Raw genomic sequence first — 71399 nt, 5'->3', positions numbered from 1 at the left:
CGAACCAAATTCGAACAGCACAGCTCGCGCGGGAAAGGTATTTCCAGCGAGATGCGTTCTATGCTAGACAATATCTACGACCGGGCGAATATGCTACGGAACCAAAAACTCGAGCAAAAGAAAAAATTAACCGATCGCATTGCAACCACCGAGTCGCAACTGATGCAGGTTACTCGCGAGATGAAAATGAAAATACATAACATGGTAGAAGAGGTCGAACAGAAGGTTGCGAAAGCATTAAACGAAGAGATTTGGCGACTCAATATTCTAGTTGACGAATTTAATTTGCCGTTTCATACTGACACGCTGGTACTGAATGTCTATAAAAAGGAAATAAATGCTCACGTGGAAAACGGTCTCGGTTCCAACTTAAGAGCGCGTCTTAGCACAGCACTGGCGATGAACGTGGAAACGGCACAGCGTGAAATGACGGATCGTATGACAGCGTTAATTCCTTCAGAGAAAATAGTAACACATCCCAATAATGTTGTGGCTAGAAATCAACCGTTCGAAATACTGTACACGCTAAACTGTCAGAATTTATGCGCAGATTTTCAAGAGGACTTAGAATTTCGATTTTCCTGGGGTATCACGGCATTCATCGCTAGGTTCAATGGCAAAATGCGAGCTGGAAACAAGAAAGCTATTACTCACAACAGGCATAATAGTAATGTCAATGTAAGCGTACGATATATTAACAGGTGATAAAGAAAGCCATTTTGACTAACGTCCTTTCTATCATAGGTATCGCAAATAATGTCTCCTACTTCACCAATGTGTCTTGTACCGGAGAACGATATTATCACACAGGAACAGCTGTCGGTGATTTCAAAAGTAGCAATAGCATCAATCGGTTCTCAAGGTACTCTAGGCCTGCTGGTAGCAGGAGTGGTAAGTATTCACTAATTGTATCTCGATCGTCAGTTTTGTTTAGCATTTATACGCATCTGCAGCTTCTTAAAACTATCGGCTGGCGCGTTATCGTCGGAGCTGGCATTCTGTACGGTAGCGTGTATCTATACGAGCGACTGTCGTGGACTAATGCAGCGAAGGAAAAAAGTTTTAAAAACCAGTATGTACAACATGCTACCAGAAAGTTGAAACTGATCGTCGATCTAACCTCCGCTAACTGTAGCCATCAGGTACAACAGTAAGTTCGAACAGATATTTTAGTATTAGATTTGAAAATTTTTCTAACATGTGAACTTGTGAATTTTAGGGAATTGTCGAGTACATTCGCTCGACTGTGTCGTGTTGTTGATTGCGCCACCACCGATATGAATACAGAACTAAAGGAAATCGAAAACTCACTATCGGTAATCGAGGCCAACCAGAAGCAGATTAAGGTGCTAAGCAATAAGGCTAATTTCATTCAACGAGAACTGGAAATTTTTGATAGCAACTATATCAAAGAAAACTAAACAGAATTTTGACAAAATGGAACCAAAAGATACTAATATATTTTAACAGTACCCGTTTAACGAAACCCGTTAGCAGAGAGATAGGCTCGCATTATTAGCCCTCAAAATGTTTCCAGGATACTTCATTTTGTTTTGTCGTTGCTGTTGTTTTTTACCCAATTCAAGAGTTACTCTAGTTGGATTACATACCTATATAATGCACGCTACGGCGTGCAGTGAATCTGTGAAAACATTTTTAAGTTGATACCGATATCGAATGGAATTCTAGCTACTAATATATTATCCTCTCCGATTGCGGCAGTAGAATGTGTAATAGACAGGTATCTGTATTATATACTGTAAGAAAAGTTGATAACCTCTAGGCAAATTGATGCGAAATTCATGTAAATTTATTCAGCACTCTTGAATGTGAACACTATCTGCTGTTAGTAAAATATGAGTTGTAAAAATGAACTAAACTATTGTTAGAAAAGTTCACTTTACCAAAATTCAACTAGCCGCAGCTGTACTAAACGCATTGTAAACTTAACGAACCCATAATAGTTGAGTGTATTTGGATAGGATTTTTCTAGAACTCGATTAAACCCTAAAATATTTCTCAAACAAAGATGTTTTATTTTCCCTGGCACGTTTTACCGTCGCTACAGGTTCTAATTGTAACCATACAAGACTGTCACAGAAGATTAGGTAGATTTGGATTTGAATCATTTATTTAAATCACGCAATCCAATAATCAATGGAATGTCCACAAGTTACCAATCGAATACAATATTTTGCTATGTTGTTTAAGTCTGTTTCCGATTCATACGTTTTTAGTGTTGCCTAAAGCGTGTAATAGTTATTTCAAAGCTATTTTTTATTTAATCTAAGTTATTGACACAGCTCCAACACAAATGCTTAACGAAGTCAGATTTCTTTCAATCGAATTAAAACTTCCTTGACTTGTTGTGATGCCTCCAAGAATTAAACAACTTTTTATTGCTGTCAAGGCTATACAAATAACATCTGTGAAAATTTGGATGATTTGTTAAGGTGTAAGCAGCGATAGCATCAAACTGCGTTGGTGCAAAAGAGAAAGATGACAATTGTAAAATTTTGAGTGTTTGTCGAAAAACTCAATACGAAAAACAAAACACGTCCGTATAAACTATATCTGTTGTGATATATCATCACAATTGAGTAGGATTCAAAACGATCTAATCAAAGTGCATTCTCATTAGAAATTAAGCGTCGCATTTTTTTTCTCTCGTGCGTTGCTTCGACCTGAAACAAGCAGCGAAGGAGCAAGTAGCTCCTAAGAATAATAGTCGTTTCATATTCCTAAAGAGCACAAATACTTTAGCGGCGAAGAAGTTCAAGCCACCTCCGGAAGCAACCCTGCAGTTTCTCTTCTCAGATTTTTTCATATTTTTTGGTACAGATGACAGATTTTGTCGAAAAGTACAGATTTTTCTGAGTGTCAAAAGTTCATACTTTTTCTCAGTATTGTTACTTGAAATCAGCAAAGAAGCAATTCTTGGTATGAATGAAAAAAAAACAAAACTTTTTTGTGCCTAAGTTTAGCAGTGCAAACATCATGAAAAAAATAAATGATTGAGACTCGTGAATTTTAAATGCTAACAAACCAGATTTTCCTATGCAACAAATATGTTTATTGGTACAGATTTTTGAAAGAAAAAGCACAGACGAAAAAGATTTTTACTCCTTCCAGTACACATGAATATGTGGGGCAGCACTGATTGCCACGGCATTACGCTGGTCAACGCCGCCTACCAGGTGCTCTCCCAGATTTTGTTGCGTCGTCTATTCCCAATAGCAAGAGAATTCATAGGGCAGTATCAGGTGGGCTTCATGGGGGCCCGTGCTGCTACGGATCAAATTTTTACTTTCCGACAAATCCTCCAGAAATGTCGGGAGTACAACGTGGCCACGCATCATATTTTCGTGAATTTCAGGGCAGTATTCTGTTTTCTCAACTCGATAATATTGCAGATGGAACTGATATGCGATTATAGGCAGGCTGCATATTTTTCAATATCGCTATTGAACATTTTTAAACAATGGCACGATATTTTTAGGTTAAGCTTAATCATTTGGGTCATAAGGCCTGTTGATATTTGATGCAGAAATAAACAAATAAACAAAAAAGGTGTGATCCGGTGAACGAGCATCGAAATGAGTGGAACGATTTTCAGCATGAGTATGAGTAGCCAACTCCTAGCCTTCACAGACGACCTCGATATCATTACTATAGAAATCTTGGGACGTTGGAGGCAATCTACGCCAGACTTAAAACGGAGGCTAGGAGGATTGGGTTACAAATCGATGCGTCGAAAACCGAATATTGTGTATCCAGCACTAAATTGGATTTCCGAAAAAACGACAAACGATTTTTCTTCCTTACCGTACATTAAACCTAGTGTCGGAAGTAGTGCGCTGTATAGCACGTCTCATGTGCCGTTTTTCGGAAGTCCAATTTAGTGCTGGCGACACAATATATGGTAGGAAGCGGCTCCTGAGAAAACAGTGTTTGCCTCCCACGGACAGGGACTTTTGATGGCGATAAACTGGAAGTGCAGCCATCGTCAGCGAGGTTGCAGCCATCCAGGAAGTGCGGTGGCCGAAAACGGAAGAACGTGAATTCCGCGCAGTAGATCCTATTACGGGCACGACATTCAAGTATCACATCTACTACAGCGGCAGCGATAAAGCAGAGCATGGAGTCGGATTCGTATTAAGTGGAAAACAAATGAAGCGTGTCATTAGGTGGAGGCCCATCAATGACCGTTTATCCGTGTTGAGATTTAAGGGCGAATTCTTTAACTACAGTCTGATAAATGTGTACGCATCGACGAACGACAAGCCCGAAGACGTAAGAGAGGCGTTCTATGATCTTCTCGACAGGACATATGGAGAGTGCCAAAGACATGACATAAAGGTAGTCATCAGGAATACAAATGCACAGGTCGGACGTGAAGAGTTCTTTCGTCCCGTTATTGATAAAGAAAGCCTCCATCCTACCGCAAACGACGATGACCTGAGGCTAATCAGCTTCGCTGCAGCCAGAGGAATGTTTATCTGTAGTACCCATTTTGCACAAGGAACGTTCGGAAGCACACCTGGAAACACCCTAATGGATAGGCCTGCTCTCAGGTCGACCACGTTCTGGTTGATGGCCGGCACTTTTCTGATGTCGCAGACGAGCGATTCTTCCGGGGACCAAACATTGACTCAGACCACTATCTCGTAGTAAGCAAGATCCGCGCCCGGTTGTTCAACGTATTCAAATCAAAACCAACGACGAAGATACGACTGAACATTCGGCGGTTATCAGCGGAGTTGCTGCAGAGTACTCTCGGAAGACTGATGAGCGGATCGGTGAAAATCTCGGAGAGAACCTGAACGAACAGTGAAGACACATCCACGACGCGATTGTCGTATCCGAATCCAAAACACATCCGTGGTTCTCGAAAATAGCACACAGAATGACTTCGCTCGTTATTCTCGCGTTCCTCGACCTTACGGGAAACGTTGTCCCACTCAATAGGATTATATACATGGCTGCCAGAAACAATATCGACTCAAAGTTTGGGAAGTGCTAACATTTTGAAAGTGACATTATTGTTTTATATTTAAGTTCATAACTAAGCTAGTTATGATTACTCTTGATTTGATCATAAACATTTGCTTACATTCAACCATGTCATTGCTATTCACTACATCTGCCCTCTACTGTACTCCCTTTAGTTTATTAATTAATTGTTAACAGTATCAGAAAAAAAAGACATTCTATTAATTACCAACATCCTCCGTCATAATGCCGCAAATCAATTTACATTTGGAGGGTTTTATTTTCAACACTCTAGAGCCACCACTTGGCCACCACTAGAGCCGTTACGAAACTTGCCCTTTTTATAATTAGTGGTTTCCTCGTGGACAACTAGATTAACGCCAGAGTCTCGTCTGTTCGTTGTTAAAGCTAACGAATAGAGCTTTCTGATAGTTCACACAGACACTCACCCTAGCGAACATGAAATAGACGTATATACCGTGGAACAGCTGGATGCAAGGAAATGTAAACAAAACCGAAACACATTCCGAAAATAACGAGTTAGTTGTGTTCCGATTTAGAAATTTAATCAGGAAACTTGGTGACAAATGTATGCAGCTTCTTTGTTTAATGGCTCCTGTTGGCCTCAGTTTCAACCATGGCTCTATTCTCACAGTAACTTCATTTAAATTATTCAGCTGAGAACACAGTTTGCGATTCTGAGACTGATCTACTTGACTCCAGTCACCTGGGTCCTGTCCAGCGATCGGTCCTCCATGGTATCTGGAAGTGCGCACTTCCCAAATTTTGGACCAAACGGTGCAGAGGATCACCACTTTGACACAACTGCCAGTAGACAAAGAACAGTCTCAATGTCGATTGTCGATCAAATAGGCTGCAAAACACAGCTCTGAGATCCAGGACCCACCTCCAAACATTCAGACCGTACCGATACCACCACAGCAACGCAAATACTAACATCCTCATAGCACGTTCAGCAGATAAAGACAGTCATATCGAGATGAACCCATGTAAACGGTGTTACATATCGGCGAACAAGCAGAAGGTTCAATGAGTGTACCAGAAGTACATCAAGTTTCTGTGCTCGAGGCGTTGAAAAATCGAACGTCCCAAATTTCCAAAACATCTGTATACCAGAATGAAGGCCTAGTTCACGTGATAAACCTGCTAGCTTTACAATCGCGAACCCAACTTTCACTGTTCACCCTGAATGCCTCAAACTGATTCACAAGTAGGCACCCCACTCAAACGGAACTGCAGGAATGTCCTTTTTTTTAAGACCAACACCTGCGGTCATATTCAGGCATAATGTTTAAGATTACCAAGCTGCTGCGATGGACTGCGTAGAATCTGTGCTTTACACTAAGATAAAAATAAAGCAATTTATGCAAATATAACAATATACATATAATTTAAATAATACTGAAAGCGCTCTTTGATTTCAATAACAATTAACTCAGAATTGTGCGCTACCAAACTAGCAAACTAAAGAATGGCCCTACACTGAACAACGCGAGGAGAAACGACTCTCAGTAGAGCTATAATGCTAGCACATCAAATCAAGTAGTTCATTCTTGCTGCTTGAACAATTGCATTTTAAGGTCTGTGCTTGTACAGACAACCTCTTGCGAACCGTGACAACGCTGACACTGTGTCCATAAATGACAGGTGTTCCTGAAGATCCGTCCAAAGGAACTAAGCTCCATTTAGCTTAAACTGAAACGTCATTGTCCACAAAGCGCCTGATACCTGACACTCGTAAGGAAGCATCTCTTCCTCTTGAAGACAGTTAGGCAAGAATCTTAAATATTCCCACCCCATCGACAGACAACCATGCTTTTGCTGCCAACATCACTGCGTGAGCGAAAATGAAATAGTATTTCATCACTTCGTTTCACTCGACTGCCAGCAGCTTGATTTGGGCCCGCTGTCAAATTTTGAGCCCAGGACCTGCTGTCGCTGACGTTCACTGCAGCTCGATATAGAGATGTCGATGGGGTGAATATTCCCTTTGAAAGTTGCCAAGGCTCTGACACACGATGCGACTATACCGGCCTTCGCCGTTGTAAACACTATCCATTCAGGACCACCGTGTCATATCACTCATATTATTTGTCTTGTTTCTAATAATGAATTAAAATCTAGGCAGTTATTCTTTTGCATTTTGCAACACTAAGACTGTTTCCTTACTATTAACTGACATTAGCTTTATTTATTGAAACCGCTTCGGTCAATTTTAGCTGTAACCGCTCTGTTAAACTTTTATTTATTTTTTTTTTCATGCTGAGACCCCTCCGCTCAACTGTTTACTACTTTTATTTTTTTTTCATGCTGAGACCGCTCCGCTCAACTTTTTATTATTATTATTGCTGAGACCGCACCGCTCAACTCTTTCATTTTTTTTTTGTTTCGCTGAGATCGTACCGCTCAACGTTTATTTTATTTTTTTTTATGCTGAGACCGCACCGCTCAACTCTTTCATTTTTTTTTGTTTCGCTGAGATCGTACCGCTCAACGTTTTTTTTTTTATTTTTTTTTATGCTGAGACCGCACCGCTCAACTTTTTTTTTATTATTATTGCTGAGACCGCACCGCTCAACTCTTTCATTTTTTTTTGTTTCGCTGAGATCGTACCGCTCAACGTTTTTTTTTCACTGTTGCTGAGACCGCTTCGCTCATGCAACTCATAATTGACTTTAATTAGGAACGCTTCGCCCACAAAATTCAGCTTTATTCTTAAAAAAAACTACAATTCACTCGATTCAATATTTGATTTTCACTTCACTTACCTACCTACTGCGCCATGTCGTATCCGAATCCAAAACACATCCGTGGTTCTCGAAAATAGCACACAGAATGACTTCGCTCGTTATTCTCGCGTTCCTCGACCTTACGGGAAACGTTGTCCCACTCAATAGGATTATATACATGGCTGCCAGAAACAATATCGACTCAAAGTTTGGGAAGTGCTAACATTTTGAAAGTGACATTATTGTTTTATATTTAAGTTCATAACTAAGCTAGTTATGATTACTCTTGATTTGATCATAAACATTTGCTTACATTCAACCATGTCATTGCTATTCACTACAGCGATCAGTACTACAGCGCAGGAAGTGTTGGGTACTACTGCTGCAGCCACTTTCAGTGAGTGGTTTGATGCAGAGTGCCAGCGGCATGCAACTGTGTCACGCCAGAGCAGAGAGAGATACCGAGCTGCTAGAGCTGCCGAAAAGAGACTTCATCGTCGTAAGAAACGTCAGCAATGGGCAGGCTTGTTATTTCCTCACTCATTGTGCAAAAAACGCAATTTTTTTTTGTTCAACACAATGAGCAGAACTGCTTTCAGAAATGAGAAATAAATCCACACAATGAGAAACAAACTAAACACAATGAGAAAAACTGACGCGCAGAAAAACTTCTTAATGCACTCTTTAAATGAGCAACTTTCGGTTTTGCTCCCGGTCCTCTCGGTAGCTACAGCAGTAAACGTGAAAACAAAACAACCGGTGCGCGTACAGCAACTATAGACTCAGAGGCGTCAAGACAATCAAAAGCCGTTAAATTTTGAATCTTAGCGGAGAATTACCTTTGTTTATAATGGGACTTTCCTGTTGGTGCGCGTCAAGAAGCAAATGCATGGGAATTCAAATCTTGTCATATCTAAATAACATTTTTCGCACTGTTGCCGTTGTGACATGCCTAACCATATGATGCAGTTGCGTTCACGGGCAGCCAAACTCAACTGAATATACTAAATGTAAGAATCATGATTCAACTGCATTAATGGATTAATATTTTTCTAATGGCAATGACCGCTACTGACAATCGTCGTTTTTTTTCAATGCACTACCGTAGTTGTCATACGTCAGCGCATCGCATCAACGTATTCAAAGTGTATTAACAATCTCCTCAATGAGTAGCACAGTGTGCGGTTACTCATACAACTGCGTTCAGCAAGAAAGAGAAAAGTTAAAATGAAACGGAGTAGAATAAATCGCGTTGAACACTGAGCACAGATTGAATTTTTCTTTTCTCTTTTTTTCTTCTGAGGAGGAACCATCCCTGGCACTGGGATCGTGTTCTTGCGGAGGCGGAGAATTGCTTCGAAAGGCACGATACGAGAAGCTTCTTTAATACGATCAACGGAATCAGGAACCGGACCATGCCAACTCCTGTTATGTGCAACGACAAGGAGGGGAACCTGATTACCGAAAGATCGTAGGTGGCTAGGCGCTGGAAACAATATTTCGATGCATTGTTGAATGGTGAACAAGATGGAACGGTCAACAGAAACAGGATAACGATTGAGGATGATGGACAAGCTGTGGATCCATCAGCTTTGGACGAGGTTAGGAAAGCAGCGAGAGCTGAAAAACGGCAAAGCAGCTGGAAATGGCGGCATCCCCGCCGAACTTTTGAAAGTCGGGAGCGAACGGTTGTATGGTGCAATCCATCAGGTTATAAAAGGTATGGACTGAGGAGGAATTACCTACGGGCTGGTTGGAAGGGCTCATATGCCCAATTTACAAAAAGGGCCATCGACTCGAATGCAGCAATTATCGAGGTATCTCTTCAATTCTGCATACAAAATTCTCTCCCGCATCCTGTTTCTCAGACTGAGGCCGTTGTAGGAAACCTTTGTTGGCGAATACCAGTGTGGTTTTCGAGAGGGACGCTCCACGACTGACCAAATCTTCACCTTGCGACAGATACTCGATAAATTCCGGGAATTCAACTTGCAGACTCATCATTTGTTTATAGAAGGCGGCGTACGGATCAGTTAATCAGTTAAACGAAACGAGCTGTGGCAGATTATGCTTGAACATGGTTTTCCAACAAAACTGATTAGGCTGATACGTGCTACCCTTGATGGTTCAAAATCAAGCGTCAGTTTGTGACGTTAGATGGTTTGAAGCAAGGTGACGGACTATCGAACTTGCTGTTCAACATTGCATTGGAAGGTGCTATTCGAAGGCCCGGTGTGCAGAGAAGCGGTACCATCATCACAAAATCTCATATGCTCCTAGGGTTCGCGGACGATCGCTATCATCGGTGTTAACCGTAGAGCTGTGGAAGAAGCGTACACGCATCTTAAGGAGGAAGCTGGGAGGGTAGGGCTTATTATAAATTCCAAAACAAAGTATATTGTGGCTGGTAGAGAGCGTGGTAGCCCTTCGGGTGTTGGAATTGCGGTGGTAATAGATGGAGATACTTTTGAAGTGGTCGACGAATTGGTTTACCTGAGTACGTTAGTGACGTGTGACGACGATGTGAGCCGTGAAGTAAAAAGGCGGATAACGGCTGCCAACAGGACCTTCTACGGATTACGTAGCCAGCTGAGGTCCCGTAGCCTACAACTCCGTACAAAACTCGCGCTCTATAAGACGCTAATTCTCCCGGTGGTACTCCACGGCCACGATGCGTGGACGGTGAAAGAGAGCGACCGACAAGCTCTTGGCGTTTTCGAGCATAAGATCCTGCGATCAATTCTTGGCGGCATATTAGACGAAGGAGTGTGGCGCAGGCGCATGAATCATGAAATATACCAAGTGTACAAAGATGCGGATATTGTGAAGCGACTAAAACACGGCAGGCTACAATAGACTGGCCATGTAGCAAGAATGCCGGATGAGAGACCAGCGAAAACAATATTTAGCAGAGAACCCGACAGACGCCGACGACTTCGAGGCAGACCTCGAACCCGTTGGATAAGCGCTGTTGACGATGATGCTAGAACAGCGATCGTTAGGGGCGACTGGAGAGTGGCAGCTCAAGACTGAGTAATGTGGAAACGGCTGCTGAATTCAGCATGGATTCTATAAGCGGTTTGTTGCCGAAAAAGTAAAGTAAGTAAGAACTGGAAGTGGTCACCGCACAAAGCCGACGATGTACAAAACGCCAATTAGACCGGTAGTCCTCTACAGACTTGAGACAGTAACTTTGCTTCCGGAAAACATACGTGCACTTGCCGTATTTGAAGGTGGTGCGAACTATTTTTGGCGGCTTACAAACGGATTTTTTTTGTATGCCAGAAGGGCATTGGGTTAAAAGGCCACTGGGACAGTCTTAATGATCGTCTTTTGTGGCAGGCCCCGATTGCTGTATACAGTTTACGGACCGCTCATACCCATTGATGTTACAAACGGATAGCACTACTTGGAGAGATTCCTATCGTACACCTGGCAAAAGTTGGGAGACTACGGTGGCCGGCCACGTCGCAAGGATCCCGGACGTCTGTGCAGTGAAATCCGTTCGCTTCAAGAAACCTACCGGCACCAGGAATAGAGGAGTCCACTGTGCTAGATTGCACGATCAGGTTGAAGCTGACTTGCGTGCGTCGAGACGCGCAACGAATTGGCGATGAGTAGCCCAGAACCGAGTACGGTGGAGAGGAATTCTCGATACGGCAAGAGCCATCCCTTCAAGTTATTAAGTACCTAATCGAAAAAAAAGAAAACAAATTTCGTACAAAAAACCAGCGTAAAAAGTGACTGCTGTGTTTGTGAAAATGTTAAATTTATTTATGTACCTACTCTATAAAGACAACTAAGTTTGCTTTTTTTAACAATATAGTTTTTATTGTCTGATCAAGCTCGATATTTTAATATCGATAAAAGTAAAACAGATATAGCAAAACTTATTGAATAGTAAACAAAAGTAACTGACTTACAGTTGCAGCTAGGAATGAATAAAAAATTGTAGTGTATTCATATGGAACTTAAAGCGATGAAATAAATCCTTATATATGAAATATATCTATTTGTTTGCTACTGTTGCACTAGATATACATCGTTCTGATGAAAATTTAAACACGCATAACAACACTTCCGTATTTCTTGACTATATCCTCCACATCCAACTCCATGTCAGGATACTGCCTTGCGTTTTTCGCAAATTCGAGTAAACTGGTAGTATTGATTAGATATTCATTACCAGCGGTAACTTTCAATACAACTTTGGATATTAACTTTGCTAACTCACGGGACGGCTGTTCCATAGCGATCTCAAGCAGTCGGTTAATGGTTGATATATCATATGAGTACCCTTTAACGTGCAAAAAGTCTTCTAACCAACGAAGAAACGTGGGAACGGCTTCACCCGTAGCTAGAATTAATTCAATCAAAACGTTAATCTGATGGAAGCTCGTTTTTTTATGCTTGTCGAGTAGGATTTGTACGGCCTGCGTCGGGCTTGTCCCACTCATCTTCAAAGCATCCACGATATAACGATAATACTGTAACGGACGCTTCGGTTTTTCGCAATCTTGAATTGTATCTACGAGCTGATGGCGCATCTTATTGCGACCCATTACTCCAGCGTAAACCGGAAAATATTTAACGAATAAATCATCTCGACTGTTTACGAATCGGTAGGTTGTCATGATAAAATCGCAACTTCGGATAGAAAGCTTTTGTAGAACCTCTTCTTCGTGTGGTAAGACGTGTGAGAGACGACAGTGAAGTTTGATGCACTTATCAACAAAAAAATCGTAACACCCAAAAAGACAGCAGATCATTTCCACTGCGTCACTGTTATGGATTGGTTTGCTCATAGCAGAAGTCGACAGCATCGATGGCGGCGGTTTAACTTGTGGCATTGGTGGCACAGCTGACGGAGCGAACAGTTGAGGTTTAACTGCAGTAGCTTGTGACATTGATGGTACAGCAGACGGAGGAAACCACTGACCACCAAAGGGTAAGTTACCTGGACCTGCCATATTTATAGGCATTGACGGAGCAGTGGAAACCTGTTTATACTGCTCATACAGCATAGCTACAAAATTATTAAACCCTTCCGGTTGTCCCCCTGGGTTCATTACGTCGGCACGGCCGAAACTGCCCCAATTGCCATACATATTCGATATGGATGGCTTTATATCGATGTCGCTGTTATTCTGATAGCCTTTGTTGAAGGACGAGCCGCTACCGTAGGTACCGAATGTGTTGAATCCCGGCAATTGTTGTTGGTTAAACTTATAGTCCACAGGTGTAGCAGTGGGAAGTGTTCTAACCACAGGGTATTGAAATTGTTGAAGCAGTTCTGGGGCTTGTGGTGGTTGTTGTGAAACTTGTGGCGTGACGATTGGTTGACTGATATCGTTTCTGATTGTTCGTTTAACGTTCATCATCTCAGAGCGGTCAGGCAGCACAATTCTATTTTCCAACGGAATAGAAACCTGTGGAACATTGCTAGCCGCAGGGGCAGCAACGGTACTAACGTTTCTATTATCGTCTTCACCTTGGACAACCTGATCATATTTGAAGTTCCTGAAAAGAGACCAAAATGTTACGAATTGATACCATTGATCTATAGCATAGTAACTTACAATGCGTTTGCAAAATTTAACGGGTTTGGTCTAGAGGAAGAGCTATCTCTACGATTGATGTTTGGCGCTACTTCGGGCCGCTTCGCCAACGTCGTGCTTCGCCGAGGATCCTCACGTGCGTAAGACTGTGCGCTGCTGTTGGAAGAAGGATAACTTTCAGTTTCATCATCAATATAGTCACGATCAACAGGTCGATTTGTAACAGTGCTTTTTTTCGTAGCCCGGCTAGAGGTTGATTCACGAGAAGAACTTGGAAGCTGCACTGAGCATATTGGTTCTTCGTCGTCTTTGTTGAAGTATGCTTCCATCACACTTGGGGTAGACGATGTCACGGGCTGTGGGGATGTCGAAGGCTGTTTTACAAGCTTCGGTATGCGGAAAGATGACCATAAACTTTTCACCTAAAACAAATTAAAGAAAATGTTAGTCTTTAAATTACCTACAGACCGCTAATAACCTTACCAACTGTTTTTGGGCACTCTCATCACTACGGTTCGTGGTTGGTGTTTCAACCACGTCTACACTTTTTTGGAACAACAATGTCTCAATGGAACTTCTTGCTTGACTTGTTGGTTCTGCTGTTGCCTGTTCAGGCAGTGAAACGGAAGAAGGCGCCGATGCTGGGGAATGCATTGCCGAATGCAGCACATCACGACACATGTCTACGCCATCGAGATTGCTCAAACCTTCCTTGGGAGGTGCACTATGTGACACTAACTTTCCCTCGTCATTTGCTCGTCGCAATGCATTCCTCGCAGCGCCACTGTTCAACAAAGCGCGTAGTTTTTCGAAATATTCAGAACAGAAGTTAATCCTATCTAGCTCGATTGACCAAGTGAGTCCGCTGATTTCCGTTTGACACGCTTTCGCTAAACCTCTACGTTTTTTCTTTGGTGTATTAATCTTCCTGATTTTTTCGTCTGTAAGAGGCGATATTACGACCTGAAGGTTATCGACCATCTTGTAATCTTCTTGAGGTTTGTTGTATGCGCATTCATTTTCTTCCAGTACGCATTCAACGTAATGGGGTATAGTTGCTGAAGGAGTTGAGGATAAATCATCGGAACTTTCTGTGTTTAGACTAGGACTGGGTTTTCCTATAAACAGTTCGGAAACGTTATCAAACGAGCTAACTTTAAGCTTCTTCTCGCGCTTTTTCGGTGCCTTCTTATTACTTAATTTGCCGCTCGCTGAAAATACAAACAATATTCGAAAACCAAACAAATAATTTAGTTGTATATTGATCAAAACCTTTAGCAAACTGCGACTGCTGCGCAGCGGTATCGCCAAGAAAATCATTTTGACAGCATGGTGCATTACAGCTACCTTTTTGTTGACCAGTAGTACTGCAGAAAAAACCACAAATTTTCGAATCTTTTACTATTGGTGGTCGACCACGTTTTCCTGTTTTGATAACTTTTTTTCCGGATGTTTGAACTTTATCTACAAAAATAAAAAGTTGTAAATTAACCGTTAATTCAAATAAATATTTCGCAATTTTCTATTTAACTGAAATTAATATCTTGCTTTACTATTGAACATATTCTCGACTCGACAAGTCTGTTGAAAAGTTTAATTCGTGTTACTTACTCTTTTCGGTCAGTGGAGCTTTATCAACATTTTCCACTTGAATTTCCTTTTCATCTGGCTGAATCATCTGGTTACACTTGTCGCGCCCAGCAATTGACGAACTTTCTGCGTTTCCGTTTTCAATAGAATAGTTATCCGAACTGGTCATCGCCAGGTCTTCCTCCAGCGAGGGCATGTTTTTGAAATTCACATCATCATTCGACAAATATTCACCGGTTGGTCGGAAAAAGTTACTGCCTTCTACCTTTGTTACGACTCTTTTGCGAGGTCGTGAAAAAAGACGCTTCTTTAGGTAGCTATGCGGACGATAATCTTCATCGGAATCAGCACGCTTGCGGCGATTTTGTCGCGGGAGCGGCTCGATAACTTTAACTGGCTTGCTAGGGCGAGTCGGTTGTAGTAACTTCTTATAACGATCATAATTTTGAATGAGTTTAAATTGCGGTCCTTTCGAATGATCAAACTGTTTCATATCGAACGATTGCTGGTCAGTCGTGCTGATTGGTACAAGTGAAATAGGAGAAGTATTTTCGGAAATTGTGTAACTAAACATAATTTGATCAGTTTCCATGGAAGCTAGCTGTTTCTCGAACATTGGGGTTCCCTGATCTAAAACATGGGTAGAGCTGGGTTGGGATTGCTTGTCGCAATCATCAAACAATGACTCCATAATGAACTTTTCCTCCAAAGAAATAGAGCAAAACGTATCGCATTTCTTTTTTTCTTCTTCTCTATTAATCAAATCTTCAAGCATATCCTCCAGCGCAATATCAGTTCTGGCTTCTGGAAGACTGATGTCACTTACATTTTGAGATTCATTTTTCATGTTATTGTCTGCTGCTGACAGTTCTGACTCTAGTTCTTTTGTGATGACTTCTTTAAGTTGAGTCGAGTCCAGCATTTCGTTGTTATCCTCCTGCTCATTGGCTGCTTCATGAATTTGTAACTCTTCATTTGTAAAACTTTCATCAATTTGCTTATTGGTATCATCAGTTGAACAGTATGTGTTGGTATGCGGAAACGACACATCTTCGCCAGTACTGATTTCCACAATTTCTTCATCCACCAATGAAGATCCAGCTGTAGAAACGGAACGCGTACTTGATTTGGAACCAGAGCGATATGGCTTACGGCGCTTATAACCACGCATAAATGGGTCATCACGTTTCTTTCGTTTGGCCGGTTCTTTAAGAGGATCTGATTCTGACCTCTTCGATTTCCTATGGCAAACAATATGAGGCGATGCTTCAGGGAGAACTTTGACCTTTCGTTTTCTAAGAGATATAATTCGATCAGAGTTACCAAGATTGTCATCAAAAGATGTTATTGAAACCGCATCAGAATCATTTAGTTTCAGCGAATCAATCGAACGTTCTGAAAACGTAGTTTTCAATAGCGCACAAGGTGTATCTGGAGAGGAAAAGTTGCTTTTCTTCTTCTTTTTTGATTTTCTTTTAGCAGTTTTAACTTGTCCATGTAGGAATTGCCGAACCGTTTTAGTTTCTATATATTCTTCGTCGGATGAAGTCAGACTAATGGTTGGGATTGTATTTTCCGGTAAATCCAAACGTTTTATACGTTCTTTTACCGGCGTAACCGGTTCTTCCTTTATTAATGCGATATCAGTCATTGCCTTAGGTGCTTCGTAAAACTGTTTAACTTGTTCAGGATGTTCTTTAATATCTGGTGTATCAATATGTTTCTCCTTGGCTTCGTTTTCAATCGTTGGTACATTTTCATAAAACTCCAACTTAAGTTGATGAAAGTCGGCATCTTCGGTCTTAAATAGAGAAAATTAGCATCACCTACTGCATGACCAAAAATAACAAAAATTAATTTGCAATTTACATAAATTGCTTTACAAAAAATTCCGTTTAATCCGATAATTTTTATAATTAATAAGACGAATTACTTCTTTAAAAGTTGATCAAATGTATTATTTATTAAACTAGGCGTTAATTCCTTAAAACAATTTCTAATACGGAGACATTATATCAACCAATTGCAAACAAAACACTTACATGACAGTTTTCCAGGCATGACCCAGCTTCATTGTCGCTCGTATCTGCATCAAAATCAAGCTGAATTCCTGTTTCGGATACACTCTCTTTCCTTTTGGAAATACTTAGCTCAGACGCTTTGGCAACGAAATGATCAATTTGTAGATTCAATGATTCTTGACTTCCGAAGTCATCACTGTGTTCGTTCTCTTCTTCGGAAACATCGATTTCTGGAACGATCTGCTTTATCAAAGGTTTTTGGAGTATGAGTTCTTGCTCTTTCTGGTCTGTAACGCGATTGACCGATATTTCCGACTGAGAATCTTCGGCTTCGTGACTAACGTCATCTTTCTCTATCAGCAGAAGCTCAATATGCTCATCGTCAACTTGTATCATATCATCGTCATTGTCTTCTTCCACAACTGCTGTTATGATCGGTTCTGCCATATTATCAGCGGGTGTTTGTTGATTCGGAGTGTTTACAACTGATTCCTCCTCTTTCTTACCGATTTCACCCGATTCCTCGATTGTAAATGTTGGCCTTACGATAACCTTGTCTAAGTTATTCTCCACTTCAACATTTTTCTGAATTCCAACAACCACATTATTGTCATCACCCGCATAGCCACCAGCGTTGTCATTTCTAATCTTTACAGTTGTATCCGCTTTACAAGCCTCTTTTCGACAAAAATCTGCTTCCATGTCGCTTTCAAAATCTTCTGTATAGCAGTCAATCACATCTAGGTCTTCACAGTCATCCGCCAATAACTTGTTTTCTTGCTCTTCTGTAATATCATCACATCCGTCATGGACTTTCTTAGAAGCGACATCTCTTTTGTCTTCCAAGTCCGTATCTTTTTTGCCCTCTATAACTGTATCTTTTTTGTCCTCCAAGTCTGCATCTTTTCGGTCCTCCATGTTTGTACCTTTTCTACTTTCTATGTCTGCATCTTTTACATTCACACTTATGCAACTTTTTGTACGGGATTCAGTAAAATCATCGGAAGCCTCCATTAAGCCTTCGTGAGCGTCCGACATTTTGGAAACCTGCAAATTTATCCAGTTTATAGAAAATCGAATAAAAATGGTTACATAAACTAAATAAATTACCGTCAATTCTTTCAGTGCAAGTATTACTTGAATTTTACACAAATTAATCGAAATTCACCTTCTTCTTTAGTTTAATTGCACTCGATTTTAACATCCTAACTTCGTATGACCTGCATACACCTAACCTGCAATTCTAAGCTTAACCTCCAGCACCGTTAGAATTTAGAAAGCTTTCGCAGAACACGCTTGTGACAAAGCCGCTAAAATCAAAATTTGACAATGTACACTCTATAGGAAAAGTACCTATACAGAAGAAGTAAAAATTACTTAAGGAAACAAAGAAATGCTCAAGGGGTCAACAGCAGTGATTACTACGCACCTCTGAAAAAAGTTACCTTTGATTACTTTACTGACTGGCTTCTAATTACCATTAATTTTTGGTAATCAATCTCTTGTGATTCATTGATTACTTTACTATACTGAAACAAAATTAATCTCTGATTACTATACGCACTTATATGCCTTACTGGAAACCCTTTGGAAATTTTATTGCTATCCAGCTTTCCAAATTTATGCATGCACAAATATTGCAATTTTGCCAACCTTTCGTACGCGACGAATGATAATCATCGCGAGCGAAACCGTCGCCAGAATCGTCGCGAGGGCAAATATCGTTTATTTTGTCAAGTAATTCAATAGCTTATGTGCTAGACAAGCAAAATATATACTTATAATTTACATGCACAGTTAAAAATAAGCACCGAATTCAGTAAAATTTTACCGAAATCTAAACAGCTGAACGTTCGGTAAACAACAAACGGCTTTTTATACTATGTTACTATATAACATGTTATGAAGGCACTTATTAGATTAGATTAACGAAAATCGACTCTTCAATGATACGACAATGATACGAAGACGAACGACGAACCAAAACACATCACTGTTTATGCTAAAGCTTATAATACAGCATATTTAATATTCATTCGACGTAAGCAAAATTTGACTGCATTGAACGACGTAAACATATTAACGATTTTGACGCATGCAACCTAACGGTTTTCAATCTGACACAGCGTCTTGACGTAAGGCAACGCACCAGTTTATAGCGTGCCAAGTGGAAAGTAACACGCCAACTGTCATTACCCAGGTAACCAATAAGCATTAAAATAAGCAGTAAATCAGTCGTTTATTAGCATCCCTGGCGTTTTATACTGCAGGTTGTTGTTTATCAGCTTTTTGACTGCATAACTGTTGTAAATTGGCATCCACAATTCTATTTAAATTCTTCTTGTTGGTAACTAGCTGCAAATAAGCATTGTCAGCACTATAAGAGGGCTAGCAGTAAAGTAGCCGCATATTTTGCCAAAATAGCATTTAAGGCAACTTAAATGCTTATTGGTTTGCTTTTAAATTGCATTGGAAATGCTTATTGGTTACCTGGGTAGTAATCAAAAGTAACTTTTTTCAAAGGTGCGTAGTAATCATTGCTGCTGGAAACCCCTCGCCCAAAAGTGAATGAGTGTGCAAAGATCTTTTAATGCCGTCAACGCGAATGTTAACTTTATATGAAAGTGATTAACAAGCATTGAACGTCTGTCATGGACCAAATGGTCTGCGCCAAAGCGAGAAAGAAAAAAAAAAACAAGCATTGAACGTGTATTTCGTGCTCAAAAAGCTCATCACTGCAAGTTTAATGAAAAGGAGGAAAAGGAGGAAAGGCATGAAAAAAGGGAAAAAAGTTAACGGTCAGAAAAATGCGCAGGAATAATGGCAATTGAGCGCTACCAGCGCAGCTAATGTGAATAAAAGAGAAAGATTTTGTTTTGTTCAACAGGAAACTATCCCTCTCTCACTTTTCCTATTATGTTTGATTTGACGTTTCTATCGACGTAGCAATCGACATAGCGTCTCTCTTTCTCTCTACTGCGTATGTACTACTCAAAGTGCGTGCTTTCGTAATATTTTTAAAACGGTGGACGTGTGAAGTGCGAGAAAAAATATATTTTTTGTAGTATTTTATGCTTTTTGCGTAAAGCACATGAAAAATTACATTCTGGTATTGAATAGCTTCGAGAAACGAATAACGTTTGTTTGGTTTAACAGTTCGGAAGTGCAAAAAGTTTACACATTTTGTGAGTGGCTTATTACTCTAGTACTAGTTCGGAAGCTTCATTGTTATCTGCGATCGCATATTTGGAAAGAGCTCCGCATCTGATAGTGATAAAGTTTCATGATTTATGTTAAGCCTTATGAAAGTGATTCGCTGTTAGCTTAAATGATATAAAAGGGTAGAATCTTGAATAAATTTTGAAAATTTTATAAATCACGCAACGAAATCACCCTGCTTGGATTTTTACAGAGTTGCCATTTTGTTTATTCTGTGTTGTTATTCGCAAATCTGGATTGAAAAAACGATTGAAAGATTGAAACGTTATTAAAAAGTGTAAGCATCAAAAACAAAGAAGAAACTATTTTATGCACTGTGAGATTGTATTTAGCTCCAACTTAAAATCGACCGTTATGCACCGCAAATGAGTTTGTAAAAAAATGTTTTGTTAGAGACTTGTTTTCTCAGTTCAATTTTAACCGGTATTATTTATTTATTATTGGTAAATTAATAATTATACAAACATTAAATGTTTGTAACCGCACGCTCTCATGGCTCCTGCTGGTCATTATTGAGTAATCCATGCTTCATGGAAACTCGTTTTGTTTTTATAAAATACAACTAACCACATCAACAGCAACACTTCCATAATGCATCTGTCACTGTGCTTTTTGCTTTTGGGCTTTTCGTATTTTCGTTGATCCCGTTCAGTCGCTGTCGCCGCCTGTGTGGAAGTCGAAGGGTGTCGAAGGCCCGCAGTCTGAAACCAAAACAAATCGAAGCGATCATCATCATTCTTGAACCGTACCTCGTTCACAACGGTTGAATCTGCACTTGCCTGGTGATCGATCCATTTTGCATTTCCGATCTGTAAAATTTGCGTTGTAAGCTAGCTATTGATTAATTTTGTTTTTCATTGCAATGATAGCACATCGGCAGCTAGTTTCATATTTCGATTCAGAATTAATTCGACTGTATTAAAGAATTTTGTGAATTGTATGACACACAGTGTTTCAGAAGTGCCACTGCATTAGTTGCTAAACAGAAAGTACCATTGGTTTAACCGGGAGAACCGTAGTTAAGACGGATTAAAATCAAGTGAAGTTTGTGGAATCATTCGTCGCGAAGAGTGTACAATGTTTAGTCCCGATTATGAGAAACGAATCCTGAAGCACTGCAGTCCAGTTGCAAGAAGTTTATTCAACAGCGGCGAGTCTTCGTCCTCGCTGGATCGATTTATCCCATGCCGGTAAGTTTACATCATAGCTAATAGAATGCTTTAACTGACAACTAGCCGAATATTTGTTATAATCTTTGCTGTATGTACAGTTTGCATAAAATAATGAAATGAGAAATGCTAGTGTTACTTTTAAAAAGTGTGTGGATATGTAATTTGGAACAATAGTTATTGCACAATGCATAGGTAAATGATATTTTAGAATCGTGTTCTATTCACTGCCCGGTTGATCTCTGTTTATTGTTAATTTGTATAAAATCTTGAATCTCAAAACACTATACATAGTGTAACAACAAGCCGATAAGCACAGATTAAAGTGGCCAGATTGTTCTTATTCTCCAAATTGGTTTTGTAGTACATAATAGATTCATTTAGAGGTAATTTAATACAAAATTACATAATTTTTTGGCGGAATGTACTTGTTTCAACAACTTTTTGTAAAACGCTTCGAAATTACCAGAGAGAAAATCTGGCTAAAACCTGTAGCGTTTCAACATTCAACTGGATATGCAATTAGGAAAAATCGATTTTCCTGAGCTTTTATCTACTAAGCTCTTGATTATAGCATCGAAACATAAACATATTTTTGTGAAAACGCAAGCGAATTTTCTTAGATGTCAGAAAAAATATTATCTGGAAAAAGTCCAAATATCCACGCATCCTAGCTGTAAATAGCGTAATAATCACTATTATCTCAAATCCAAAAAATAAAAAATATTCTCTCTATAAATGGCAGTCTTCAAATCTATACCTATAAAAATGGATTTCTGTCCGTCTGTCCCTATGTTTCTTTTAGAATCGAAACCTACTGAACCGATCAGCGTGAAAATGTGCATGTAGGGGTTTTTGGGGCCAGGAAAGGTTCTCTCGATGGCAAAAGACCCCTCCCCCACTAAGAGGGAGGCTCCCATACAAATCTACACCTATAAAAATGGATTTCTGTCTGTCTGCCCGAATGTTCCTTATAGAATCGAAAACTACTGAACCGATCGGCGTAAAAATTTGCATACAGGGGTTTTTGGGGCCAGGGAAGGTTCTTATGATGGTTAGAGACCCCTCCCCCCACCATACTTCCAAATGAAAAGCGACATTCCCTCATAACTCGAGAACTAATCAAGCCAATGGAACCAAATTTGATATGTGGGTGTTTTTGGAGACAAGAATTTTTTCTATGGTGAATTGAAACCTCTCCCTACTTTAGGAGGGGGGCTCCTTTAGAAATGAAACACAAATTTCCTCATAACTCGAAAATTAATTAATCAAATGGAACCATATTTGGCATGTGGGTGTTTTTGGAGACATGATTTTTTTTGTATATGTATTTTTTTGTCCCTCTCCCTTTTTAGGAGGGGGGCTCCCATACAAATAAAATACAAATTTTCTCATAACTCGAGAAGTAATCAAGTAAATGAAACCAAATTTGGCATGTGGGGGGTTTTGGAGGCTGGAATTTTTTTTAATGATGGTTTGAGACCCCTCATCCCTGTGGTAGGGGGATAAGGACTCTCATACAAATAAAACAGAAATTTTTGCGTAACTCAAAAACTAATCGAACTCGAGAAATTTTAGACTCTTTCATAAAACATTAATCAATAACAAGACCACCAAAAACTATCAATAGTAACATTAGATAATTCAGCGCGAGACGGCCAGAGGCCGCGAGTGTTGCTGGCGACCTTCCGTAGGAAGCGCCGGCCACTGCAGGGGGCAGCCCCCCGTAGAGATCACCTCTATCTAGATTTATTTATTTTCCTAGATTTTCTGACCTCTATTACTTTCCTTCAGTTGGGTCACCCCTGCGAAATGGTACTTTCTACGAAAAGATTTTCGAAATGGTACATCCCGCGTAAGGTTTTTCGCGAAATGGTATTCCGTGTCATGGTCAACCGAGAATTGGTGTTCCACAAAATGGTATTCGGCGAAATGGTTTGAAATGATGGCGAATATTTAAATGCTATCCGCTTTATTTTATCAGGCTAAGCAACGGCGGGAGTTGTATTCTACTTTACTGTGAGGAAAATTTGTATATTAAGACACCCATGAACTCCCCAGAAACTTGCATAACTCAAGATTGTGACAAAGGTCATCCGAGATTCACGATTTATGTGCAACACAGTTTAATTTGTGGCAATACGAAGTTTGTCGGGTCAGCTACCCGAGCAGGGTTTTAGAGCAAATTGAAAATAAAATTTGATATCTTGATGTAACGGATTTTGAATACTCGGTGTGATTTCATTTTGGTCGACTTAGCGGTTAAAATATCAAAATTGATTACAAAAATTCCACGCCGTGAAATTAAATTGAATACTACTTTTGCTATCAAAAATATCAAACGGAATACTAATCTTGCTGTTACACAATATTAATAGGAAAGCAAAATTAGTAATCATTTTACTATCATATCATCATCATTTTGCTATCATCATATAATTTGAACTAACCATTTTACTAGAAAAATTTTTAAGTGAAAATAGATTAATTTAAATATTTAAGGTTTATTTACATCATATATAGAATCTGCCAACACATTTTCTTTCAATAAAAATTAAAGCAAAATGATAGCAAAGTCTGATACATCATAAGTGCCATTTTGAGTTGGTAACAAAACATGTTTTCTAGTTGATATCAACAGCAGAATATGTAATAATTTTGATATACTTTTGTTGTCAATCCTTGCTCGGGTAGTACATCATATATATAGCTGTTCGGTCCCGGCTTTCAAAAGTTCAACGGGGATGCCATACATTCTAGCTGCTTTGCCGTTTTTAGCACTCTCGCTACTTTTTTATCTTGTCCAAAGCTGGTAAATGGTACAGCTGGTCCAATCTTCAAACGTTATTCTGTTTCTGTCGTTGGTTGCATTTTATTCATTACTAGCTGACTCGACAAACTTCGTATTGCCACAAAACTAAACTGCGTTGTACATAAATCATGAATCTCGGATGATCTTTGTCGCAATTTCGAGTTTTGGAAGTTTGTATTTCATTTGTTTTGGGCGCCCCCCCCCCCTTCTAAACAGGGTAGGGGTCATAATTCATCATAGAAAAATTAGAGGGGTTGTGTACAAAACACGACCGCATATATAGGTGACGCAGGACTACGTAAATCTCTTTGTAGTGATAGTAGCATGTATCCATGCTTGTAATCATTCGATTCTTCATGTATAGAGTAAGGAGGGGTAAAAGTGCGATGCGGGTAAAAGTGCGATGCGGGTAAAAGTGCGATTCAATGATTTATCGGTGCAGATTCCGAGTAAATTAACTACATTGGCATGGATGGGTGACTACGTTGACAGCTTGAATCTAACGTAAACTTTGGTTGCTTACGAAGCATAGTTGCTGAGTTATGTGCAAATGTTATTTTAGTGCGGTTTTGATGTAATTTTTCGTTATACGGCAAATACGATATCAACAGAAGGATATTACTTGTTGAAAATTTGCAGCAGCTTTTTACATCACTCACATATTTGTTTTGAAAATACGATGAAAAGAATTTACAAAATATATTTCACTTTTCCGTGATTTAGTCCAACCCCGTCAAGCTTAGCGGGGTAAAAGTGCGATTCACGGACGGCGGGGCAAAAGTGCGATTCATGGACGAGGCAAAAATGTATAGCTAATTATATACAACTTTAGGCACTATATTACAGATACCAGAAATGGAAGATCTGCAGAAAACTGTGTGCTCTACAGATGTTGGCCGAAGGAAAACAATGTTTTTCGGCTGATGAAACTAAAAAGAAACGTTTGGAAAAGTTTCGATCTGACGAAGGCTTCAATACACCAGCACAAAATAGAAAAGGTGCAAATTGAGAATATTCCTTACCAAAACATACCGCAGATTGGAGATAATATGATTTTGTTAGCTACTGTCGTGCTAATTTCATAGATTCGAGCTTCGTACTTTTGCCCCGCGGTATTCGCACTTTTGCCCCGCTAGTGGGGTAAAAGTGCGAATGGGCACTTGATCAGAAGAAAGAAGAATTTATTTGGCTAAACACTATTACCGCACATGATATATAGTTGAATGTAAAGACATTGAGTTACTGCATCACTATAAAATATATTATGTTGTTGTCCTTCTTTATATTTCACGAAAATTGATGACAACTTCAAACATCGCACTTATGCCCCGCCCTACTCTACATGCTATATGCAACATATATACATGCTGCATGCGTTGTATGTAACATTTATCAAAGTAGTAACATTGCATACGTTCAATCCTCAAAAGATTACAAAGAGTTATTTATTTGTGCATTTGGAAACAATTTGACAAAATCAAACACACAAACTATTGCTGTTACCTTATTCATGTTACCTTACAGAAATTAAAGATTGTTTTTATTACCCATGATACCCCATGTTGAAGCGATTTTACCAATTCAATCCTATTTTATCAACAGCACATCTTTTCACTACACTCCTAATGAAACGGCAAGCATGCGTATGAAACACTGTACTGTATGAAACAGTCATATTATAACCGAACACTACAGCTGTAGCACATTTTTCCAACACAGATATCAAATTCGCCTAGGTTCAATCGTCTCGTCTCTCAGTAAAGAATTTGCAATCTTTTGGGACAACGAACTTGTGTCATTTTTGTTGGCACACTTCCCTAACACAGACATCAAATTGGACTAGGTTTAATCGCGTTCGTAAGAAATCTGTTGGCACGAAGAGACTTTATCACTTTCTTTGGCGTACTTCCCAAGCAATGACGTTAAAATGGTCAAGGTTTAATTGCGGTATTAAGAAATCTTGTTGAAACGAGGAAACTTTATCACTTTTTTTGGCTTACTTCCCAAGCACATATCAAATTGGTATAGGTTTAAATCGTCGTAATTCGTAAATAATCTTCGGCTTGTTGGGACAGGGGGATTTTGCGAGGATTTCAGGTTGGACAATGCCTCATTATTTTTAATTTTGCAATAGTACGTACTTGGAAATTGGTGTGGATGCGTAGAAGATTTTCCGATCGATTGGCGTAAAAATATTTAAAATCGACCGGGAAACCGCTAACCTATCAGCGCTCAAAATCATTCATTTTTTCGTGACGCTCACATTTTTCGATTTTGTGGAATAACACCCTATTCCAAACCTTGCTGTAAGACGTAATCCTACGTCAAAAAGTGTCCGTATATGGATAACGATTACATCCGTGAAGTTGGGGCCTTCGACGGGAAACCAAACTGCTCCGTGCTAGAGGTAAAAAAACTGAATCTGAGCAAATGTCGCGCAGAAGGCCAAAACTCGAGCTGAATGACATACGTTCAAAGTTCAGAAGGGCTCAACAGAATACGGACGACGGGACCTACGTGAAAGAGGACTTCAACCATATTCCGGGGAACCAGTATTTCACTGCAAAGGATAAGTTTGATGTTCCAGAGAACCTCCGAAAACAAAAGATGTCGAACTTTGCCAAGCAATTTGTTCATGTGGACAGCGGAGTACACCTTTCCTGACCACAGATGCGATGAATGGACCGGTGTATTTGAAAGAGTGTCTCCAAAAGCGACTTCTTCCTCTTCTGAAGTCTCACAACTGCCCTATGATCTTCTAGTAGGATTTGGCTTCATGCCTTTACCTTTACGCAAAGGCCGTGCTGGCGTGGCATAAGGCAAATAATGTCGGTTTCGTGCCGAAAGACCATAGCCCCTCAAATACATCTGCTGCAGCCAATCGAGAAATACTGGGCTATTATGAGGTAGAACCTTGTGAAATATCCTAAAGTAGTCAAAACAGTTGAAGAAATGAAGAAGGTATGAGTAAATTTGCAGAACATATCGATTTTAAGGGTGTGTAAAATCACATGGGTGGGGTTAAGGCCAAAGTACGGGCATTCGTATACGGAGACAAAATTTAATAAAATGAATACTCTAAAACTAAATTTAATTGTTTCATTTGATGCCCTGAAAGTTTGATGGAAATTGATGAAAACTTGAGTTTTGCGAGTTAATTTTGTGTGTTGCAATTTTGTCGTTAACACCCTTTAAGTCTACACTGATAAAATAAAACATGGTAATGCGGAGCATGTACTTATGGATGCGAGAGAAAATTGCGTATGCAGAGTTGAAGAGAGTAATGCCCCGATAATTACTGCATTCTAGTCGATGGCCGTTTTTGTAAATAAAGCATATGAAACCTTCCAGACAATCGTAGGCAGTTCCTCTTTAGTCCATACCTTTCTCCACACTGAAAATTTCTGCATCATGACACATGTAATAATGTACCGTCTACCACGTTTTCACACAAGACTTCAGTTTCGAATATATTCTTCCAGTATATTGATTCAATCGGTTGAAGAGAAGAGATGGTTGCGTTCTTTTCTTTAACAGTTTACTTTCAGGACATTAAGTTCGTCAAGGTTCAATATTTAAATGATAAAATTCTAAAATCCATTGAAAATGGCTGAGTTATAAGCGTGCAAAACGTAACCACTTTTCGTTGCATGCTCATTTTTCGTGCTTCTAAGGTGCACCCCAGTATAGAAAACAAAAATGTAGTGCTACGTTAAAAACTTGATCCAAATGCTGGCATTTCTTAGGACGATGAAGCATCTTTTTGGCAGTAGTTCTAGCATCTCGGTATCTCTCTGCTCTGGGATGTCACAATTGCAGCCAACATATGTGTGTCACTCGATGGAACTCTGCGCCAATCTACTCACTACAGTTGTATCCCGGAGAAGATCTTTAAAATATGTACTAAGTGCTTTTTATACGTCTTCTCGAGAAGCTCATAGAAAGGATCATACGAAACAAAAGAATAAGTACACTTTTTAATCTTCATTTAATTATAAGACTTGTATATGAGAAAATTGTATATATTATACTACATCGGTTGACGAAATAAATAAATAAATAAATAAGTCAACAGACTTATCCTATCGTTAATCCGTGTGTTCACATTGATCAGGTTGCATCAAGTAATACGAAACTAACCCCCCGCTAACAAAGGCACCGTGAAAGAGATTGGGATTGGAGCTACTGTCGATTGGAGCTAAGACGATAATTTCGGACAATGTGGTTTCCGGTTGCACCGTTACATCTTTTGCCAACCTGAATTTGGCAAGAATTAAAGTTTAAAAAAATAATTAAAATTTAGAAATACGGAGACTTGATATATAGGATTAACCAACATATTTTGCACCCACGTGCAGCTGTACATTCATTTTCCAAATTAATAATAATATACAGGCCTAGTGAGCCGTTCCGAACCAGTGGCATAGGTAGGCAACTTTGGTGATCTTTTCACTTTACTGATTGGAAGATAGTGTAAACCGTTGGGAATCCTGTCATTTTCAACATAACAATAACGATTCTGTCCGACAAGAAAATGGATCTCATTTTTGAATACTGAAAAAGAAAATGTGTCTATACATTTAAAATTTGTTACCGAACACCGAAATTTTTTCAGTGAAAAAATTTTTCAATGAGAAATTTCACTATAGGCTGAAATGCGCCGAAAAAATGGCGAAAGATGCGAGAAAATTGACGTTTGAGACGTTCTGTGGAATGGGATTATATGCCCAACAAAACATGTAAAGGGAAAAACTAATTCGAATCACTATTTTTTAATAATTGATGGTAAAAATATCACAGTGTGTAAGAGTTTCTTTCTGCACACTTTTTAGATCTCAGGTGGATGAGTAGTGAGGCCATTGACGAAAATGAGAACTACGGGGCACAAAGAAGATCAGAGTAGACACGTTTCGGGTAAAACGCCAGAAGAACACCTAGAGATCATTCGCCAGCACATCGAAAGCTTCCTCGCATACTAATCGCATTATACGAAGGTACATAACCCAAACAGAAAATATTTCGTTAATAATCTTAATGTTAAATTGATGCATAAACTGTACGTTTAGTAATCGTGAAACTGAACATTTGACGACAGTGAAGGAAGGGCAATACTGGGTTATATTCAATAGTGAATACAACCTGCACTTTCATTTGCCTTTGAAGTACGATCTCTGTACATCTTGTGATGCCTTCAAAGTAAAGATGCAAATGTTGGAGTCACAAGAAGTCAAACACACTTTCAGGAGCATAATATTCGTCTTCGAAAAACGGAAAATGCTCGAAAATGTATAAAAACTGATGCTTTTTCATGCAATAATTGCAGAGAAAATTATAAGAATTTGTAATTAAGTATGCTTTTGCTTGTCTTTCAGACCCGTGACGGCTAATTCGGTTACCTCGATTTTAGCAAAAAAGGCAATTTCGCCATCCAACAAATCAGGATTTATGTGTTTCAACTGAGACCAGGTTGATGTCCTGAAAGTAAAATGTGTTCGTTAAAAAAGGGTAACAATCTCTTCCTTCTAACCGATTATTTTTATATGCTGAATGATTTTATTTCGAGTCTTGATGAACGCAAGGTAAACGGAGTATTCGTGCATGTAATGTGATGCAGCAATTCCCAAAGTGAAGAATCAATCCTATTCAAAGACTAGTGACTGTTTTATCCACAAGTAGGATATGTGCGTATGATTTGCTGCGTTGCATTAGTTAGTTGCTATGAAAGACGCTCGCATTTTTCGGTTTTTGAAATGACACCCTATCCCATAGCTTGCCGTAAGACGTAGTCCTACGTCAAAACAATTGAAACAATTTTGTTCCCTCACATTGTTATTTGACCAGGTAGGTATTCGACAAAGGCCCACGTTTGTCTACGATGATAAAAATGGAGTATCAAATATACTTTCTTGTCCACGTGCTATATATAGCCTCTATGATACTGTTGGAAAATGAATATACATTCTGTTATCATTAGCGTAGCTCACATTGTAGCAGTGCATGCAGTATTTGTAGTACAGAAGATGGCCACACAAACGCTGTAACATTTCAATGACAGTGCCATTGGTTGATGGTTGTCAAAGCCACAATAATAGTTTGTTTTCATTGTCTGCGTATAAGTTTTTTACCTCATAGAACATCGCGAAAATTGTGGGAAAAAGGTATAAGGGAGAGCTTCTGTTAAGTTAAGGATACACTTATTCTAAAACTAATAAATGAACTCAGATTCTTAAATAAGATACTTTGACTTCATTTAAATTTAAACTATGTACTAAAAGTTCAGGTTCAATTACGTAAACTATTATTTTCAGATAAGAAGACGAAACCAATTTTTATTTTGGTGTGGCACAGTATGACTGTTAGCAAATTTGCTGATATCTATTATCGCTGCGTTCCTAATGCAATCGTGTATATTTTCTGTTTCCTTTTCCAACAGGGCTAACAACAACTGGCAAACCAATTTTGCATCACTTAGCAGTAAATCGAACGAGAACTCACCCCAGTCGAACAAGAAGCAGCGGGACTGTGGTGAAACCGCCCGTGACAGCGTAGCCTACAGTTGCCTGCTCAAGAACGAACTGCTCGGCACCGGAATCGAGGACGTGAAATCCGTGACAGATGATAAGATTGGTTTGTTAGCCAACAGTAATCGGCCCGGATTGTTCAAGTATCAGTCCCCGACGAAACAGGTAAACTGTCTTGCTAGTTAAGACCCTACGAACCATTGCGAACTTCGTCATCAGTGTGTAGCTGGGCTAAAATAGAAAGCGATAAACCCAGAACAACAGTACAGTACATATGCATTGCTCATACACTTGTGATTCACTGTACGTAAAAACGACGTAAGAACTATTTAACGAGCATACGCGAACCTGTTTTCAGTTGGGTGCGGACTAGACAGGGAAAATACCAAAGAGATAACGAATCGCTTATCGAAGATAAACTTCCACTTAAACTCAAAGAAGTTTTCTTTATCAATCTAATTGTTTGATTCAAGTTTCTTCTACCAGTTTCTTAGAGTTATGCAACATTTAATGTTTTAGTAGTCTGTTGGGGCAGAATATTGTTAAATAAGCTAAAAAGTTTTAGAAGTCTTCTGCTAACATCTTCCCACAAAACAAATTAAAACTGTTTGAATCAATGCACTTTTCAGTTTCAGTTCAACGAGACACTGGAATGCTCTGGTGTATGATTTTTCAGATTGTTATAAAATTTGTATCAAAAAACATGCAAATCAGTGTGATAATCCTCAAGAAATAAGTGCAAATCAGAAGTAATCCTCAAGAAATATTATGAACAATCACAAGTCGCAGCAATAAGGTAACGTTTAATGTGCTGCTAAGATTGGTCAAATGGACATCTTTTCCGGGAGAATTAAATCATGTTATTCTTTTACTTCTTTGCATCTAACATTTTAAACGAGACATTGAATAGTGAATAAATATGCTATAGAATATTTCAGATAAAACTAATAACGTCAAAACAAGGGTTACATCATCGTAAAACAGCTGTTTGGTCGAGACCCACTAATCCCTCTCTCTCCCCTCTCACGTACACATTGCTCACCTCGACTAACTGTGTCAAACAGTACATGTGACTCGGCACAAGTTTATTGATTACGTTATTCCAAAAATATGCGAAAACTCACGTTATTTGGTAAATGACTGGAGAAACTCTGCACTTTTTTTAACTTATCGGGAAAACTGTGAATCAACAGGAGTTAACGACATTTTTGTATCAAATTGTTAATTTTTGATTGCCTTTGTGACCTTAACTTTCTAGATGTTTGATTCAAATTAGCAAGTTATCTTGTCTGTTTTGAGATGATTTTTTAGAATTTTTTTAGAATTATTCATACCAATTTGTTGTTTGCTAATATTTCGTGAATATCTGAGTGTATTTTGGTATTATCAGAGCGCTTTTAAAAAATATATGAAGATTCAATATATAAAGACCATGCGGCGATGATTTTAAGCCTGTCCTGTTCCCGTAATTTGCTATAGGAGGCGGGTTCCGTTATACATGTTACATTTATGGACGTAAGATCTTCAAAACTGCTGATGGCCTATAACCTAACAAGATTTAATTTTCTTAAAAGGCTACATAAGAAAGTAAACGGAGATAAACATTCTTAACTTTGTTGCTTTACTGTTTTGAAAACAACCTAAGCAGAAAAACATTTTCAAAGCAAAGCCGTGGGATTTAACGTCCTTTCTAAGACTTGAACCCTTCTTTATCGACAGACTTCGCAGTCGGCTTTTAGAGTACAGGACAGTTACGGGGCTAGTGCAAAAATCCTACTGACTATCTAGCTGCCAACCGATATTCGAAAATACGACGACTGGCTTGTTAGTTAGACCAGCATCGTACCTCGAAGCCAACCTACTAGTTGAATAGTGTCAAGTTATCAGAGATGAATCGCTTTCCACTTTCGTTTCTGTTGAAAAACGTTTGGGGGTCTCCTATTTTTCGAGTTAGAGCTATAATTGTTGATTCCTTTGGTTTATAATTAAACTTGACCCTCTCAATAGGCAGTAGCTTTGTAACGGAAAATATACAACCAGTCCGTCATAACTGAACTAATACCATACGTAAACAGCGGGACAACCAATTTTTGTGCGTGCTCAGGAACCGTACCGAACGAAATCGCATCAATCCGCCAAACGAAACAATAACTACAGCGCACAAAACAATCGGAAATTCTCTGCTATCAAAAATGCGTAACCGGTTGTACACAGGTATTATCGCATCGGAAAGCACCAATAATATCGATGTTGGCAATGTACCAAACTGACTAATTGATTGCGTTCGATACCCTTCTAATGGTTGTTGTAGAGAAAAATGGGTTGCGACTTCGTTTCCGCTACCGTGCCAAACCTCGGAGTCGGTTGCCGTACACGACCGACAAGTTTAATAATGTTGTTTTACTCTATCGGGGCAATTTCGTAGACGAAACATTATCATAATTGCTTCCTACTTATTCCGAGGTTCTACGATTATCACGCATCAAAGCCTCGACCACAGAAGACGGCCAGGTGCGTTAGTTGTCGCCCGTCGAGCGCTGTCCATTTATAGGCGCACGCCGATCAGACTTGTTTGTAGGCATTATGCCGTAGGTTCAACAAAGTGTGTAATTGTCTGGATGTTCCATCTAAGAAACATAAGTTCACCGTCGGTCATAAATTACCACACGTAACCAGGGAGGGCCATTTCTTTCGTTGTGTGACACATACAATTTATGGTTCCTGTGGCTATTCAACACGGTAATGAACTAGATTTCCGACCAGGGCAAACATCTCTTCAGGCAAGAATTTATTCGATCTCTACTGTAAGATCGTCTAATATGTACTAGTAAGTGATACCGTTTTTACATTATCACTGTTGATTATTACATTGATGCTGCAATAAGCAAGTTCTTATAAGTTCGTGTAGAGTTCACTCCTACATGTACACACCTACTATTAAATTCTCACAAGAAAGTTCAATGAGTCGATTTCGTTGCAATGAATCCTAATATTAGCTACCAACGCACTAGGGTAGCACACATCCAGCGAATTTCCAAACATGAAATACGCTCAAGCATTTCTAGACAGACATGAAATACGCTCAAGCACTTCTAGACAGGTGACGGTTATTGAACAAATTCATTCATTCTCGTAAAAATAATTTGCAATAATTATAAAAATAATTCGCTCGGTGTGTTGTCTACGTATCTACGGCGGATATTTTGAGGGTACCATACTGCCGGGACCATCCACGATCTAAATCAGCACACAATTAGTAAGTTGATGAGCTCGCACGTTCCAGGTTGAGCAACGCCAAAAGAAATGAAACAACTCAGGTGTCGTTGTACCAGCCGGTTGCCTGTGCTTGCTTTGCGAAAAAGCTTCGACCGTATTGATATAAAACGGTTCAATCTGAGCGGCAGCAGAAGAACAAAGGCTAAAGATAGGTACTAATGTAATTCAGGGTAATTGGAACCAGGTTATAACTTTATTGGTACAAGTTGCCTGAACACAGCAACCGGCGGCAGCGCTGACATGAATCACTATCATATAAGTACCTAGTTCTTAATTATTATGTATTAAGTTCATGCTTGATATAGGTTGATTGATGTTTATGGGGGTTGCATTAGTTCAAGCTTATATAATGCTGTATGGCTAAAGCTATCGGACAGGTAATTAATTGGCCGATCCCTTTTCAAGCCCAATCGCTCGACCGAAAATCGCAATGCCGCTCCTTAAAACAGTGAGGTATGATAGTATTGCCGAATTTCTACAGAACCTGCGAGATCTGGGTGTAAACTGCGTTAGTTTCTTTGCTAGAATAGAATTGTAAGAATTTCCTTTCCCTTATTTATACCGTTGAAGAGATATACTTAAATATCGATATTTTACTACTTAACTACTTAATAACAGCGGAAAAGGTACGACATTTTGGAAAAATAAAATAATTTTTGTGATTAATATGAAGAAAAATTAATTGATCGTTTTGTTTCCTATGCTGATAACCTTTACTTTTGAATTGATGCATTCTATTGTGTTGAAGCAATGTGCTATCTGTCTAAACCGTTGCAACCAGTTTTCAATTGGTCACTGATTCAGGAAAAATATGGCACAGTGATACGCCAATATCAAAGCTGCTAGCTGATCAACCGGATCGATCAATCTCTACTTTTCGCTTAATTACCACGCTCAGGTGTATCGGAGTAATTTCTCAAGTCAATAAGTCTTTCTTGTCATGTTTCTTTAAAGCTTGGCAACGCTGAATCTTAAATTCTTCTTAGCTTATCTGACGTCCTGTAAAGAAGCAATCTTGGACCACACGTCTTCTTTTTGCTTTAATAAATCATATAAAAAATTAAGCTTCATTGTACGAGTTATCAAACAGTTTGGTGTATCCTACTTTTCTCGTGCAAAAAAGCAAAACCTTGGGCATAACCGTTTTTAAGACATGCACATTACCTTTCTTTATCGACTTACTTCGCAGTCGGTTATTAGAATCAGGGCAGCTACGGGGCTAATATAATGATCCTACTGACTCTCAGCAGCACCGCACAACCGAGATTCGAACATACGACGACTAGTTTGTTAGACCAAAATCGTCCCACGAAGCTAACTGGGCGATCCAACATTTTTCCGCCGGTCAAAAACCGTTATACGCTTGGATATAATGCTATGTCTTCTTACTATCTTACGACGAGTCTGGCCCACCGGATTCTATCCAAGCAGCAATTTAGGTTTTATCACATTCCTCTAGTGGTTTTTGATACCAATTTCATAAAACTGCTAATAAACCATTGAGCTCCACTGGAACTTTTTGATGTCCGCTATAACTCCGATCAAGTGGCCCACTCTTCAGAAAGTTTCTATGACCTCCCTAAAAACCAGGTTATAAGGTCAAGTAGTCTTATCGCGCTCTGCTGAAAGCAGCAATAAAACCGAATATGCTTTTTCGCTGCTTGACAGCCACCGCCATTATTCACTGAAGTTTTTCGTTTTGCTTCACAAAGCTATAAAGCATAACGCTTGCTCTGGCAAAAAGCTAATTCAGTCAGCCACCTGTATCTGTGAGTAAAAAAATTACATTTTTACTGTCAGATCATCCTGATGAATTTGAATTCCAGCGACCATGATTATTTACAGCGACCATGATCCGTCAAAATAAATAATACATTTTCAGCAGTTTTTGAATTTTATCGTGCATATTGGTATGATAGGTACATAAAATTAATCTAAAATTAAAATCAGATAAAATTAATGTTTCATCGAGATTAGGCTGATAAACGGCTGAATAATGCGTACCGTCGGTGCCTTGTGCACGCGTAGGCATAAAATAGAATCTACAGTGGTTCATAACCTCTTATTCAGCAACTCCTACCTCCTCGTGGTACCAGCCGGGATACGAGCAACTTTGGTGGAGAACGGGTAACCAACCCCGGTTCGTATACTGTTGAACAAAGTTTCTCCATGTAACTCGGTTGAGGGCTACCGCTCTTCGATTCCTCGGCCACCGAGTACTCTCCGCCAGATCTTGCTCCACCTGGTCTAACCATCTTGCTCGTTGCGCTCCGGGTCGTCTTGTTCCTACCGGATTTGAGGCGAACGCCATCTTTGCAGGGTAGTTGTCCGGCATTCTTGCAAGATGCCCTGCCCAACGTATCATCCAGCTTTAGCCACCTTCTGGATACTGGGTTCGCCATAGAGCTGTGCGAGTTCAGGATTCATCCTCCGCCTCCATACTCCGTTCTCCTGTATGCCGCCGACGATCGTTCTGAGCACTCGTCGTTCGAAAACTCCGAGCACTCGTAGGTCCTCCTTGAGCATTGTCCATGTTTCATGCCTGTAGAGAACAACCGGTCTAATAAGCGTGTTGTACAGGGTGCGCTTTGTTCGGGGACCTAGTCTACTCGACCGCAATTGCTTGTGTAGCCCATAGTAAGGCTTGTTCGCGACAAAATTTGGACACCCCTAAACGCACACAGCTTCGGAAATACATTAACAATGAGTGAAATATATTGCAGAGTGGTAGACGTATGTCTGTTCTTTCTGAAAATATAACATTTGTTTATATTACAAGCGCTCAGCGTAAAATGGCGTCGAAAGAAGAGCAGGTACGAAAAGCAATTGTGTGCGGTCGCAATGAAAATCTGGATCTCTCGTTGAGAAAACTTGCCAAAAAGCTTGGATTTCCTCCAAGCACTGTTCACAGTGTTTTAAAATCGTTCAATACTCGCTTGACGGAAAAACGGATCTGAGGAACCACCACAAGAATGCGAAGGTAAAACAAATATTACGGAGGAGACCAGATCTTTCTGTACGTACCATTGCTCGTTAAATAAAAATGTCACCAACATTCTAAGCAACGACAAGGTATGAAGTCTTTCAAGGTGAGGACTGTGCCAAACCGTAATGATAAGCAAAATACGACGGCCAAAACACGCACGAAACAAAGTTTCCATGCGTTATAATGGACGATGAAACGTATGTCCTAGAAGACTTTTAAACAACTTCCTGGTATGTCTTTTTACACTGCCATGAAACGGAATGGCGTTGCAGAGCATATTACGACAAAGAAGAAAGCCAAGTTCTCCAAAAAATATTCAGGGTGGCAGGCCATATGCAACTGTGGTCGAGCAAGCAAAAGTTACATCACTACGGGAACGGTTAACAAGGAAATATACCGTGAAGAATGCCTGCAGAAACGATTGTTACCGTTCCTACACAGCCATGATGTACCCTCGCTGTTTTTCCCTGATTTGGCATCCTGTCACTACGCCAAAGATGTTTCGGAATGGTATGATGCTAATGTAGTCCATATTATACCGAAGGAGGCGAATCCATCTAACTGTCCAGAGTTACGCCCCATCGAGCGGTATTGGGCTTTGGTGAAGAGAGAGCTGTCCCAACACAAACAACAAGCTATAGATAAATTTCGAAAATATTGGACAAACGCAGCTAAATTGGTTGCCAACAAGTCTGCATTGACCCTCATGGCAAGGGCAAACTCCAAAGTTCGCCAATTTTTCATGCAGACCAAATAAGTAATGTTAATTTGTTTGATAATTATTAACGATATAAACATAAATGATATAAAATTGTTTCATGGATTAAACTTCTAGCAAATATGTTTTATTGCAAAATTGAGGTGTCCAGATTTTGTCGCGAACCAGCCTTAAGCACCCTCAAGCAAGTACGACTTTTATAACTTGCCCTGGCAAGAGGTTTTCAATGTTAGTAAATGCAGAATGCAGTAGGAAGGATGTGGAGGGCCCTAAGAATAAACCCATGCTAAAGTCACTTGTAAGACCATATACTCACATTTCACCTTAATCCTGGGAAAATAAGTAACCACGATAAATCTTGCTTTATTAACAGTTTAGTATGGTTTTGTAGCTAACTACAAATATATTTTGAGTCGTATCATCTTGGCATTGCATAATACCAGAGATAATGATTATTACCGCAAAAACCATTAGTATGCTTCTTGACCGTAGCGTTTTGCTAAAGGCAAATTAGTGTCTCCTTATTAGTGTTATTGCCTTCGGTCACCAGCGATCCTGAACGTATGAAATCACCTATCACTTCTAGTTCGTTGTCGTTGACGGTTAACGTCCATAAAAGGCGCACCTTAGTCTCGTTCGAACCTCTTCCTTTCATGTATTTGGTCTTAGACGCATTTATTTTTAGCCTAATCCTCTTAGACTTCGCTTACAATCTGGCGTAGATTGCCTCAACCGTTGCAAAGTTCCTGGCTATAATATCAAGACCACCTTTGGTCATATTTATGTGTCTCGTTTCGATGCTTACTCCTCGGATCACCCTTTCAAGAGCGATGTTGAACAGCATGTATGATAACCCGTCACCTTGTCTCAGCCCTCGTCGCATCTCAAAGGGGCTCGAGAGTATCCCCGAGATGCACACGAAATATATCACTCGATCCAATATACAGCTTTCACCAGTCGTGTTAGTATTCCGAAAACCGTGTTCGTACATTATCTGCCATAGCTAGTCTCGATCGACTGTATCGTATGCTGCTTTGAGTAAATAAAGATGTAATGCGTGGGTACGATGTACTCCCGTTATTTCTGCAAGATCTGTCGAATAGTGCAAATTTGGTTCATAGAGAAATAAGAAAGGAGAGGACAAAATTTGATTTTTTCAATCATCGTTTACAAAGCATAAAAGTTAAAGTCTTTTCTAAACTTCTACCAACTTCCAATACGTTTATTAGTTTCCGAGAAAAAGGTACATAAAGTTTGAAAATCGATCATTACAGTAGTGGCGTTTTATTACGACGAGTTTGTTCCATGTGGCGCAGAAATAAGCAGAAAAGTCTGTAGAATCGAAACAACTTTACAGTTTACAATTACTTTACTATACATGAATTTGCGAAAAAATGTCACTTGTTATCCTAATACAATTTTTAATTCGACCCCGCTCCATGATATTTATGTTAAAACCTTTTTCGGTCTGTAACAAAAACCCCATTGCCAGCCACAGCGGCATTAGCAAATGAACTAGGATAAATGATCTTGAGTGGACCTATTTAGCGATTTTTAAGACAACCTTTCACACTTCTGCTTAATTTACTCGTCATTTCTAAATAATATTTGGTAATGTCACTATTTGTTGGAAAGTACCACCTTTTTTCTACATCATCAGTACTTTAAAGAAGTATAATTGATGAAATTTTTATTAAACCTGCTAAATAAAAATTAGTAATGTCAGCGATTCGCCGCTAGGTGCAATTTAATGTTGCATGCAAGTTTGGTTCAGCAAAATGCTTCAAAGAAATTGAACTATCAAGGCTTGACTGAAGTTAATATAAATATAAATAATATAAATATAAATAGTAGAATTCTATTTTGAAAAAGTTTTATTTTCTTTTCTTTAATTTTAGGTATCAAGGCTTGTAACATATACATCTATTACAGAAATATACTACTTAAAGTTAGACGTATGACAACGTACGTGGGTATAGCTACTTAGTATAGTTATAGTATTTGTTTTATACAGGCAAATCACCCTAAATAAGACCTAAAATTCACTGCTGAGATACTCATTAGCCTGAATGCAAAGCAGTTTGAAAGTTTGTTCCAATCCGAAAACAAATATGGTCCGCATTTTAAATTCACTGTCAGGTTGATAGAAATCATTCGCACGAAGCTTTGATAGTAGGAAAAATTAAGGTACACTCACTGTCCTAAACTTGTAAATTAATTGGTTAAAGTGACACACCTCCAATGTGGGGTATGAAATGGGGAAGGCAACTAGGAAGAAGCGCCCAACATAGCTCTAGCCATCCCAAGCCCCTACCTAGCGCCTCCACGTGGCCATACCTGGAAATACTTCAATTTGTATAATTGAGTAGCCAAGCTAGGAGGTGCGGGGTCGTGCGGTTTTCAGTTCCTAACCTTACAAATGTAGCTTTAGGCAACCATTAAACCACACGACTTTAATTTCAAGTATTATATGATTTATACTAATTTTTTGGTAAACTAATCTATTTTCAGAGAGCGAAATAAGGCGCTATATCCTTGGCCAATTGCAGCCTGGCTTCTGGTCTAAATGCCATTAGTTCATCCCTGAGGGTCCGGAGTATCACTTAACCCTTATTAGCAAAGATACTCCCAACGACTGTAAATAAATCATTATCTATGTATATGGGAAGCGTTTGGTACGGGAGGTCCACGCTTTCTTCCTTCCCTTGATTTCAAGGAGTTTGATGGAATTAGGTATTTTTTCTAGTTCCACTTGATTCCTTGGAATTCTCTCTGCGGTACATGCTGCGCAGTTGGCCTGGCCGTTGACAAGAAAAATGATTGATTCAAGTAATCGTCATTTTCCAGGATGCCTTCCAGAATTGGCTGCGTTAGTGTGAGATTAGATTAGATTAGTAAAGTGACACACCTCCAATGTGCGCTCATTTTACACATCAATGCAGATTTTGAAAGATACTGCAACCGTAAAACTGTTCATACATTACAGTACGATCCCTTCACAGTGCGTCTTGAAAGCTTCGCCTAGCTGTGAAGAACTAGTTAAAAGTAACGGTTTATCAGCTGTTTTTGTTTTGGTTTTTAATCGCAATGATGCATTTTTTCTGTGTCGGAACCGCGATATGCGGTCATAAACCTCGTCTGTTGTGAATGCATTTCCCCAGCAGCGTGCACACAAAACTACTCAACCTGTACCTTGCTGCACGCTATCAAACATAAATTGCGACTAAGTGCTTCGCAAAACGACCGTACAATAGCTATACAGCTAACATTGCACTGCAAGAACTGAACGCGGCAATAAAATTTGCATTTTGCAAAGTAAAATAAATTCGACTGAAGGTACAATAAAATTAAGCTTGAGTGTGAGGACAATATGGACTGCTAATGCGCAAAAAATAGCACGAAAATACGGAGTTAGTGCAGAAAGTTGTCAACCGAACAACTGGCTAAATTAGTGACCGAATGACGAAGCGTCGTATACCAGTGCCCCAAATGTAGGTAGTTGTAGTTGATTGAACTCTAGTCCCGCATCTGTGTCTTCTGTGCTACGAAATGCCCGTGTGGGTGACTGATTCCATTACCAGACATTTTTAGCACAATTTGCATTTCACCATGTATTAGCAAGAAACCACACGAATTCGTCCGGATCTCAATGTATATGGAAATTGTGAAAGTGCGAATCATGCTGTCTAGTGTTGGACATAAAACTTTGTGATTTTTCTGTGGAGTTAATTTAAAACATTGTCAAATAGCTGGCAGAAAAACTCGTGAATCTAACCACCGGCATAGAACGGAACACACTCTCATACAGATGTGCTAATTATCTTCGCAAAAATTGTGTGTAGCGACAGTAGTGGTTTGTACTGTACGCGCATACGGACACCAGCAGCCTACACGTTGAGCTGATCTCACAAACAGAAAGCAACATTGCAAAAATTTTGTCACCTGAAGTGTCAAGTGCTTGCTGATGAATGGGAAAGCATGGCCAATGACCGCATTAGAACAGTATCGTTTAGATGACGTATCCATCGATTTCATAACCATTCATTGTATTATTCGATTAGTGTGCGCGGGGACGTTAAACTCCGTTTAGGATTAATTTCTTCATCACCTGTCGCCTTCACGTTGGTCTTAGTTTCATAAATAACAGTTTAGCGATTAATGCAGGTTCATCATCATCATTCGGTAGCCTTACAGAAGCCGGTAGTTTGCATACGAATTGGTATCAAATGAAAAACGTAACCCGTCCGTTGGGAGCACGCATCAGTTTTGTCTTCATATCATTTCGCAGCGCCACGCATACGCATCTAGAGCGAAAGTGAAATTACCGCTTAAGGATATACCGCTCGGCACTAGATGGAACACACGAACGCATTTTCGCCTAGCGAATATGCGGTTTCTTGCATTTTTGCCAACCTGGAAAAGTTGACAGAGCCATTAGTATGCAAAGATGATGACGATTTGCTTTTGTCTTAGGTTTTTGCGAACAGGGTGCGTTACGCATTTAATGTTATTGACTACTGTGCGAATTTTTTATGCTTGCGAGTGGTAAAACTAAACGACAAATGAGCACATTGGCGAATTTTAGATAGAGCTGTTTTGTGTTTTAATTTCCGTCGATCGGCTAGCTTTCGATGCACGCAATTAATTATGAAATCTGCGGTCATTGCTAGCTATTAACATGCTAATCAAATAATCACGCTAGGGAAACTGTTAACGGTGATCTTCCTAATATAACATTGCATGGCATGACATATGTGGCAGTTGCTTGTTCAGATCCAAATAAGTATTTCCTGCAGAACGTGGTATATTCATAGCATTGTTCATTGCTTCCTCCACGCCTTGTACAATTAAATTGAACTCGCACACGCTTGTAGCACCATCCGTCTATTCTATATCTAACTTTTCATTAAAAAAATTATATTATTAAATAAATTTGATTACACTTTTGCAATTTAGATAATACTCTGGCTGGTTTGAGATAACGTTAGTAAAACCACATTAATACAGTAATACCTCGCTATAAAGCAACTTTATTTTTATTTTCGTTACGTTATATTGAAACATAAATGATATTTATTCCTATTCGAACGAAATTGAGTGCAAATGAAAGGGGAGCCTTTCAAACCGTTAACTTTCCAATTTTGTGGTGATTGGTCTTGTAGTTTGAAAGAAACACGAAGAAGCGAAAAGTTTGTAAAGATTTTGTTAATTGAAATTTGAAAATCCAAATAACAAAATATTATCATAACTTACAAAATTTTAAAAATAAGAATGATTTTCGTATGGTAGCAATGCGAGGCTTTGGGAGGTAACACCACAATGAAAGTTAATTCAGTTGTTTTTATTGATTTAAAAAAAATCGTTATATCGAGGTAAAAAATATGTTATATCGAGTTAGGTTATATCGAAGTTGCTTTATATCGAGGGATTACTGTAAATAGCACTTCTGATTTTTTTCAGTTGGTATGAGTTGTATGACACAAGTCAATCAATAGTTTTTCTCTCTAATGATTGGGTTTCAAATGAATTATTATTATTTATTATTATATAAATTATTGGGTTTGGCTATTTTTGCCGTAATAAAATGACAAAATAGAAAACCACAAAATAAAATGGCAAAGCGAGTTCTCGATCCGATAAAACCACACCAGACGAAAAAGTTCTAGGTACGGTGGCTCTTCCGCTGAAAGGTACTGCACTGATTTAGAACAATCAAAATTTCTATATTTCAATTATTAACTGCGGGAGCAGCACACTCTCCGTTGAGCCGCAAGTCACGGTCAATTATATTTGAGTGATGCTAACGAAGACAGGTTAAAAAAGTCACCGACATATCGCCCTACACTAAATGGAAATTAATGTTGCATTCAATCAGTTGCACTGCAGTTGTCTGCCTTTTAATAGCCCCGCCGGAAACTCTTAGTTCGCGACCGAGTTTTTATTGTTGCGTTTGATAGCACATAAATCACATGTAGATTAGTGGGTAACATTTTGACGATATCAATAGAACCATGCTTTGGGAAGTGCACGGTAAAAAAACAATTTTATTCACTGCGCTTTGACGTTTCGATTCGTTGTAACGAAAGTTTATAAAAATAACTTGTTCTTTCCTAAGACAGTGCTGACGTGCTGCTCGAGTCACAAATGCTTATACCTGATACATCAAGACTGGTAACTATATTTTCAACAAAGTTTATGTTTTTTTCGTTCAATAACAATTAGTATTACTATAGTGTTTTATGTATTAATTATACTATTAATACAGGGAGATACCTCGGGCTGCCTGGGTAATGCGTAACACCGGTATCTCGCGTTCCTGCAGTTTAAAAATAGACCCCACAGTCATTAGCCTCTTATCCAGCAACTCCTGTCCCTACCTTCTCGTGGTACCAGCCGGAATACGAGCAACCTTAGAGAACGGGTAACCAACCTCGGTGGAAGCTAAGGTCGTATACCGACAGGGAAGGAGGCACTCATGCATCTGCTGAGTGTTGGCAAAAGGTACAGCCTTGCCAGCCGTGAGCGTCTGACTCCAGATTAGGGGCGGCTCACGACGGTGATCCCACTGTACGGCGAATCGCCGTTTCCGTACCAGGTATGCGGCAGTATTCCAGGTTAGGGACGGCATACAACAGCGACTGGTTCGGAGCGGACGGCTGGCTTATGAAACGCTGTGTCTTGCCAGCTATAACCCAAGACAGCAGCCCTGTACGCGAGACTAGGCATCGAAGCCCCAGTAGGGTGGTAAAATCGTTAGTAAGAAATTGCAATGTTTCCGAAAACCTAAAATTTCTTGGAAGTATCTATTAGAAATTCAAATTTAGAATGTTTGCTTGATGTTCATTTTTCAATTCACATTATTACCTAACCTAACAGTGCTGGTTGTCACATTTTTTAAACTCAATGGTTTTAGATAACGCTTTATTTTGTCTGCCGCAGTTGACCGTCGAAATAACATCAACACATATTGAAACAAAATCGTTATTCTTCCCATTAATCAATTTTATGAACGTATTTTTCATACGAATGAGTATTCAACGTATGTTTACAAATTAATGTTTGGAGCCATGAAATGATCTGACTATCAAGTGAATATTTGCTGGGTTAAAGTTGCACTAAAAGTATATGTATGAACATTTTTCAAAAGCAGTGAATTATTAGTATTTAATTATTGTTGATAATTTTTGGTTTACTTCAGTTCTAATTGGATTTCTCACGAGTGTAAAAAGCTCATAAAATTATGTTTTGCGTTAAATTGTTTGGTGCATGAAATACAAAAGGAATAGAACTGAGAAAAAAAGGATTTAAAGTGAAAACGTACATTTATTTGGATTTTTGTATGTTTGAGGAGCCCAGTTAGAAATGAAATTAAAAATCTAACATTTAATACATTTTAAGAAATAATAAATTGTTTCGGTTCGGAAATAATAGGTATTATACTAATACAGTTAATTGTTCGAGAATAACAGTTATTGAAACTCGGCAGTCCAATTCATACCAATCGATTATTGAATCGAATAAAATTAAAGATTTGATGACAATTGACAGCGGATACATATCAGAATGTTTAATTTAGACTTAAAAATACCGTGAAAAATGAAACGAAGCTATAATTGTGATAGAGGAAATATGCTCAAAGCTACCAAAAAATAATTGGCTTAATAAATTAAAAACATATAAATTGCAAACTGAGAATGTAGCAAATGCACAAAGGGTAATAGAATAAAATTTGATGGCATTTAACATAACAATCACACATTTTGGCGGCAACTAGAATATAGTTGGTGGTGCGAATGATTGTGTTTATATAAAGTTTTGAATGTAGGTATATTGCAAATCATTGAACGGTCAACAGCAGCAGACGGAATTAGATAAAAAAACTAACAAACACCACAACGCCGGTACTGGGAATTAAAAAATAAACATTTTCCGCATGTTTCCAATGTACTTGGCAACTAATTCCAAGATTGCGGAAAGATCATCACTTCCAACCAATGGTTCAGCACAGCTGCAAGAAACAGATGGTCTGTGAAAATCTGAAGTCCACTAACTATTCTACCAAAAGCTAAACTTCTCAAAAAATGCAAAACCTAAATTATATCATGAGTACATCCGAAATTTACAATGACATTTAGTTAAAAAAAAGCTTCTCAGTTGGCGTCGAGGTACGTACGACACTAGCCTAACAAACTAACTGTCGCGTGTTCGAATCTGGACTTAGAGAGGCTGTAAAAGGCAATAAAATCGCAGCACCTGCCTCGCAACCGTCCTGCACTAGAACAGCTGGCTGCGAAATAGTTCAAACAGAAAGCTCAAGTTCCAAATGCGAAATGTAGTATGAAGGCTTTGCTTTTTCTACATACATTTTATTAGTACAATTTGTGGCAGTACGAAGTTTATGAACACAGATGAGGAGGAAGACAATCCTATTTGTTTTTTTCTGCGAAATTTTGCATCATCCTGCCCATATTTTGAAAAAAAAAAAAATAAATAAAAAAAAACTTGGATTACTGAGAAAATAGCTAGCATTTTCATTAAATAAACTACGATGATTTAAGAATTTTATATTCGTTCATCAATTGGTCCATCAATGCTATTTAACAAAACATAAAATACTGCGATCCTTCAGCACAAACTACGCCAATGTTGAAAACTCCCATAGCGATAAATTCAATTTCCTGTAAAATCTGTCTTTTGTTTTCCTCTATTATAATTTATATCTTAATCATGACCATACTCAACCACGCCAAACACAGCTATGAGTAAGAAAAGGAAAAAATCCATCGATCGAACTGCAGCAGAATATGTTATGTGGAATTTATGCAATATGAAATTCTAAGAAACCCATCAAAACATTTAATGTTTCATATAAGTACCAATGAGTTCACCAAGCATTGTCGTCGATGTGCAAATGCTGAGTCGACACTTCGATTGCATGCACTCTATAAAATAAAAAAAAATAAACAGTGTATATTACAAAGCCGGAAGTCAACGCTCGGAAAGCCTGATTTGACACCATTTGTTACGATGGCATTGCGCCGTTGCACTTTCCTGTATTTTATTGAACTTTGGAATTTAATTTCAACTCGTTCGGAGACATTGCACGCACGTAAAGGCGCTTGCCCTAGTTTTGTATATGTGCATCTAATTGAATTAAATTCCCTTCTCCGTTTGTTTCGACACGTGACTATGGAACAGGAAGACGAAAAAGCTCATTTTCCATTCAAATTAATGCGTTAAAATCGTCTGTATGTAATAACAAAACTGAACTCTGGGATAGGTCGACAGTCTTTAAAAAAGCCTCTCATTTACACAAGAAACTTGCTACACTGAGCTTCGAAATGTACTACGTAAGATCGTTGAATCATTTTATTCAAGTTTATTTCTTTCCATGTTTTTTCAGGATTACAATGAGCAATGCCCATACTCACTGTCCCCGGTTAGCATCAAAAGCCAAAAATTGTTACGATCGCCGCGAAAAGCCACGCGCAAAATCTCCAAAATCCCATTCAAGGTGTTAGATGCTCCGGAATTACAGGACGACTTTTACCTAAATCTGGTGGACTGGTCGGCGCAGAATGTGCTGGCAGTGGGACTCGGAAGCTGCGTGTATTTGTGGAGTGCCTGCACCAGCCAAGTAAGTTCTATAGACACAAACATTTACGGTCATCTTTTTCTAAGCACATCTTTCTATCTTCAGGTCACCCGACTGTGCGATTTGAGTTCCGACGCAAACACAGTTACTTCGGTGTCATGGAGCGAGCGGGGGCACCAGCTTGCGGTTGGCACGCATCACGGATACGTCACGGTGTGGGACGTGGCTGCCAGCAAACAGGTATGTTCTTTTCGCTACCTCCTCGGAAGGGAGAAGAAGCAAAATTTACGTTTGGAGAGTTGGTAAATATTGATTGTTTGGCAAGAGGAAACATTGAAAAAACGATTCTTCTCTTTTTGAAGTTATCGTTCTGAATAACGTCCCACTGGATTGACTGACTTACAAAGTGCATTTGGCTTCTGGAGAGGGTAAACAGCAAGGCATACTTCTTTAAGTAAATGGTATATATATTCAGCAGTTCTTGATTCAAATTGATGTTTATTTACATTCAATCTAATGCTGCCATATAAAGGTGGATAAAATGGATCGCATCGCGCACCATTTTAAAAACTTAAGATAAACCATGCAGAAGAGTTTTCGTTATCGATGTCGGCAGGGCAAAAAACCTTGCGGGAATCTGCGAGGCGAAATATCGTGGCAAATAGGTTAAATATTCATGTTCCGATGGTACATGGCGGTCGCTCGCCCAGGGACATCGTGTGCATTGATTTTGACTAGGTTGTAATACCTATTTTTATTGAATTAGGGATCTCGTAATGACAGGTGGAACTTCTTAGTATGGTATAATAGTTAACAAAGCAAAATTTTGGTGATACATGCCGAATCGGAATTTGACTTTTCGATTTTTTATTCGGCAGACTTTTCAGCTAACTTTGTACAGGACTATCATGGGAGCATTGCTGCGATCCCATTAACTCTTATTATAGTATCTTCCAATGGAGATTCAAAGTCAAGTCGATCACTCCCACGCCGAACCACTTCTTATAACCATTTCTCCAGTAGTTTTATTGATACGGCTTTAGTGTACGGAGCCGAGTTTTCCTTTTATTGGGAAAAGCCTGCGGGGGTGATAATTCGGCAGCATATCTTCTGCTGTAGACATAAAACCTCTTAACTTTTCAGCATAAAATAACTTTACATAAGTGGGGAGCCGCAAAGTTACCGAGTGTGATTTGACAAGCTGGTGGTCATGGGTTCGAATCTTAGTAGAATCAAACCATTCGTTGTCAAGTGACTTTAGCATGGGTTTATTCTCAGCCCCCCCCTCATTTACCCTTCCTTCATGCTGAATTCTATATTTCACGCTGAAGCCTCTTGACAGTGCAAAAGTCCCTTTTATAGTTAAGTGTACTGGTAAGAGGAACGAACGAGTCTTCCCCTGGGACGGCTATAATATGGGACAGTACGGGCAGCTCGGAACGAGCGGGTAAAGTCGAGGGTAAAGTTTTGAAGGAAGGGTAAACCCCAGTACAAGCACGTATGAAAGATAATAAGCATATCGCTCACTCAATAGCGATTTATAGCAAAAAGAAATGCAGTGCGGGTCATACAGCAAACACCCGGGCGATATCACAATAGATCAACGATAGTGGTCGCAGTGATGAGTCCACACATGAAAAAAAAACTTTAAATAAAGTTAATCGAACAATATTAAAACTTAAGGCACGGGAGGGTATTTTCAACCCATCAAGCGATTGTACCTATTTTTTCGGTCTATGACCTAATTCTAGTGGAAGAACAGGTGGTTTTGACGTTCTTTCAATAAAAATAGTAGATTACTTACAGTCTTGAGAAAATAGTTATAACATATTAAAATTGTACAGATGTCAATTTCCGATGTAAAGCCCTTACAAGATTGGTTTGCCTTCTCATAGAACTTGAACGTGGCATGCCTGGAATAGATGGTGCAGTTCTTCACGAATGAGATCGCGCACGACGATACTTGATCCTCGTGGCAATGCATAGACAGTTTTTCCAAGTTTTTATTCCCTGTCCATCGCTTCCTAGCATATTCCATTGAACCTGTCATTTCGTGACTTTGGGCTCTCCCGTCCAGCGCTACAGCTGCGGCCTACCTCACGGCAGAGCGTTTCCTTCCCCTTCTGTCTTCTAGGGTCAAAGCATCCAACTTCACTTAGAAAAATAGAACCTCATTCAACAGACGCGCAGCACTCGGCAATTTGCAGGTTACCAATTGCTGAAGATCTAGTTGAAGAGGACCGCTTTGTTGCGAATGGTGTGCCATCGCTATTTTTTTTATAGTGGCAATTGTTTTACAATCAATGGAAGAACCGATAGAAAAAAGTAATGAAACAAAGGTGTTGATAGTGTCTCCAGGGTGAGACAAGATGTGAGTGGGTAAGAGCGGAAAATTAGGTAAGAGAGGGTTATTGAAGCTACGCTTATTCAGTATGTGTATCATTCCTCTTTACTCAAGCGGGGGGATCCGCCTGTTTTAAATAATGTTTTCGCTATTGTTATTTTAATGATATTTAGGAAAAAAATCCCCATAAACCAAAAATATATCATTATCTCAAATGCTATACCTACGCAGATTCAGCGTTTTGCAAAACGAAATATTCCTTATACTACCGTTTTTAGGTTTTGACTACTAGCAATTAAATACAGAACTGTCGTATTTGCTTTCCACTTGTTTGTTCTCAAACCAAAGAAAAGTGTCATTTAAGATTACGTGGTTGACCTACGCACCAAAAAAAATTATCTCGGGAGCGTGGGCAGTGTCTTTCAACAGGGGCTTTGTTGTTTAAATGTTTCTAGCAGGAAGCTAGTTATTTTGAAACGAAACGGAACCTGTCAAAGTCTGTGCAATTGAATTGATTTATAATAAGACTGGAAATTAAACCACTTTAATGCCGTTCCTTTAATCGCCACTGGATGGATGGCATCATTCGCGAAACGCACTCGAGTGTTTCGCAATGTGTCTTGAATAAACCATGCGCACTCACCTCCAACTACCAGTTTTTTTTGCGAACCTCCACGACGTGCTCATCAGTATTGTTTGATTTCGCCTAATCAATGAGCAACAAAAAGTGCGTAAACCAATGAATATCTCTTTTCGTTTTCGATTGTAGGTTAACAAATTGCAAGGTCATTCGGCTCGTGTAGGTGCCCTAGCCTGGAATGGTGACGTCCTCTCGAGCGGGTCTCGAGATCGTTTGATTATGCAGCGTGACACACGAACTCCGACGCAAGTGTTCGAGCGACGTCTCGTCGGTCATCGTCAGGAAGTATGTGGCCTCAAGTGGTCCCCGGATAATCAGTATTTAGCCAGTGGTGGCAACGACAATCGTCTGTATGTTTGGAATCAGCATTCGTCCAATCCAGTACAGTCGTACTCGGAGCATATGGCCGCGGTAAAAGCTATCGCATGGTCGCCTCATCATCATGGACTGCTGGCTAGTGGAGGCGGTACGGCAGATCGTTGTATACGCTTTTGGAATACCCTGACGGGGCAGCCCATGCAATGCGTCGATACGGGATCACAGGTTTGTAACCTAGCTTGGTCAAAGCATTCCTCGGAACTAGTATCCACTCATGGCTACTCACAAAATCAAATCCTCGTGTGGAAGTACCCATCATTAACTCAGGTTGCCAAATTAACGGGGCATTCCTACCGGGTTCTTTACCTGGCACTTAGTCCGGACGGCGAAGCGATCGTTACCGGTGCAGGCGATGAAACGTTACGCTTTTGGAATGTGTTTAGTAAAGCGCGCAGCCAAAAGGAAAACAAAAGTGTTCTAAATCTTTTCACCAATATTCGATAAGTAGCGATTAGTCTGCAGGAGATAGAATGATTGCCTTCGCACTTCGCCAGATGCTTCCATGTATTCTAGTTGAGATAAGCGACCCCAACCACCGGTAAAACATAGATGTAGCAGCCCCATACTAACTGGTGGCTGTTCGTTCCGCTTGGCTTATCCTTCCCTGTCTAGGCTAAATCATAAACTATCGTTTCTAGTAATTTATTTTCACGCTAGTGTATATTTGTGTAAATTATATTTTTCTTGCAGAAGAAATAGAAAACCAATTCGTAGTAAAGATTTATATATTTTGCGCCAAAACGCATATATTTTGCAACTGAGTTTAAAAAGTTTTACAATTAAGTAGTTCATAAATGCCTGTGTGACGGTATGAAAATGTGTTATTTTATTTGATAGAGTCTTATTTGAATGAATGAATATTTGTTCGATCGTTGGAAGTTCTCAAACAAACCACTTATTCTTGTAATAGATATATCAGAAACAAGGGAAGAGGGCTAATACGTAGAAATTTAACCATAACTTAAATACGCTGTATACGCTGTATGTGTTTGAATTAACAATATTTTGCCAGCCTCATTATGCATAATACAAATTTAGCTTCTGTTAAAAGAATTCGAAAATTTGTACCCAGATTACACAGAAGAACTTTAACAATGTGTCGAGCAAATATAATTCTTATTTTTGTAATTAGTTTGTGCTCAAAATTTTTAATCACAATTTATTTCGAAAAAGTGATTGTTGTTTCTTGACATTCATTGAAAGCTGTTCAAATATAGGACATAAAAAAGAAGTAGGGCGTGGGACAGTATTTTCGGTAGACTGTTGTGGTAGATGCAAACAAATACTGTCTATTGGTAATAAACAGTGATAGCTTTTTCCCCACAATATGGAGAACAGAGGGTAGGTACAAAATAAAAGCTGGCTGAAGAAACTAGCCCCGGAACCCTACGTCGGTCTTAGGTTTTTCCAAATATTGACAGAACAGAGATTTATCAATCCCGATTAATTTTCCTTGCAAAAAACGCCAATATATCTGCAAAGATAGAGAATCATCATAACCGCTATTCTATATTTCGAACGGATTGGTATTCCGAACGAAAGTTTTTTCGAATGAAATTCCCACCATCAAAATCAAATGGGCAAAACATCTCGTTCGAAACAAGTCGAACGAAATAAAGATTCGTTCGAAATACAGAATAGGGGTGTATGTGTAACTTACTCACAATATTTAACTACTTCGATACACCAATATCGATCTAAATTAAAAAAAAAAGAAAATCTGGCTCGCAAATCAGTAAACTAAGAACTCTACAACTTGTCTGTTTAAATATCTGAAAATCGATCATAAATTGTAACGAAGATGTCTTCTTTTTTATTCCTACGAATAAATGGAATGGTTTATCGAGGTAGTTAACATGTGTGTCTATTGTCTGTTATATTTAAAATCATAAGATAAGCTGCACGTCTGGTTCTTAACGTTCTAATTATAAATAATAGTTAAATTAATATCAGCAAAATTGTATGAGCGAATGACTGAAATTCTTAATGATAAATTAACCGAAAAACAGAACGCATAAACATTTCCGCGGAGCATTTGTTTTTCGCAAAAACCGTTGCGGAATAATCTATCTATTTCCCCAGCTCGGGACGTACATCGTACTGTATTAGTCATAGGTTTAACATGTAAATAGTAACTTTTAGTTTTTCATGTTTTCATGTATGTTGATTTGTACTGACTAAAACGCTGTTTGCAAATTCTGATAGTTTTTTTTACTTTTTGTAAATTTAAATTGTTTAATTGTCCGCTTAACCAAGTCATAAATACGTTGTCAATTTGCTCTAATTAAACTAGTAGTTTACTTATAGAGGATCTATATTTTGTTTCAATTGTTGTCAACCTCCGCGCAGCTTCACCAGAAGATATAGGTGGGTACCTATATCTAGAAATCACTTGTAATAGATCCCGTCAATAACTCATATGTTATTGAGTTATAACCAGCAAACATAGAAATTTTTTGTACTGACCATTTTTTCTCATGCGCAAATACAATATTCGTATAATTATAGAATAATATGCTAAGTGAATAGAATAAAAATACAATTGATAACAACTAAGTGTACTATCCAATTTTTTTTCATAGCAAATATTGAGAAGCACAACATACATGGTTGCAGCTATAATGAGAATAGATCTGATCGAAATTTAGAATACAAGCTACTAACTAATTAGATTTCGTTTTTATCAGAAAAAATAGCTTTTTCTCGTAGGGAAACTTCAATTCTTCTATTTTTAATTTAGTCTCTGTCCAAAACAATTGGTTCTCCACAGGTTCGGAACGCAGTTTGATTCGATTTTTCTCTTTCGACAGTACCGCTTTAACTAAAGCAGGATTTTCAAAGATTGTGTATGGCATAGCTGAGTAGTTAGTTTTAGTCTACAACTAGCTGATTGCCCGATCTCACTCAAGGCCCCTTTGTCACTCAGTCACTTGTAAATCTGTTTTTGTAACGAAAATTCTATCTACTCCCTTTGTCAGTTCCTCTCACGTTGTCCCTCAACCACTAGTAAATCTGTCTTCTTCTCGGTAATCCCTTTAAATCGACACAAAGCCGTTTTTACGTTTTTGAACCTCCCCTTTTTTAATGGCCACCCTATTCCCCCTTCCAGAAATAAAACAACTTGTACAACTGCTATCGTTCCAAATGCAAGAGAAACGCACCCCTTTACCCATTTGAACCTTTCTCTTCCCTTGTAAGAGACCGTCTCCCTTTTTTGTCAACCCCCCGGTGTTGATTCTTTTATGCCAAAAAACATGTATTGGTCAAATGCCGTTTGATGAAGACCAGAAGTTCCGCAGCTATGGCGGAACATACATTCATACTCACGTTCCTCGTCTCCCTACATGTTGGTTCCTTCCCAGTCAGCTCTCCCTTCTGTCACGTAGCTAATTATGCATCGGTTTGCTCAATGAAAGTCGCTATAATAACGAAACAAAGGTTTATTTACCATATATTTCTCCTCGGTGGAACCCCCCTCTTTTCTCAAAGTCAGTTGCAGAACTGCGCAATCGGTTTAAATGCAACAGAAACGCAATCCCTTTTACTTATTTAGATTTCTCCCCCCCCCCTTTTTGTCAACTTTTAGTGCTGATTCTCTAATGCCAAGGAACATGTGGTGATCGGTCAAGGCGTTCTGGAGTTATGGTGGATCATACATACAAACAAAACATACAACATACATGAATATGAATATAGGGTACTACGTACTACCACTTGCTTTAGCGGCCATATTCACTAGATCCTGTATGTAGGGCCAAAATGGAATTGGCCGGTAAGCAACCTCACTTACACGTACCAGGGGTGTTAAGAATCGCCTTCCAGGGACTAGATCCATGAGCCAACCGTTGCCAATCGAGCCAATGATTTTTGTTCGAATATATATATGTGTCCCACTGTACATTATACAAATGAAACACAAATTTCTGCATAACTCAAGAACTAGTCAATCAAATGGAACCAAATTTGGCATGTTGGTGTTTTTGGAGGCAAGAATTTTTTCTCTGGTGTTGTGAGACCCTTCCTCTTTCTAAGAGAGAGGACCCCCATACAAATGAAATACAAATTTCTTCATAACTCGAGAACTAATTAAGCAAATGGAACCAAATTTGGTATGGTAAGTTTGGCTTCACTACTGTGGTAGGGGGGTAAGGACTCTCATACAAATAAAACAGAAATTTTTGCGTAACTCAAAAACTAATCGAACTCGAGTAGTTATTGAATCTTCCATAAAACATTAGTTGATAACAAGACCACCAACAACTATCTCCCTACGATAAAACTGAACCTTGTCGTGGTGTAGGGCTTTTTAACTAATCAGTAAATGAACAGCGGTCACGTTTACTTGTGAATGTGGGTATATATCAAAATACTTTTGTGATTTCAAGTGGGACTCGGGGTAAAAATTTACCAAATGTGATTGTTGCGTTGTTCAGAAAGTGCTTTTATTCCATTTGAGAATAAGGCCAGTATGGGGATCTCTGATATTTAATAGATGAGTGTTTCTGGGATTCATCCCTATTTATCACAGCTGTCACAAATATCTCCGAAAAACGTCGGATTGTTTGGGTCGATCGGGGGCTTAGGGTTAGTAAGGGGATGTAAGCGGGATACCAGATCCGGTTGGATGCCGAAGGACCACTGTGTAGTGATTACGGGTAATAGCACTTCTTAGGTAGCAGATGGGAAAATCAGGTCAATTCGTGTCGTGTGTTCGAGTCTCGGCTAGGCGGTGCTGCTAGATAGAGTAGGATTTTTGCACTGGCCCCGTGGCTGTCCTGTGCTCTGATGGCCGCCTGCGGGGTCTGTCGATGGGAAGGGGTCGAGTCTTAGAGAGACGTTTAAGCTCAGAGCTTTACTGCACTAGCTCTTTAGTCTTGAGGGTTGGAAGGCGGGTGAGTCTCTATATTTTGACGCTTCTGTCGACTTCCGCGACCGTCCGGCTTGTGCTGCGCTCAATTTACTTTGTATCGTGGGACAGTGCATGAATGCTAAGGGGATGAAAAATTAAATTTGCCCTGATAAGGTGATAACCACTAATGCTCCGAAATTTGTCTTGCCTATTGGTTCATTTGTGGTTGTTTGTGTTGGAAAATTGAAAGCGGGCGCGCGGTTGAAGACCGGTGTCAGGCGGGGCTGACGAATTCTCCACTTTTTCACTGTACCACATATTGCAACTCGAGTGGTACAAAAAGTGCAAAGCACATTTACAAATTCGATCTATTATTTTTCTTCTCATCATCATCATTATATTTAAAATATGACATTCCGGCCTTTGGCAGAGAGATCTTAGAGTCCGTTCGTGGAGTCCGCGCAGGGCCGGAACGCCTCCGCCTGCGGGTATAGGCGTGACGGCTATGCTTGGGGCTCTACCTGTGTTTTAGTGGGCGACATTTCCTGTCTCGTCAGGTAGAACTGATGTTTGAGGTCAGAAATTTGCAAAACTCGAGATTGTGACAAAGGCAGGACAGGTCAAACTGTGACAATACGAAGTTTGTCGGGTATGGACGTGGTATGGACTGCCCATGCAGATAAGAGCAATTTTTGTGTGTAGCAAAAAGATTCTATAATATGGTATCTGGTGTGTTGTACTAACAGAAAACGTAACTATTTGCTTTATTTTAAACAATCGAAAACTATTACGTTTATTTAGTTTCTGTGTATATGTCGAGAAGCTAATGCTTAGTAGTGAATGATTGATACTTAGAACGACATCGCAATATGGAATATTTTTATTTTTTCAGCGCCTTGTAGATAAGAATTAGTCCCAATCCTAGGCCTAGAGCTGATCCAATAATGATAGCCATCCGTTGGCAGCTGAAATAAAACAAATAAGGCTTGCATCAACAATGTTATCAATTCATATAAAACTGGAAGCAGCTAAGCAACGTGATCTCACGTGTCACACAAGCTGATGCACATTTATAGACAGATGAGTCTTTTGACGTTTGCTTCAAATAAAAAAACAAAACTTGTGCATGAAAATTAAAATTCAAACTTTTGATTAATCTGAACTAAACACATTATTTAAAATTGTGTTTTCTATTGCCATAGGGTTATAGTTGTCATTCAGCAGCCCTGGAAAAACTAGTTATTTACTAACTGTGTAACAGAATAATTAACAGACCGATAGAAAATATTCTTTACAAAGTCATCCAAAAGAAAACGAAAAAAATATAGCTAGCAATTTTTTTATTTAGATAATAAAATAAGTTTGCTACTAAAAATATTAGAAAGCAAATTATTCGATTTCGGAATGTTGAAATAATTATTATAGCCTATTCAGGAAAACTTGTCAGCTACCGGAGCAGATGGGAGTACAAATGCGCTTTGTTTCAATTAGTTAGCCAAACAGTTTTGCTTTAAGTGAACCAAGCCAAGAACCAGTCGATGTGGACGAAGAGGGTGTACTGAGATTAACGATAAAGTGCAAAATATAAGCCAACATGCATTAGACTAAATTCTAGCAAGTTTCGCCTCGATTCTGCATTTCGGTGAAGCTAATTCGGATTTATTCCTAATTCTGATCAAGCTGGATGCTTTAACCATCTAGGATCAGAAATCAAAAATTTTGATCACAATCAATGTGAATTGAATCGTGTAGAATCGAGACAGTCTAACTTAGTAAATAAGTTAACTAGTAGGTATTTAAAGTCATACTTACTCTGTTTCTTTACTCTTTTTTTTACGCTCGGCTTCGATGATTTCTCCAACCAGGAACTGTTTCATTTGTTGCCTTGTGAACGAGAAAATAGTAAAATTATTGGTATTGACTTACAAATTACTGCACGTGGTGCAGCCCACTCAAGTGGATCGAAAATAAAACTCACTTTGCATCGGTGCTATGGCCAACATCGTTGAATTCGTTGGTAGCATCTTTTCCAGCTGACTCAAACAAAACCTCCTCTCCACCAGGATGCTATGAAAGTCGATAATCAGTAACACAACTAGGCACTTTCATTAAATCTAATGAATATCTCACCTCATTTTGGAATTCGGTGACGTCGTACACTTTATCATCGATAATAAACCATAAATCCTGTTGAGTGTTATGTTTTGCCACTTCAGCTCGGCTAAATTGCTTAAGGGAGGCCATCTCAGTTTTATAATGTTGAAATAGATTTAACCTCTGCAAAATTCTGAAAGTGCTATTTCTTGTTTTCCTATACAAAGGCGAATTCCAGGCGAATCGAAATTGCAATATAACTTGTTGATTGTTTTGTGCTCTAGGAGATCTGAGATTCGAATTCGAAAGCAGAGAGAGACACAGACTGGCTATAGTAGTACTAGAGGACTAGACACATCATTCGCATGACGCAATTGCTAAAGTGCCTATAAGTCAAGTCTTAAGCAGAGTGACGTCATTTGGAACCAAGTTCTGAACTTTCGCTTCTGAACCTTCTGAACATGGCTTTAAGTAATAAGGGTTGCTAGTGTGTGACTGTATTGGTGGTTTGTGTTCATCGGGAAATGATTTCGCTATGGGAAAAAAATTTGGCGATGAATACAAATCGCGTATACGTATACGCGGCAAAGTGTGTGTGCGATAAATGTCAGCAATCTCTATAGTGATTCTCGAAGTAATAGAGAAACGACGAATCTATCATAATATGAACATGTTGCATAAAAATGTTGATTGTTAAGTCTAGATAGAATTGTGAATTTCGCAAATGTAAACAAAACGAGTGACGAGTGACGAACAAACGAGTTTTGCTGGGCCAGCATAGGAAAATCAACTCTCACTCGGTTTGTTTACGCTTGCGACATTCGCCCTTTTGTTAATTGTATCTTCAAGTATCAAAATAGCGGTGAAATGTGAAGAATCTAAGCAGCATAATGTTTACAATAGAAAAATGTGCTTCTAAAATATTGCTGTTGCAGTTGCTTGAAAACCGTAGTAATTGAAGTGCGACTTTCGGTTTTATTCTTGTTCTGTGTAACGCAAGTGGTGCGCTGTGTAGCACATCAATGTGCTGCGTACCACGTGCGACGTAGTTACGCTACACAGAGCAAGAGTAAAACCGATTGTCGCACGGTTTTCATCTGCAACAGCAATAGAGTTTATCAAATGCTGTTGATGTTGCCCTTAGTTCCTTTCGTTAAGTTGATTGTCAAAGTTTATTATCATTATCATTTATTATGAAACGTCAAAGCTTCGTGGACTAGGAAATAGGAAAGGAACAGCCTTTACAAATTCTATCGAAGTTTTCAATCACGGAGATTTGTTTTTCATAAAAAGAAAAGTAGTGCATCGTTTGTGCAACATTCTTTCCCTCGCACATAAGATGCCGGTATGATTAAAATTCACACTGCGGACATATTAAGAAAATGATGACTATTAGTCATCAAACTCTTTAAAGGGTGTGTCTAACTTTGTAATATTTTTTTTCTAGGCTTATCATTCCCAGATCAAAGATTACTCCCAATCTGTGGGCAACATGGCAATTCTTCCACTGCGAACACAAGCGCGTGGTCCGGCACCGACTAATGCCAATATTGAACAGGATATCATCGACGAATCATTGTATTATTTCAAGGCGAACGTATTTTTCCGCACTTATGAGATCAAATCCGAAGTAGATCGAGTTTTGATCTACATAACACTGTACATTACCGAATGCTTAAAGCGTCTGCAGCGCTGCTCAAATAAAAATCAAGGATTGCAGGAAATGTACACACTAGCTATCTCCAGATTCGATATCCCCGGAGAGGCAGGTTTTCCGCTCAACGCAGTTTACGCCAAACCGTCCACATCGCTGGAGGTGGATTTGATGAAACAGTACTTGCAGCAGCTCCGCCAGGAAGTTGGCATTCGAGTATGCGAGAAAGTGTTTTCTGGTGAAGATGGAAAGCCCAGCAAATGGTGGCTCTGCTTCGCCAAGAAGAAGTTCATGGACAAGTCTCTATCGGGACCAGGACAGTGAATGGTAGATCTATTGACATTTGATGCATGTATAAGCGAAGTATTAGAAATGGTTTATAATTTCTACCAGCAAACAAAATACACTCCGTGAAATTCCGCTGTTGTTTTATTGAAATCGTGAGTAAAACGTTCGCTGCATTCTACTGCGTTTATTACACCGATTAGTTTAGTTTAGTTTTACGGACGAGGTTTTAACCAATTTCATTACATCGATACTCTGCAAGGATAGGTTGGTCACATACGTTCTGATATTTCGGTTAACCAAGGTGGCATTTATTTTTTCTTAACCCTCTCTGTCCCATGGTAGCACAGGTGCTCCATGACTTCCGATACTAAAATTGGCCGATAAAATTTTTGAGGCATTCAATATGGATATTTTGATTTCATAACGTAGTAAAAACATTGTTTTACAAGCTGTATAATTGCGTTTGACGAATTGCTAATTAATAGCTTTTTACATTATCAAAAACTGTAAACCACCGAAACACCCCTGGGACAGAGAGGGTTCATGTGTTTTGGTTAACCTCCCAGTTGGCTCCGAGATACAACACTGGTCTAACAAGCCAGTCGATGCATGTTCGAATTTCGAGTGGAACAGTACATATAGGATCGTAGCACTAGTCCTGCGATTGTCCTATACCGGCATGTACTTCGTTGGTAACCAAGTGAACGTCCATTTCGTTACCAGCGAAAATTCAAAGATACTGGAAAGTTTTTTTTTCAGCAATTTGAAGATGGTAGCTAGCTCTACAAATGCCCTATACACAACTTTCAGAAAGCAGCATCTAGTTTTAGGATTTCATTTTATCGGATTGACTTAAAAGCTGAATGCTGAAAATTACTTTTTTCATCAAAGTTCTTAGTAGTTAGACAACCATGAACTGTTCAGATTAAAGAAAATTACAATAATGTTTAAGTCAATACTTTTATTGCCTCTTTAATCATTTTTTATTGCCTAAGTATAGATCCCTTAGCAACCTGTCTTGTAAAGAGCTATTCATCGTATGTCATTAGCTTCCAGTCGCTCTTATTTCAGTTTATTTTTTCTTCCTTAAATAAACAGTATGATCAGTTCTCACAGAGTACATATTCAGACTACAACGTAAAACTTTTTAGCTTCAAATAAATAATTTCGAATCGATTTAAATAAATTAATACACATTGGACACATACACCATAGAATAGATATAATTTGTTCGGCAAAGCTTGTCAGTCCGAGGGAAAGTTCTCTTCGAGAGACTCGATTTGTTTGCACTAATTAAACCTAAATATGCAATTTTCACTACCATGAACTTAAATATGTACCCTTCAGTTGCTTGGTACTAACCGACCAGCATTGCGTTGTGCTCAGGAGATCGTTTCTGGGGGTTTACTAGTAAGTATCAGGTATAATACTTTTGGGGAATAGATCAAATACTTTCTAGTACAATTCCTGGAAGTATGGGTGCTTCAGAGCTTCCTCTGCGGAAATGCGATTATGAGGATTGATTTCTAACAGCTTTTTAAGCAAATCATATGCGTTGTCCGAGTATTCATCCTCGGAGAAATCTCGGTTAGCCTCGGAATGTTCGCAAAGACATTCTTCTAGGCGTTGTTGGCAGTAATTGCAGCTATTGGCAAACGTTGAAGTTAGCCCTTGCGCAGCTTCTTGTTGCTGTCTTTCGCGTTGGTGGCGAAAGCGGTGACGGAGACGCATACAAAGTTTCCGCAGATCAAGCGGCAACTTTCGCTGGCCTATCTTAACATAGCGTCCCAGTTGATTTGCAGTCTTCCTGATGCGGTGATCCCCAAACACCGTTATAATTTCGGCCAGTGAATGTAAATCATCCGAGTTCTTGAAGAACGGATAGCAGCGCGAAAGGATGCTCATAAACATTACCCCAGCAGCCCAGATGTCAACTACGGTTGTTTGTTTCGAATACTTCAACAGGACTTCTGGTGGACGATAACCAGGAGTTCCAGCACGTGACGCTTGCATTTCCTTTTTAACTAAGCAAATGTTGCACACGTGGCTTTTGCTGTAACACTCGCAAATAGCGTTTGCATTAGTGCTATTTCCGACGGCAACAGCATTGTTATGTTGCTGATTTCTTGTCCCTACCGCTATTGTTCTTGGTGCCGATGGTACACCCGGAGAAGAATGTGTCATTATTCTCAACTGTTGATGTCGTTGAGCTACCATCATGCTAGAACTGATGTCCAGCACCGTTGACTTCACCTGGCGAACTAACGTAGAACTGTTGAGATCCTTGGTTATATTCGAGAGCTTATTCGGTGAGATAATTTGATTAGATTGCTTGAGAGGTGTTTTAAAAACTGGCGGTGATTGCACCTGTTGTTGACCAGGCAAGTCACCACCGATCGATAGTGTGCTGTTTTCTAAGTTATCGTTAATTTTTTGTTTTTTCTGCTGTTGTTGTACTATTATTTCACTACCCTGTTGGTTTGTTTCCTCTCCGGCGGTATTTGAGAGACGCCTTTTTCCAGTCTTATATTCAGTCACCGCTTGACCACTTATGTCATTCATCTCTCGATGGAAGCTAATGTCTTGGGCCAAACCGAAATCAACTAACAAGAACTTCTGTTGCTTACGGTTATACAAAAAGTTGCTTGGCTTGACGTCTCGATGGATAACATGAAACTCGTGCACTCGTTTCAAAGCGATTAGCAAATTACGCAAATAAAGTTGCGTCTCAGCAGGACTCATCTTGTCATAGTAGTGACTAAACTGATCATGCGGAATGTACGGCATAACAAACGCAACCGATTCTTGGCGGCGCAGACACAAATCGACACCGACCACATTAAATGCTCCGCCAATCTGCAACATGCAGCGTAGTTCCCGTTCGATGCGACCTGGATGACTAGTAGGAACCACATGTTTGATGGCGAACAATTTTTTACGCTCCACCGGCAACCGCTCATGACACTTGAGCGAACCAAGAAACACCGAACTGAAGGTGCCATGGCCAATCTTACGGTGGATATTAAATATGTTGTCGATATCCGGAATTTGCTGCTTGAGATTAGCGACTAATTCTGCAAAAGAAAACATTTGATAAATTACGCAGCCGGTAATCGATTATGCTAGAAATATTTTTTTGTTAAAAGTTATCATCTATTTCTCATTCTGTAATTGAAAATCTTGAAATTTTTCCTTATAATTTAATTGCAACACATTAGCATTGCCTACGTCACATTCATTGCCAAAAATTTCCTCACTATAAGCCATGCTACTATAATTACTTACTTTCATCCTTTTTTGGAACTTGGCTAGTTAGCAGTTCCGCTAATTCTGCCGTAGCTCTACGTTCCTCAACCGATTTCGTCGATGCATTTTCACCATTCTGAACCTCGTTGATAACCTCCATGTTTTTTGCTCTGATGCCTGTTGTTTACTACACGATTTTTATTTAGTTTGAAAGTTACAAGATTTTCTAAAACATAAACTATTTAACTAGAATTTTGTACTTAAGGCTGAATGTTACCAATTTGTAAGCAACGAGAAAAATCGAACGAACTCGGCTTACAATCGCAGATGGTCGGAACTGGAAAACAGAGAAAATTGCGTTCTTTGTTTCTTGATCTTAAAGGCTTAAACACAATGTAAGCGATTTTGGCTGCGTTGCGGGTGTTTGACAATCATCTGTCAATTTTACGCAACATAAACGATAATAAATTAATATCGTTTTGTTGGGTTCGTTGTTTTTTAGACTTACACGCTCGTTCATTTTTCTCTGTTTTTTAGAGTATTGCAACGCTCGTTGCTGGGATTTTACTTGCATTCTGTCTGCAAGTTCCTTGTATATGTCACGTTTTTTATGCAATCTCCAATACTATGGAAACATCCATGACTGTTGCGCGAGTGTAAAAATGTAAACATTCTTTAATTTTGCAGATCAGCTGATGTGGAACATAACTGAACGGATTCAAACTTTTGTAGTGGCTTGCGGCCATAATTTGCTGAAGGTACCGGCTCAGAATACTTTTTACAATCGTGAACTCAGAGGCAAACGTTAACTTCATATTGGTTGAGCCGTTGCCAAGATTGCTCTCGAACAGTGTTTCGACTTGATAAGAATCTTTCCGTTGGACATTCTCCCTGAAGTTTGCGAAAACTGCGAAGCCGTAATCCATAAAACTTGTTATCCGTTCAGTTATGTTCCACTTAAGCTTATCTGCAAAATTAAACAATGTTTATATTTTTACACTCGAACAACGAACAATCATGGATGTTTCCGTATACTAACTCTGTCAGGGCGAACTTGACGCTCCTGCAATGAATGTTAAAAGATTGTGCCCAATATCCGCCATTATCGCTCGTGGAAAGCTGGATAAGGTGCATAGTGTTCTAACCTTGTATTGTTGTTGCAGTTGAAAACCGGTGGTGCGCTGTGTTCGCACATTGATGCGCTACACTGAGAAAACTTTTCATATAGTTTCTATGTGTCCCACACATAGATTTTTGCAATGTGCCTAATCAATGAACTTTATATGCCACACAGTTATAATTTATGGATACGCGAAACTTTTGCACATACTGTACCGCCCCGCTAATCCGACAAATTTATAGCCGGATTAGCGAATTTTGACTCGATAATCCGACAGTCAAACTGACGTCAGTGTGAGTTTGAAATGTGGTTTTGTTTACATCCATACGTAAACAACTCCGGAAATTTTTGAAAATATCTGTCGAAAGTACGCAATAACTATGTTTTATACTCGGTAATGCTCAATTTCGTCAACAAAATACTTTAAAATTCTTAGTTAGTGTCGAAATAAGCGCAAGCACATCAGTCTATTGAGAGTAGCAATGAAAATATTATAGCCATGGCTAAAGTGAACGTATTGTCGATTGAGAGTAGCAATGAAAATATTATAGCCATGGCAAAAGTGAACGTAGTTAGAAGCAGCACCATGTGCCATTTCCATTTAGTTAGAAAGAGTGCCATTCTGACTTTAACGGAGACGCCAAACGAAGGTAGTGTTCGATTGAAAGAAGTCAAGTACAATACGTTTTAATTCGGAATTTTCCGGAGTAGCGAGATCCGGACTATTGAGTCGTCGGATTATTGGGTGTCGGATTAGCGGGGGGATACTGTACTATTCATATGCATATATTTTTTATGTGTTAATTGCACATACTATTCAAATCCGTATAATTTCTATGTGTATTTCTTGGCGGATTGTGTTTATATGCGGCACATGATAATCATCTAGAAGTTCATATGGAAATTTACCATTAGTTATGTGCAGATTATTTTGAGTGTATACAGCGCACCACGTGCGACGTAGTTGCGACACTCAGAACAAGAATAAAACCGAATGTCGCGAGTCGGTTATTACGGTTTTCAACTGCAACAACAATACGAAAACCACAGACAAACAGTCATTAAGTCCACAGAGGACAGAGGTTACAGACGTCACAGAAAAATGGCGACGCACCGCCGGGGGGTCGGAACAGAGGCCTTAAAATCTTTTTATAGCACCCCATCGACAGGAAACCATATTTTTGCAACCAACATCTCAGCGTGAGCTAAAATGAAATAGCATTTCATGCTTGGGTCCGAGGCAAAGTTTGTTATGGGCTAGATGAGATGTTGGCTACACCTATAGGCTACACGAAAAATGTATTGGAATGACATTTGTGACAGTGGGGTGGCAAGAGATCGTTTAATGACGTCAAGCGAATTTTACGTGATATTCACAGTTTTGACAGAGTATCTTTTTTAGAGTGTAAATAATCGTGAATGATTGTCAACAAAAGTGCCAGAGGTCAGAAAGTATGTTTAATATTAAATTATTTATTTTGCTTTCTTTTTCTTGCACAAAAATATCAACAGCTTCGGCAAGTCAAAGCGCTCAAAGTAAATTTAATTTCTATTTTCTGTTTTTCAGCTTTATTACAAACCAAGTTGATGGTAAACAATATAAGCATAAAAATCAATCTTGCACTACGTGCATGATTTAGCCAGATCATGAGTTCTATAACTGAACTCATTCTATCAAATTGTATACAGAGCAGGTAAAAATCCATAGGTATTAAATTTTCTATCGAACAGCAATTATATTTTTGTGTATGTTTAGCTTTCTCAGGTGGAACATGCTCTGGCTACCACGGAAAACCAAAGCGAACGCAACGAATTGGAAAATCTTAGAAATGATTTAAACGAACTACTTCGACTGACCCGCGAAACTCTAGCTCACGAACATGGTCCGAGCGCGAGCGCACCCGCTAGTTCGGGAATGGAAAGTGAGTTTGCGGCTTTCATGGCCGAAATTAACGGCCTAGATTGCGATGACGAAATTCGTTCGAACCAAACGCGTTCATCGACTGATGAATCGGAAAATACAGCAGATCTTATAGGAAGCAAGTGCTCTGCTCCACACGTTCACCGCTGGGGCTCGACGGCATTCCATAATGCTCTAATATGCAGCCTAGATTCATCGGATAGGAGTAACATCCAAATTAAAGTATTATTTATTAATCCGACTCATCAAGAAATGGTACCTTGCCCTTTTTTTCTGGAAGGTGAGTGTAAATTTGACGATGATAAATGTCGGTATTCGCATGGAGAAGTTGTAGCGTTAAGTGAACTGAAAGACTATCGACAGCCACGATTTGACTTACTGGGGAAAAAAGGCTGGAGAGTTTTAGCGAAACAGAAAAATCGCTTATGGGCTAAAGGGGCTGTCAGCGAGGCTGATTTCGGCAACAAATCCTGTAAAATAATTATAGATGAGGGCAAACGGATGCTGGAGCTACCGTTTGAAGATATATTGCCATTAGAAGAAGAAGGCGATAGTGACATACTTTCAAATTCTGACGATTGCTCGTCCGCTGACGACACTGTAGACGATGCTGCTGAGTTCCGTCAGGCTGAGATAATCCAACGAAGTTTGCTCAATCCAGTTCCATCGCAGCGACTGGGCGAGTGGGAACAGCACACCAGAGGAATCGGTTCTAAAATAATGATGAAAATGGGATATGTTGTTGGTTCGGGACTTGGAACTAAAGGAGAGGGAAGAGTGGTGCCGGTTAGTGCGCAGGTTCTTCCACAGGGAAAATCGCTGGATTACTGCATGGAGCTGCGTGAACGTGCAAACGGAAACAGCGATCTGTTTTGCGTAGAAAAGAAACTTCTGCGGCAGAAAAAAATACAGGAAAAGAAAAATGCCAGGCAAAACGCGAAAAATAAACGCAAAAGTGAAGACGTTTTCAGTTTTATTAACAGTGAAATATTGGGTAGCACAGTGAAAGATTTACCCAGTTCATCTAGTAAGAAACAAATACAAACGACAACCACATCGCAAAAACTGGATCTGCCGAGCTGTTCATCGAAAAATTTAAATATCGCCAGCTTGAAGTTATCGGAGCACACACGGCGATTAAAGGCCGACATAGACAGGCTAAATAGTTCTCTAGCTCGACATCAACCTGGCACACAAGTTCACTCAAATCTCAAAAAACAGATTGCCGATAAACGCTCCGAAATAGCACAAATACAGGCCACCGAGAAAACCATCGACCGAGAGCAACAACTACGATCCGATAAACGAAAAATGACAATATTTTAGAGAATACTATGCAAAGTTGACTGTACATTTGCTTTATTACGTATCATTATAAACATAATGTATTCATCTGCGTGGTTCTGCACGGAAAACCTTTCTGGTAAACTAAATAATTGAAGCAACTTCAATTTTTTAGTTTGTCAATAGTAAGTTAAAGAATAAAACATTCTTTGAGTCATTATCTGGACCGTAAAATGGAACATTTGGAGTGCTTCGATTTCTTCTGATAGTCACTTCCGCATCGTCATCACTCTACTCCATTTTTTTTTGTATACCAGAAGAGCATCAGGCGGTGGATAAGCAACGTAGGAGAGCTATTGAATACAGTCAAAAGTTCTTGTTCAATTTACAAACAATCAATATTATTCAATTCTTTGATTTAATAATTTTGCGGAAGTTGCAAGTGTCCATCTAAGACTCAAAGTATCACAATATGTTATTCAAACTTGACAGTATGATTATTTACTACAGAAAATAGGCATAAATATCCAATCAAAACTTTTTCAATGTCAAAAATACGTTGGCAAGTACCTTCGTTTTTTTATGATCATCTAAACTAAAATTAAAATCGTTCTGTGGCTAGACTTTTCGGGTTCATCCTTTGGTACACACTATACAGCCTTTCCGGCTTTCGGTATTCCTTCTTTCCTTGCACTTCCGATGTAATCTATTTCGCTAACCGGGATTGGAGAGCCGCTTTGGTTTGTTTCTTAATAACCTCTCCAACGATTTGCAGTACACGTGGATCATTGATTTCCTCACATATACGATGAAAACATGTATTCATAATATTTTTTATGACGTGGTCTTGTTGCTTTTCCTGTTGTTCGCTCTGAGCAAGTTGCGTCTGCTGAAGGGTAGTGATTGTTGATTTACAGTTTTTTAGATCGTTTTCCAATGCTAGATTTGTCTGCTGTAACGAAGCTTGCTCTTTTTGAGCTGCGGTTAGTTGTTCCTCCAACAATTGAATATTTTTGGAATTTTTTTCAGCCAGCATCGTTTTCTGTACAAGCTCGGCGCTCAATCTTTCGATTTCTTTGATATCCTTACAGCTATTCTCCTTACTAGTTTGTACATCTTGTCGTAATTGCGCTACTTCATCTTGCAGTGATTGGCATCGTTTATCCGCTTGCATCAGCAGCTCCTCCGTTTTCATTAACTGGGTACTAGAGGTTGCTTCCATTTCCAAGTTCCTTATTTTTCTTTTCAACATGTGGTTTTCTTTTTTATGTTCCAATATCGTTTCTTCCAAATTTAGAATAACTTCGTCTCTATCGAATGTTGATTTTTTTGCTATTCCTAAGCCAGAGGCCTCAGATGGACTTAGCAAATCTATTTTATCGAGTACTCGCTCTAGCTTTGATTCAATTTTGGATAAATTCATTCGCAATTCTGTACCTTGCATGCGATTTTCGGCCATTAACATGTTAAAGTTACAATCATTTGAAGTCTGCATCAGATTTTGACCGGCTATGGCTGTACTGAGTGCGGTTGAGGAAGGTAACATCTGCATTCCGATGGTAACTGGATGAATCTTACTCCCACTACCTGTTCGTCGATGTCGCGGGATGGTTTCAATTCGAACGTCTGTGTCTGATGAGTCACTGATTTCGGTCCTAAATTGTTTGTCCTGTACTAATATTGGTTGACCTACTTTAGCTATACGTGTTAGTAAATTAGTCTTTTTGCGATCTGTACTATCAGAGTCAGGTTCCTCAACTATCGGTATAGTTGTTCTTGAGGCTGGAATTGGTCTGCAGACTGCTACGTCATCTTTGCGCTCTTCGACTTTGCAAACCTTACCGATAGTACTGCAGAAAGTTTTCTTTTCTGCTAGTTGATCAAACAAGACACTCCAGAAACATTCATCATCACTGTGAAATTGAAGATAGTTGTGATTCAAAAACATCTTGGTGGATGGAGAAACATTAACTGTAGCTAAAGCATCGGTTTTAGTTCGATACAAGAGAATTTTGTAGTTGTCCTCAGATTTCAATAGGGCTAGCCCAAGTTTTGCCTGGGAAACATTTTCAGTTCCTACCCTGGAAACAAAAGCAAACATCTGAAGTTTGATCAACGCAACTTATTTTTTACTTACAGTTTGTATGCAGTAACAACGCTGGCCTGTATCAATACCCAATTTGCCATCGGTTTGTTTGAGATTTGCTTATGCCCATCTGCCTCTTCTTGCTCCGTAGAACTAGGCGGGATGTACCTAAAGGCTGATTCATACCGATCGGAAAGCTGACTTGATTTAGGTGAATTTGCGGGTGTTACTTTTTTTAAAGGCCGACTACTCGCAACACCAAAAATTTTTGCCAAACTAGAACTACGGTTGATAAAACAAAAATAAATTGGTACACAGTTGAATGTGATTTAGCATACCTAGCAGTCGGTTTAAAAAATTCCTCGTCATCATCCGATTTACGATCATTTTTGTTGAAATTTAGAGGCATATTTGAAAGTGCACTTTATCATAAATTATGTATACACAATTACAAAATTACAGCAGCACTTATCCGCCTGGGCCTGATCCAAATCCGCCAAATCCATAATAATAAAACGTAAAGTAAACAAAAGAAACCACTGTCACTGTCACGTTCACGTCGTCACACAAAACAAAAATTGGGAGGGTTATTGATATTAATCGATATTATTATCAAATAACCGCCACGTATCGATAATATTATTAGGCTACCGGCATTTCTAGATAGAATTAACAAAAGGGCGAATGTCGCAAATGTAAACAAAACGGGTGAGAGTTATTTTTTGCTGGACCAGCATAGGAAGATCAACTCTCACTCGGTTTGTTTACGCTTGCGACATTCGCCCTTTTGTTAATTCTATCTTCATTTATGATATCGATTGTGATACACCCAAAAGTCTTGCCTAAAAGTCCATTTATGTTACTTTTGACGGATTTCACGTCAGCGAACATCATTTGCAACGTATCGTAACGAAACGTCAGTGATGGTCGCAGGCATTTTCAATGTGCGCATTCACACGCGTTCGGAACGTCAAGGCACTCGTGTGAGTGCGCTCATCGAAAATGCATGGGACCATCACTGACGTTCCGTTATGATACGTTGCCGATGATGTTCGATTGTTCGCTGACGGTCAGTGTGATTCCAGCTCAACAGTGCAAAATGCGGTATGTTTCATTAAATGATTATCACATGTAGTCTAAATAGTCATAAAGGGGCAATAACCAGTTCTACAAATGTCCTACATGCAACTTTGTCCAATTTTTGGTGTACCGATAATAGAGGTTATGCTGGAAGAAGGTACTACGTACGGTCATTGGCGGGACTAGGAAGGCGCTAGGTGGGGCTAAACTTTCGCTAGAAGAGATTTAGCCCCCCTCTGGAAAAATGGATTTGGTCGACCAAATAAAATGGCGAAGAAAATGGGCTATAGGCCACCCTAGAAATGAGCGCTAGTTTCGCCAATGCATAAGGTCATGGTCTTGGAGGCGGCGAAGTCGACTAGTCTTAGACCGTTTTCGTTCGTTTGCGGGTGAGTGCTGAACCGTCCAATCACCGCACCGGTTTAAATGGTTTAAATTCGTCTTCCTGACCAACCTGAGTATTATAGTCCCCGATAATGATTTTGACATCATGGGTCCTATTCTCACAGTCACTTCACCTCACCTCACTTCTTTCACTTTCCTGTTACCTCACCTTACAGGCCCCATTTGATTTGTACAGTCACCCAGGTGAGCGGAGTCACCCAGATGACTGAGAATCGCAAATTGTCACCTCACCTAAAAAATTTAGGTGAGGTGACTGTGAGAATAGGGCCCCATGTCTTGGGTAGCAGTCGTATTCGCGCTCCAACTGCGCTTGAAATTCGTCATTGTCATCATCGGTACTTTCAAGGTGAGGGCTGTGCACAGTAGTTATGCTAATATTAAACAATTGGACCTTGATTCTTAATCTGCACATTCGGGGATTGATCGACCACCACCCGATCACCCGCTTTTGCATCTCGCTCATCACTATAAAAGCTGTGCTTAGTTCGTGTGTATTTCCACAGCTCTGGTAGATAGTATGACAGTGATACGTACGAACCATCGTTCCTTTCCAGCATACCTCCTGTAGCGCTACGATGTCGAGCTTGCGTCTTTTCACAAGCACGTTGGTACTTCCGAGGAAATTTAAAGACCGACAATTCCATATTGCTAATTTCCAATCGTTAGTCCGTTTTCGTCGACTGGGTCTTTGCCGATTGTTCCGATTAGAGTTATTATTAGTTACGGAGTTCATTGCTTTGATTTTTTTAGTGGTTCAGGCTTCTAAATCCCCAACCAACCCTACAGTATCGCCGGAAGGCCAA

The 71399-nt window shown here is 39.3% G+C and overlaps 7 protein-coding genes across 13 annotated transcripts in view; 4 read left to right on the top strand and 3 right to left on the bottom strand.

The window, feature by feature from the left end:
- Positions 1–2023, top strand: part of LOC128744585 (transmembrane GTPase Marf) — a 6767-nt gene extending 4744 nt beyond the window's left edge. The window contains exons 6-9 of the mRNA XM_053841708.1: positions 1–678; positions 745–891; positions 954–1150; positions 1220–2023. The exon at positions 1–678 is cut by the window's left edge and continues 246 nt beyond it. Of these exons, the coding sequence (XP_053697683.1) occupies positions 1–678; positions 745–891; positions 954–1150; positions 1220–1421 (1224 nt within the window). The 3' untranslated portion in view covers positions 1422–2023. The remainder of the gene's footprint in view (positions 679–744; positions 892–953; positions 1151–1219) is intronic.
- A 17892-nt stretch (positions 2024–19915) lies between these two features.
- LOC128744468 (fizzy-related protein homolog) lies at positions 19916–53108 on the top strand. 6 transcript variants are annotated; one of them, XM_053841505.1, is made up of 6 exons: positions 19916–20020; positions 21000–21320; positions 30545–30797; positions 47016–47249; positions 47313–47447; positions 50321–53108. In XM_053841505.1, the coding sequence occupies exons 2-6, from the start codon at positions 21208–21210 to the stop codon at positions 51011–51013; spliced, it is 1428 nt and encodes a 475-aa protein (XP_053697480.1). In that variant the 5' UTR covers positions 19916–20020; positions 21000–21207; the 3' UTR covers positions 51014–53108. The 6 variants fall into 6 exon arrangements, with proteins under 6 accessions (XP_053697480.1, XP_053697483.1, XP_053697481.1 ...); XM_053841508.1 differs by having other exon boundaries at positions 19946–20020; positions 21081–21320; XM_053841506.1 differs by having other exon boundaries at positions 20002–20096.
- A 3033-nt stretch (positions 53109–56141) lies between these two features.
- On the bottom strand, positions 56142–57819 carry LOC128744309 (cytochrome b5-like). Of its 2 annotated transcripts, none has more exons than XM_053841188.1 (4): positions 57549–57819; positions 57397–57485; positions 57231–57302; positions 56142–56383 (listed from the first exon to the last, which is right to left on the bottom strand). In XM_053841188.1, exons 1-4 carry the CDS (start codon positions 57660–57662, stop codon positions 56299–56301), a joined length of 360 nt encoding a protein of 119 aa, XP_053697163.1. In that variant the 5' UTR covers positions 57663–57819; the 3' UTR covers positions 56142–56298. The 2 variants fall into 2 exon arrangements, with proteins under 2 accessions (XP_053697163.1, XP_053697165.1); XM_053841190.1 differs by lacking the exon at positions 56142–56383 and adding an exon at positions 56742–56976 and having other exon boundaries at positions 57549–57811.
- An 881-nt stretch (positions 57820–58700) lies between these two features.
- LOC128744308 (actin-related protein 2/3 complex subunit 3) lies at positions 58701–59609 on the top strand. The gene is made up of 2 exons (XM_053841187.1): positions 58701–58857; positions 58960–59609. The coding sequence occupies exons 1-2, from the start codon at positions 58852–58854 to the stop codon at positions 59488–59490; spliced, it is 537 nt and encodes a 178-aa protein (XP_053697162.1). The 5' UTR covers positions 58701–58851; the 3' UTR covers positions 59491–59609.
- An 800-nt stretch (positions 59610–60409) lies between these two features.
- On the bottom strand, positions 60410–63024 carry LOC128742385 (uncharacterized). The gene is made up of 2 exons (XM_053838729.1): positions 62740–63024; positions 60410–62528 (listed from the first exon to the last, which is right to left on the bottom strand). The coding sequence occupies exons 1-2, from the start codon at positions 62858–62860 to the stop codon at positions 60910–60912; spliced, it is 1740 nt and encodes a 579-aa protein (XP_053694704.1). The 5' UTR covers positions 62861–63024; the 3' UTR covers positions 60410–60909.
- A 2469-nt stretch (positions 63025–65493) lies between these two features.
- On the top strand, positions 65494–67509 carry LOC128739763 (zinc finger CCCH-type with G patch domain-containing protein; the record flags this gene model as incomplete). Its single annotated transcript, XM_053835265.1, has 2 exons — positions 65494–65514; positions 65577–67509. Coding segments are annotated over 2 exons (1512 nt in total), but the record flags the coding sequence as incomplete, so codon positions are not given.
- LOC128741191 (uncharacterized) lies at positions 67133–69621 on the bottom strand. Its single transcript, XM_053836811.1, has 3 exons — positions 69450–69621; positions 69163–69393; positions 67133–69106 (listed from the first exon to the last, which is right to left on the bottom strand). Exons 1-3 carry the CDS (start codon positions 69518–69520, stop codon positions 67732–67734), a joined length of 1677 nt encoding a protein of 558 aa, XP_053692786.1. The 5' UTR covers positions 69521–69621; the 3' UTR covers positions 67133–67731.
- Positions 69622–71399: the final 1778 nt, after the last annotated feature.

The sequence above is a fragment of the Sabethes cyaneus genome, chromosome 3 (genome assembly GCF_943734655.1).
Source record: "Sabethes cyaneus chromosome 3, idSabCyanKW18_F2, whole genome shotgun sequence".
Classification (NCBI taxonomy): domain Eukaryota; kingdom Metazoa; phylum Arthropoda; class Insecta; order Diptera; family Culicidae; genus Sabethes; species Sabethes cyaneus.
This window is presented reverse-complemented; position numbering and strand designations above follow the sequence as displayed.

Bases quoted from the DNA above. Each gene is read 5' to 3' on its own strand.
- LOC128744468 (XM_053841505.1), top strand. From the start codon at position 21,208: ATGTTTAGTCCCGATTATGAGAAACGAATCCTGAAGCACTGCAGTCCA. The intron at 30,798-47,015 runs GTAAACTGTCTT...ATGTTTTTTCAG, and splicing joins ATCAGTCCCCGACGAAACAG to GATTACAATGAGCAATGCCC. The intron at 47,448-50,320 runs GTATGTTCTTTT...TTTCGATTGTAG, and splicing joins ACGTGGCTGCCAGCAAACAG to GTTAACAAATTGCAAGGTCA.
- LOC128742385 (XM_053838729.1), bottom strand. From the start codon at position 62,860: ATGGAGGTTATCAACGAGGTTCAGAATGGTGAAAATGCATCGACGAAA. The intron at 62,529-62,739 runs GTAAGTAATTAT...TTTCTTTTGCAG, and splicing joins AGTTCCAAAAAAGGATGAAA to AATTAGTCGCTAATCTCAAG.
- LOC128744309 (XM_053841188.1), bottom strand. From the start codon at position 57,662: ATGGCCTCCCTTAAGCAATTTAGCCGAGCTGAAGTGGCAAAACATAAC. The intron at 57,486-57,548 runs GTGAGATATTCA...CGACTTTCATAG, and splicing joins TCACCGAATTCCAAAATGAG to CATCCTGGTGGAGAGGAGGT. The intron at 57,303-57,396 runs GTGAGTTTTATT...CTCGTTCACAAG, and splicing joins GGCCATAGCACCGATGCAAA to GCAACAAATGAAACAGTTCC.
- LOC128741191 (XM_053836811.1), bottom strand. From the start codon at position 69,520: ATGCCTCTAAATTTCAACAAAAATGATCGTAAATCGGATGATGACGAG. The intron at 69,394-69,449 runs GTATGCTAAATC...TATCAACCGTAG, and splicing joins TTTTTTAAACCGACTGCTAG to TTCTAGTTTGGCAAAAATTT. The intron at 69,107-69,162 runs GTAAGTAAAAAA...TTTTGTTTCCAG, and splicing joins GTTGTTACTGCATACAAACT to GGTAGGAACTGAAAATGTTT.